The 72,089-nt window shown below is 37.0% G+C and overlaps 1 pseudogene; it reads right to left on the reverse strand.

Annotated features, from left to right (window-relative positions):
- Nucleotides 1-21,109: 21,109 nt before the first annotated feature.
- On the reverse strand, nucleotides 21,110-22,422 carry LOC132530510 (epithelial splicing regulatory protein 1-like; annotated as a pseudogene).
- Between the last annotated feature and the right edge of the window lie 49,667 nt (nucleotides 22,423-72,089).

A 72,089-nucleotide genomic window follows, 5' to 3' on the forward strand; every position in this document is an offset into this window, starting at 1 on the left:
GTGTCAATCTCCAGAGAACTCACCAATAAACATCCTTCAGGCTAATCTCTGTCTCAGAATCTGTTTTCTAGCACCTGGGAACGCAACTTGTTAGTCAGGTGGGGAATTATTTTTTCTCATTTTCAATATAGAGCATTACTCTATCTTCTCCCATTAGTGGGCACAATTTTTTCCTTTTCATATTTTGGCTCTTACAAATAATTACATGCATTTTTCTGGCCTTCATCAGTTTTTTAAGTTTCAGCTCAGTTTCAATCAGATTTACTTTATTGAAAATGCTTGACAATTTTATGTACATAAGCTTTTAACATAATAATACCTTGAGCAACTACTCAGATTTCTTAAGTGTTTCATCCTTTTCTTCCTCACTGATACTGCCTCATGTTTTTTTTTTTTAAACATCTTTATTGGAATACAATTGCTTTAAAATGGTGTGTTAGCTTCTGCTGTATAACAAAGTGAATCAGCTATACATATACTTATATCCCCATATCTCATAAATTCTTTAACACACTTTTCCATTCATTTTAAGCTATGGTCACACTTAAAGACTGTTGAAATTGTATGTTATATTTCTCATGACCTTTTTGAAATCTACTTTCCTAATATCTTTTGTTCAATTCTGACAATTCTTCACATTACTTTCATTGTCTATTACAAACACTAAAATGAAGAAAATGAAGCAGACTGTTCCTTTTAGGTTCCTTCCATATCATACACTTGTTTTTCATATCTGGTCACATTAAAAACAAAACAGCAGTATCTATTGTCACTTCGACTTTCAAAGAGATGACAGTACTTCTGTTTTACTTTCTACTAGGTGGATTTTATGTAGCCAATATAAAAATTTGAAACACAACATATTTACATTGCTAAAGAAGCCATGTTATAAATCATTTGGCAATTTATTATTTTTATTTTTGCTATAGTCAGTTTGCCACAATATATAAAGCTTGCCATAAATAATTTTGTATATGGTTTCATTTTCATCTCTTAAGTTTATATATGACTGCTATTTTTTCTGAAATGCAAAACTGTCTTTTAAAGAGCATTAAGGGTTAACCACTGAAGAGAGGAAACATGGAGAAAGCGATTAACATTTCATTATTTTTTTGTTTATTCACCCTTTATACATCAATATTTATTAAGTGACTACTATGTTCCACATGTTATTATAAGACTTGAGGCTATAGAAATAATAAAGAGGAAAAATAAATCTAGAGAAGAATCTTTGCTCCCATGGAATTTATAATCTAGTGAGATGAGATATACAACAAACATAATAGACAAGTAAATTATTTAGGGCATAGACTGGTAATCACTTTTTTTGTAAAGGGCCAAATAGTATACACTTTGTTGGTTATATGGTATCTCTTTTAACTACACAAACCTGTCACTGCAGAGGCAAAGCAACCACAGATGATAAATAAGTAAATAGGCTTGGCTGTGTTCCAGTAATATCTTATTTACAAATAAGTAATATGGAGAAAAATTAAGTAGAACAGGGGTACTAGAGAGTGTGTGTGCAATTTTAAATAAGGGGGCCAGATAATGCTCACTTTGAATGTGCTATTTGAGCAGATTATAAAAAGGTAAAGATGTAAATCATTTAGATATCCAAAAGAAGAATGACCCAGAGAGCAAAGGACACATGCAAAGAAATCTGTTAATTACCAAATTGTAATGTGACATACCAGGGATGATATTTTGTAAGTTTGTGCAATACAGTTGTCCTTTTTTTTTTTGTTTGTAAACTAGTATCTGTTCTATGCCACATGACCTTTTACAAGTGCATTAGACTCTCAGTGCCTTAGTTTTATCATCTTTAAATGAGGTAGTAATGGTATCTGTCTTATACGTTTGTTAAGTAGATTAAATTACTTAATACTGGTAAACAAATTTTGGCACAAAGTGTATGCTATATAAGTGTTTGTTAAATATATACATTTATTTTTTTGGAAAACAGATACTATACCAAGCATACTTCAGTCATATCAGTATACAGGAGTTGAGAGTCATGGAGAATGGTTATAAATAACTGTGATTATTCCACAGTCATAAATATAAATATAAATAAATAAATATAAACATAGACATAAATATAAATCTTCATAATTTTCATGTAACTAACCTGAAACTGATGGATCTAATGATCTGATTATTTGAGCCTCAAGAAATATATTCATGAATAGATGAATATATAGATATTTAAAATGTTTTATATTTCAAATAAATATCACTATCCCAGTGCTTCATGTAAAATGATTACTATACACACATTATTCCATATGATTCTAATAGCATTACCATGTGATAGTAATTGAAGATATCGTTAACCATACTTCACTGATGAATAAAAACTCAAGAGATTTGCACCAAGTTAGACTAAAATTCCCTGTTTTTTCCACTATAGATCCCTAACCACTTCATTAATATGTACTTCTCAAGAGTTATGCTAATTACGATCTTCAAGCATATTTCATGGAAATCCAGAGAGGACAGATGAACAGAATTTCATTATTAGAGAAAAATGAAGGTTACCTGACTTCAATATTTTAAATCAACAGAGATAAATAGAGATTTAAATATGGAACAGGTTAAATAGGTAGAAGAATAAATGAAATATGTTCTCAAGGCAGAATTTTCTCAGATTCCATCTGATTCCAGTGTTTTTTAACAGTTAAGTGAGGGTGGAAGAGGTGAGAGAAGGAGGAACAGAGGATCAATATCTCCTCAGGGTGAATTATTTAACCTTTGCAATGAATGGGGATATAATACAGTTTTAGTGAGTGGAATCCAAAAATGTTAAACTTTCTGAAATGTATAGGTAACTCCTAACTACAAATTATTGTCCCACCCAAAGTCCCAATAATACTTCAAAACCAGTGAGGTTGTTTGTTTTTTGTTTTCTCTAACAAATTTTAAGCAATGTGAATATTTCATGGATTAGAACATTTTTAGAATGTGTTTTACTGTACATGCTTATTTACTGGGTTCTCCACATTTTCATAGCTCTTTATTATTCACTAACACTTTACAAACAAGTAGGAAACATTTGGCTTAGGATTTAATTTCCTCTAAGCTTTTGGCAACTGAAATAACTGGCAACCCCTTCTTTCCTAATAACCCCTCTATAGTTCAAATAAATAAATAAATAAGTTTAAATTTCAGAAAGGGTTCCACTGGAAAATTACACATTCTTATGAAACCATTATCAGAAACATTTTTTATCTGAGTCACTTTGCTCAGAGTGATGCATCAATATGCTAGACTTGGAGTAACAGAAGCCAAAAAATGATTCTTAAAATAAGATAGGGACTCATGTATCTCTCAAATAATGAAATGTACAGTTGAGCTTTTCAGGCCAACTCAACAGTGTTATTGATTTCCTGCTTTTTTCTGTATATGTGCTCTGCATCCTGAGGTTCTATCCTCAAAGCACCTAAACTTGCACTTACAAGACGACAACCAGGATTCTCATCATCCCATTTGCTTTTCAGTCAGTAAGAAAGAGGAAAGACAAAATGACATATGCCAGTTGGCTTAAATCCCCTCCTCTTTTGAGTTCCCAATGTACATGAGCAGAAACTATCGTTAAATCTCATTGACCAGGACTTAGTTACAGGCCACAGGACTTAGTTACAGGCCAGCCCTGTTTGTATAGGAGACTAGAAACTGCAGTTTTCTTTGCCAGTAATATTCCACTCCCAACAAAATCAGCATTCCGTTGTTGAGGAAGAAGATGAGAATTGGTAAAGGATAGGAAAATAGCAGTTTCTGCCACCAGGGTTAAGGACAATAATTAGATAATTAAGAATTGATGCTAGGAAAAAATGAGACTGTAGGATGTGGTGAGGGAGATTGGATCATTTGTCCTGGAGCCCAGGCTCAGAATGCCAGGAGGCGGGCAGGAAGCAATGGCAGTGACTGGGTAGGTGTGTCAGCTTGTCGATATGATCCGAGCAAACAGGAATGTTGGCAGTGGGATTACTGGCTCTAGAAAAGATCTTGTCTGAAGTGCTAATTGCGAGTAGTTCAATTTGGAATGATAAGGATCTGGTCATAGAATCTGAATCTCTGTACAGCTAGTAACAGCAAACAGTCACAATTATATTTCTTATTTGTTTTTCTTTTTAAATTTTTCCTCCAGTGAAAATGACTTAAAATATAAAAACTGATGTTTTTCATTCGAGTCATACTAACACATTTTCTATTATTTTTTCAGCATTGTGAATAGAAAATGAATTAAACACATTTCCTCAAAAATTACTTACCATCCATGCATATGTAACAGTCTTGTGAAATTGCAGACAGTAAGTAACAGAGCCAGAATCCAAACCTATTTCTTCCTCAGGACAACTCTCATGTGTTTAATCACTATTTATAGTGCAATCTCTCTAGGACTTTTCTGAACTGCTACATTAATGGATATAAAGTAGCTGAATGATGAAAGGAGATAAAACTGCACTATTCACCCCTCAGAGCACATGGCAAACTATATTTAAACCTGAGTGTCATTAACAAACCACTGGATCACTCAGATGGGAAAGGGACTTAAACCACTCATACGGGGACATATTAAAGAGAGGAGGGTACTTGGAAAAGAGAATATAGGAGGATTCCTGTGGGAAAAGTGATTAGAATTACCTGGATTCATCCCAAAAGACAGGACCAGGTCTAGTTGGTGGAATCTATAGATAAATTGACTTGACCCATTAAATCATCAAAATACTTTAGGACATCAAAGTTATTCCAACCTGGGGTTGTACAAACAGTCTGAATAATTATCTGAATCACATATTTTCAGTGAACTACCTAGTTGATTAGTATTCTCGGAGCTCTAGGGAGAACAGAAAGTAAAGAACATTGCTCCCACAGTATGGATATCATTGCATTATAATCAGAGGCATATGGGTGCTTGAAAGAAATGTTGATTAAGGAACCCTATCCCAAACCTACTGAATAATAATCTCTAGTGGATATTGGCAATCTAATTTTTTTTTATAAGCTCACATCCCAACGATTGAAAATGTTGCTGTTGAGAACTGACATTCTTCTATCACTTGCTTGTTATCCTTGTATAATGGCAAACGTGGCATCCAAGTCTGTTTCTCACACTTCCGTGTCAATAGGCTGAATCACTTGTTAACATGGCATCCTGACTACTGAACCCAGATTGTCTTAGAACCTTTCTCAACAGTATACCCACACTACTTAGTAAGACATAAGTTGGTATGAAACTTGCCAACTGAATGGTAACTTCCAATAAATACTGATAGAATTTGCTTTAATAAAATTACTACTGTGTACTTATATTCCCTCAGTCCACGGTGCAAGTCTGAAGCTATAGTCTCTGAACTAAAGGAAATGGAAAAAATCTAATCTGTGCTTTCTCTCTTGGGAATAAAATAACATTTACCCCAAAACCTAAATGTTGAAGCTTAGCTATTTACAATAGCCATAGTAAGCTGTCAACTAAATTCTCTTTACTCTTAATTGAAGATAAGCCTCTGAGTCTGTGAAACATAAACAGTATGGGGTACCAGAGGTCTAGAATTACAGAAAATTAAGAAGAGGTTTAGGATTTTGAGAAGCCAGGGTCATGTGCAAACCAGAGTTATGGGCAGCAGGTACTGAGTATTGTAAGCAGAAACAATTCTCTACAGAGGTGTGCCCATAAGGTCATTGTTTAATTCATTGTTAAAAACTTTTTTTTTTTCTGAAGCTAACTTAAGTAGGTTTCTTCCTTGTTACCAAACATACTATGAAAAAGACAAAAATTTATATTTATTGAAGTAAACTAAGTCCATATAAAGAAAATGTCCTTAGATTTCAATAGCAGTAGGTATTCTCACACTTTAGGGAAAAGTGACTGTAAAAGTGAATCGTGTGATTTTGAAATCTAGATATCAGTTATATTAATTCAAAGCACTTTAAGAGCTTTGAATAAAATATATTTCTTCTCAACAGATTTTAAGCATGAAAGCTTCATTTGACTCCCTTAAGCAAAGTCAAGGTCAACCACTGATATGAATTATCTGTTACAATGTACACTCAGATAAAAAATATATATATATATATGTCAGTTTCTTTTTACACTAACTGCATTTTTAAAAAAATATCATTATTTAATGAGTAAAATTTAGGAAAATTCGAAGACTTACATGTACATTAATGATATAGGAGAATAATATCCTTTAGAAAGTGCGATTTTTTTAATGACTCAAAATACCTTACTTCAAAAAATGACAACTCAAAATAACATTTCTGTCTACAATTCTTGTGAGTACTAACATGCATTTGCTTTCGTATTTAATATGTTAATTCCCTTGCAAAGGAAAAAATATATATATATTTGATCCTGAAATCAATCAATATCCATCTATAACAACTGTTCAGTTATAGTTTTTCTTTTCCATCAAGCCAGAATACTTTGGAACACCTTCTTTAGTTAAACATTATAAATACTATTACTTTAAGTTGTAAAGTAATAAGATTCACTTTATGAAATATTTTAAAATAGGAAGGAAAAAAAAATTTAAGAAAATAATAGCTCAGCTACCCAGAAATAATCTTTTCCTCTTCCCTACCTCTTATCCAGAAATACTGCTGCACTAACAGCTACTTAAGGGGTATCAGCATTGCCGTAGTGAAAGCTTGCTGCATTTTGACAATTAGAGTAAGAACATTCAAGTTTCAAAAGACAATACATCACATATGTCCTACTGGATAAACACTCTTACACTTGTGACACTAGCCCACTTTTCAAATAGCCTTCTTAAACATAAATTAATTTACAGAAATGTCTACCTTCTCCTGTCTCCTACTGAGTCTGCTCACTCTTGACCCCAAACTTTCTATCTCACCAACCCCAAAACAATTCTTGGAGGGTGAGCATGCACTTCCCAAAAGAGCAAACCTCTTTTTTGTTTATTCCTTCTTCTCACAATATTCCTCAATAGAAGAATCTCAGAGTCAGTCTCCACTTTTCCCTTCTTCTCACCCTCCATATCCAGGTCACCATAACTCTTGTTTATTTTCTCTCCCAAACTTAGATCAAGCTGCTTCTCGTTCTACACTTCCAATGCAAGCCCTCGGCCAGGGAACCATTATGTCTTACCTGTGGACAAGAAACCCCTCCTGGAAGTCCACACCCCCCCCCACACCCCTCCATTTAAAACGGTGTCTCCTGCTTACAGACGTTCAGCACCTTCCCATTCACTCCATAAATAAATAAATAAATAAAACACATGTTCACTGCCTTGGAGGTAATGTCTCTATCTTGGTCACTCTTTTTGTTTTCTTTATAGCGTTTCCTTTAGTTATTAAGCACTGTATTATGTTATATTATTTTAGTCTGCCTCCCAAAATAGGGTGTGTGTTCCCTGAAGGCAAAGATTGTTTCTGTCTTGTTCACTCTGCAGACTCTCACCAGTTTTGAATTATGGTTCTTTTGTATATTCAATTCAGCTTTCCTTGTTTATATTTTAAATAGTTTTGTGATCATAAATGTCATAATATATATTCACTTAAAAATTTGAGTTATAGGAATGCTAATAAATATCAATTACAGTGTAAAATATTGGTTATACTGTGTAACAGGTTTTAAGTAACATATTTTTAGTTTATTAACTTATAATGTGTTTCCTGGCCATAATTTGTGACAATTTGCATTTTAAAATAATTTTAAAATTACAGAATATTTACAAAAATAATACAGAGAGTTTCATATACCCTTATCTAGATTCTCCTAATGTTAACATCTTATATAGTACAATTAATATTCATATGATAACATTAACCAAACTATAGCTTTTATTCTAATCTCACCAGTTTTTCCACTAATGTCTTTTTTCCATTACTGAATCTCAGGATCTGACATGGCATTAAGTTGCTGTGTCTCTTGATCTCGTACAATTTTTGACACTCAGGCAGTCTTGGGCATTTAAGACCTTAATACTTTTGAAAACCTTCAGTCAGATATTTTATAGAAGGTGTCTCAATTTGTGTTTGTCTGATGTTACCTTAAAATTTGATTGAAGTTTGGAATTTTGGGCAAGAATAACACAGAGGTGATGTGAATTTAGTGGGTGCAAGATATCGAGTCTTATTACTGGTGATATTAATCTTAAACACTTGGATAAGGTCATAATCCAGTAAAAACATTATTATGATTGCTATTATCATTATTATTATTAGGACTCTACTACTACTAGTACAACTACTGAGACTGTTATAGATGTGACCTTTGGAAGCACTTTGAGTTTGGTTCCTGTGTTCTTTATGACATGACTTCATCCTTTTTAAAAGAACTTCCTCACTTTTTGGCACTACAGATGTTCCAGACTCATATGTTAAAAGTCTGATATACATATATTGCATATATAGTTATTGAAATACATATGTTTTTATTGATATCAAGAGGTACCAGTATCAAAAAATAACTTTATTCTACTTATAGCACAATCAACAATCAGAATAGTCCCTTCAAAAGTGACCCAAGAATAGCCAGATACAAAAACATCTATGCAAGGGGCAGGCTTACTGCAGGCAAGAGATGAAGAGGAATTCTGTCCACTTAAAAGGAGAAAAGACACCATTCACTGCCCTGATCCATTCCCACCTCTTATTTTCTGAGTTCTCTTAGAGACAGGGTGGAAAGGATCCTTAGGACAACACTTTGGCAAGTAAATGTATCACTCCAAGGGGAAGATAAACTCTTTTCTCACCACTGTCCAGGATTCCATCCTAATTTAAATGTAAACACCTAGGAAGATAATGCTTTCACCTAGATGCCTATCCTTGAATGCTAACATTTGGGTCTCTGAGAGATAAGAGAAATGTTATTGGATGGAATCAATTAGCTCCATCATTAGCTGGGGGCAGGGGGAAGGCTGTCTATTTTTCATTGTATGTAAAGTGTAAAATACTTTAAGGGAAGTGACAGCAAACACTTTTTTTTTTTTTTTTTTTTTTTGTGGTACGCGGGCCTCTCACTGTTGTGGCCTCTCCCGTTGAGGAGCACAGGCTCCGGACGCGCAGGCTCAGTGGCCGTGGCTCACGGGCCCAGCCGCTCCATGACATGTGGGATCTTCCCGGAACGGGGCATGAACCTGTGTCCCCTGCAACGGCAGGCAGACTCTCAACCAATGCGCCACCAGGGAAGCCCCTCTTTATCTTTATGATGTAAGATTTCCCATGGCTCAGGAGACTAAGGCTTACACTGTAACACTAAAAAATCCAGGTTAAGATTTATTTTCTCACATGCCTCTGGTATTCTTCTTGCCCCAGGACTGGAATCAAAGAGGTCTCCAAAGAACCCTGGCAACTTTTATTGAATGATGGTAGTTAGAAACAATATTGGACATGAGGTATGTTCCCTGGTATTTGACTGCCACATCTCCTAGGTCCTCTCTGTAGACAGAGGTAAGAAACTATATATATATATATATATATATATGTAAGCTAACCCATGTCTAAATACTCATCTATATTTCATTTCTGATGTATTTTTCTATTTATCTATCTATCTATTGGGTTGGTCAAAAGGTGCCTTAAAATAAAAGACACATTTCTCATTTTCACCAAGAACTTTATTGAACAACATATTCACCCTTTCGTTCCACTACTTTCTGCCATTTTTCAGGCAACTTCATAATTCCATCTTCCCAAATCTTTTTATCTTTTTGAACAAAGAACTGGTGCCACTTCCAGGTGCCTTTTACAGTCTTCCAGGGAATTAAATTTTTTTTCCATTAAGAGAATTTTGTAAAGGCCAAAATAAATGGAAATCTGAAGATGCAATGTCTGGTGAATATTGAGGATGAACCAGAATTTCCCAGCCAAGCTGTAACAGTTTTTGCCTGGTCATCAAAGAAACATGTGGTCCTGTGTTATCCTGATGGAAGATTATGCAAGTTCTGTTGACTAATTCTGGATGCTTTTCATTGAGTGCTGTTTTCAGTTGGTCTAATTGGGAGCAGTACTTGTTGGAATTAATTGTTTGGTTTTCTAGAAAGAGCTCATAATAGAGGACTCCCTTCCAATCCCACCATATAAACAACATCACTTTCTTTGGGTGAAGACCGGGCTTTGGTGTGGTTGGTGGTGGTTCATTTCACTTGCCCCATGATCTCTTCCATTCCACATTATTGTACAGTATCTATTTTTCATCATCCCTCAAATTTGTTTTAAAAATGGAACGTTTTTGTTATGTTTAAATAGAGAATCACATGCAGACATACAGTAAAGAAGGTTTATTTCACTTAACTTACGTGGAACCCAAACACCAAAGTGATGAACACAACTAAGCTGGTACAAAATATTTTCAATGCTTGATTTGGATATTTTGAGTATGGTGTCTATCTCCCACGTGGTATAATATCAGTTGTTCTCAATTAATGTCTCAATTTGATAGCTATAAGTTTCAATGTTTCTACCTGACTGAAGAGCAACACCCAGTTAGAAATCTCTAGCATGAAACTTTGCAAACCACTTTTGATAAGTTTGATCAGTCACAGCACCTTTTCCATACACTGCACAAATGTTTTTTGAGATTCAGTTGCATTTTTACCTTTCTTGAAATAATAAAGCATAATATGCTGGAAGTGTTACATTTCTTTCATCTTCTATATTAAAATGGCTAAACAAAAATCCACTAATTTTGGTAAGACTTTTTTAAATGCACACTGATATGACAGCTGTCACATACAATCTAACAAAATTGTTTCAAATGAAGTTAAAGACAACTAAGTGCTACTAGAGCCATCTTACAGAAAAAAAAAAAAAAAAGGATATTTTGGCCAACCCGATATCTATTCCTTTTTTCAATACCAAATCTTCCTTCCAGCATTCCTCCTTTGCTTATTTTCAATTTCATTCTCTGACAGTGAGAAACCTGGGTGAAGTTTTTTTTTGTTTGTTTGTTTGTTTGTTTTAATATTAACCTTATTCTGGGTATAATAATTTTTAGCATAGCTACAAATATTCATAATTCCTACATAAATATGTACTTAGAAAAAAAAATAAGCACCTATACATATCAGTATTTCCAATAAAGGACTAAGCTACTCAATATATTCATGAACTTCAACTTTAAAATTACTACTAATAACTTGTAGTTAGTAATATTCTTGGCCAAAGAAAGGAATATAGGAAGACCTTCAAGATGGCAGAGGAGTAAGACATGGAGGTCACCTTCCTCCCCACAAACACATCAAAAATACATCTACATGTGGAACAACTCCTACAGAAAACATACTGAATGCTGGCAGAAGACCTCAGACTTCCCAAAAGGCAAGAAACTCAGCACTTACTTGGCCGTGTGGCTGACAGAGTCTTGCTGGTCTAGCCGGGTGTCAGGTGTGAGCCTCTGAGGTGTGAGAGCAAGTTCAGGACATTTGTCCACCAGAGACCTCCCTGCCCCTCATAATATCAATCAGCGAGAGCTCTCCCAGAGATCTCCATCTCAACATTAAGATCCAGCTCCACTCAATGACGAGCAAGATCTAGTGCTGGGCCCCATGCCAAACAACTAGTAAGACAGGAACACAACCCCACCCATTAGCAGAGAGGGTGCCTAAAATAAGAATAAGTTCACAGACACCACAAACACACCACAGAACATGGTCCTGCCTACCAGAAATACAATATCCAGCTTCATCCACAAGAACACAGGCACCAGTCTGTTCCACCAGAAAGTCTACACAACCCACTGAACAAACCTTACCAATTGAAGGCAGACACCAAAAACAATGGGAACTATGAAACTGCAGCCTGTGTAAAGGAGACCCTAAACACAGCAAGTAAAGCAAAATGAGAAGACAGAGAAATACACAGCTGAAGAAGGAGCAAGGTAAAAACCCACCAGACCAAACAAATGAAGAGGAAATAGGCAGTCTACCTGAAAAAGAATTCAGAGTAATGATAGTAAAGATGATACAAAATCTTGGAAATAGAACAGAGAAAAATACAAGAAACGTTTAACAAGGAACTAGAAGAACTAAAGAGCAAACAAACAATGATGAACAACACAAAAAATGAAATTAAAAATTCTCTAGAAGGAATCAATGGCAGAATAACTGAAGTAGAAGAATGGATAAGTGACCTGGAAGATAAAATAGTGGCAATAACTACTGCAGAGCAGAATAAAGAAAAAAGAATAAAAAGATTTGAGGACCGTCTCAGAGACCTCTGGGACAACATTAAATGCACCAACATTCGAATTATAGGGGTCCCAGATGAAGAAGAGAAAAGAAAAAGGACTAAGAAAATATTTGAAGAGATTATAGTTGACAACTTCCTTAATATGGGAAAGGAAATAGTCAATGAAGTCCAGAAAATGCAGAGAGTCCCATACAGGATAAATCTAAGGAGAAACATGCCAGGAAACATATTAATCACACAATCAAAAATTAAATACAAAGAAAAAATATTAAGAGCATCAAGGGAAAAGCAACAAATAACCTACAAGGGAACCTCCATAAAGTTAACAGCTGATCTTTCAGAAGAAACTCTGCAAGCCAGAAGGGAGTGGCATGACACCTTTAAAGTGATGAAAGGGAAAATTTTTCAGCCAAGATTATTCTATCCAGCAAGGATCTCATTCAGATTTGATGGAGAAATTAAAACATTTACAGACAAGCAAAAGCTAAGATAATTCAACACCACCAAACCAGCTTTAAAACAAATGCCAAAGGAACTTCTCTAAGTAGGAAACACAAGAGAAGGAAAAGGAAAAGACCTACAATACAAATCAAAACCAGTTAAGAAAATGGTAATAGGAATAAACATATTGATAATTCCTTTAAATTTAAATGATTACATGCTCCAACCAAAAGACATAGATTGGCTGAATGGATACAAAAACAAGACCTGTATATATGCTGTCTACAAGAGATCCACTTCAGACCTAAGGACACATAACAGACTGAAAGTGAGGGGATGGAAAAAGTTATTCCATGCAAAGGGAAATCAAAAGAAAGCTGGAGTAGCAATTCTCATATGAGACAAAATATACTTTAAAATAAAGACTATTACAAGAGACAAAGAACAACACTACATAATGATCAAGGGATCAATCCAAGAAGATATAACAATTGTAAATATTTATGAACCCAACATAGGAGCACAACAATACATAAGGCAAATGCTAACAGCTATAAAAGGGGAAATCGACAGTAACACAATAATAACAGGGGAATTTAACAATTTCACCAATGGACAGATCCTCTGAAATGAAAATAAATAAGGAAACACAAGCTTTAAATGACACATTAAACAAGATGGATTTAACTGATATTTATAGGACATTCCACCCACAAACAACAGAATACACTTTCTTCTCTAGTGCTCATGGAACATACTCTAGGATAGATCACATCTTGGGTCACAAATCAAGCCTTGGTAAATTTAAGAAAATTGAAATTGTATCAAGTATCTTTTCCGACCACAACGCTATGAGACTAGATATCAATTACAGGAAAAGATCGGTAAAAAATACAAACACATGGAGGCTAAACAATACACTACTTAATAACGAAGTGATCACTGAAGAAATCAAAGAGGAAATCAAAAAAATACCTAGAAAATAAGACAATGCAAACACGACAATCCAAAACCTATGGAATGCAGCAAAAGCAGTTCTTAGTGGGAAGTTGATAGCAACACAATCCTGCCTCAAGAAACATCTCAAAAAAACAACACAACCTTACACCTAAAACAATTAGAGAAAGAAGAATGAAAAGACAAAACAAAGTTAGTAGAAGGAAAGAAATCATGAAGATCAGATCATAAATAAATGAAAAAGAAATGAAGGAAATGACAGCAAATATCAATAACACTAAAAGTTGATTATTTGAGAAAATAAACAAAATTGGTAAACCATTAGCCAGACTCATCAAAAAAACAAGGAAGAAGAATAAAACCAATAGAATTAGAAATGAAAAAGGAGATGTAACAACTGACCCTGCAGAAATACAAAGGATCATGAGAGATTACTACAAGCAACCATATGCCAATAAAATGGACAACCTGGAAGAAATGGACAAATTCTTAGAAAAGCAAAACCTTCTGAGACTGAACCACGAAGAAATAAAAAATAGAAACAGACCAATCACAAGCACTGAAATTGAAATTGGGATTAAAAATCTTCCAACAAACAAACACCCATGACCAGATGGCTTCACAGGTGAATTCCAGCAAACATTTAGAGAAGAGCTAATACCTATACTTCTCAAACTCTTCCAAAATATAGCAGAGGGAGGTACACTACCAAACTCATTCTATGGGGCCACCATCACCCTGATACCAAAACCAGACAAAGATGTCACAAAGAGAGAAAACTACTGGCCAATATCACTGATGAACATAGATACAAAAATCCTCAACAAAATACTGGAAAACAGAATCCAACAGCACATTAAAAGAATCACACAGCATGATCAAGTGGGGTTTATCCCAGGAATGCAAGGATTCTTCAATATGCACAAATCAATCAATGTGATAAACCATATTAACAAATTGAAGGAGAAAAAACATTTGATCATCTCAATAGATGCAGAAAAAGCTTTTGACAAAATTCAACACCAATTTATGATAAAAAAAAAAACTGCAGAAAATAGGCATAGAGGGATCTTACCTGAACATAATAAAGGCCATATATGACAAACCCACAGCCAACATCATTCTCAATGGTGAAAAACTGAAAACTCCTCCACTAAGATCACGAAAAAGACAAGGTTGCCCACTCTCACCGCTATTATTTAACATAGTTTTGGAAGCTTTAGCCACAGCAATCAGAGAATAAAAAGAAATAAAAGGAATCTAAATCGGAAAAGAAGAAGTAAAAGTGTCACTGTTTGAAGATATCATGATACTATACATAGAGAATCCTAAAGATGCTACCAGAAGACTACTAGAGATAATTAATGAATTTGGTAAAGTAGCAGGATACAAAATTAATGCACAGAAATATCTCACATTCCCATAAACTAATGATGAAAATTCTGAAAGAGAAATTAAGGAAACACTCCCATTTACCACTGCAACACAATGAATAAAATACCCAGGAAGAAACCTACCTAAGGAGACAAAAGACCTGTATGCAGAAAACTATAGGACACTGATGAAAGAAAGTAAAGATGATACAAACAGATGGAGAGATATACCATGTTCTTGGACTGGAAGAATCAACATTGTGAAAATGACTATACTACCCAAAGCGATCTACAGATTCAATGCCATCCTGATTAAACTACCAATGGCATTTTTCACAGAAGTAGAACAAAAATTTTCACAATTTGCATGGAAACACAAAAGACCCTGAAAAGCCAAAGCAATCTTGAGAAAGAAAAATGGAGCTGGGGGAATTAAGCTTCCTGACTTCAGACTCTAGTACAAAGCTACAGTAATCAAGACAGTAAGGCACTGGCACCAAAACAGAAATATAGATCAATGGAACATGATAGAAAGCCCAGAGATACACCCACACACATATGGTCACCTTATCTTTGTTAAAGGATGCAAGAATATACAATGGAGAAAAGACAGGCTCTTTAATAAGTGGAGCTGGGAAAACTGGACAGCTACATGTAAAAGAAAGAAATTAGAACACTCCCTAACACCATATACAAAAACAGACTCAAAATGGATAAAAGACTTAAATGTAAGGCCAGGCACTATAAAACTCTTAGAGGAAAACATAGGCAGAGCACTCTATGACATAAATCACAGCAAGATCCTTTGTGACCCACCTCCTAGAGAAATAGAAATAAAAACAAAAATAAATAAATGAGACCTAATGAAACTTAAACTCTTTTACACAGCAAAGGAAACCATAAACAAGACAAAAAGAATGGAAGAAAATATTTGCAAATGAAGCAACTGAGAAAGAATTAATCTCCAAAGTATACAAGAAGCTCACACAGCTCAATATCAAAACAAAACAAAACAAAACAAACAAACAAAAAACCCAATCCAAAAGTGGGCAGAACACCTAAATAGACATTTCTCCAAAGAAGATATACAGATTGCCAACAAACACATGATAGGATGCTCAATGTCACTAATCATTAGAGAAATGCAAATTAAAACTACAATGAGGTATCACCTCACACCAGTCAGAATGTCCATCATCAAAAAAATCAACAAACAATAAATGCTGGAGAGGGTGTGGATAAAAGGAACCCTCTTACACTGTTGGTGAGGATGTAAATTGATACAGCCACTATGGAAAACAGTATGGAGTTTCCTTAAAAAAATAAAAACGGGACTACCATATGACCCAGCAGTCCCACTACTGGGCGTATACACTGAGAAAACCATAATTCAAAAAGAGTCATGTACCACAATATCCATTGCAGCACTATTTACAATAGCCAGGACATGGAAGCAACCTACGTGTCCATCAACAGATGAATGGATAAAGAAGATGTGGCACATGTATACAATGGAATATTACTCAGCTATAAAAAGAAATGAAATTGAGTTATTTGTACTGAGGTGGATGGAACTAGAGTCTGTCATACAGAGTGAAGTAAGTCAGAAAGAGAAAAACAAATATCGTATGCTGAAACATATATATGGAATCTAAAAAAAAAAAGTATTCTGAAGAACTTAGGGGCAGGACAGGAATAAAGACTCAGATGTAGAGAATGGACTTGAGGACATGAGGAGGGGGAAGGGTAAGCTGAGACGAGGTGAGAGAGTGGCATGGACATATAGACATTAGCAAATGTAAAATAGATAGCTAGTGGGAAGCAGCCACACAGCACAGGGAGATCAGCTCGGTGCTTTGTGACCACATAGAGGGGTGGGATAGGGTGGGTGGGAGGCAGACACAAGAGGGAGGAGATATGGGGATATATGTGTATGCATAGCTGATTCACTTTATTTTACAGCAGAAACTAACACACCATTGTAAAGCAATTATACTCCAATAAAAATGTTAAAAAAATAAAATGTCTAAGTAAGTGAAGTTTATTAAATATATAAAAATGATAATTTTCTCTCTGAATTTGTATTTTCTTAAGAAGGAAAATGAAACTTTTCAGAATAGTTGCTTTTTTATTATGTAAGTAATTAATGTTAGTTGTAATTAGAAATTGCAAGAAATGTAAAGAAGAGAACAAAAGTTGCCCATATTTTTACCACCCAGAAAAAAAAAAAACAAGAAAGGAAAATATAATATGACCTTTTTTTATATAGGCCACCACCTGGTTTATTTTACAACATGTCCACACTGCATTGAGCACCAATGCAGATGTTACAAAGAAACCCACAGTCCTGTCCCAGCAGGGAACAGGTCCAGTGTATGACTTGGGGTGGTCTTGGTGTGGGTGAGGGAGAAAAGGCTAGGAAAGAAGAACAGACATTATTCCTCAGTCCTGTTCCAGAATTTGAGTGATGAAATGCAAGGATTTTAAGCTGTTCTTAATCCCCTTCTCTCAGTCAGCTGATGTTCAAATATGGAATCTGGGCTGGTAGATCAGCTGGAACTGGGCAAAACAAGGGCACAGTGTTTAAAATAGCATCCACAATATTACTGCCCAAAGTAGGCGAAATGAGCTATGCTTTTCAACTGATGCTTTTTACTTTTTCTTGTTTTATGAACTCTTACAAGTTTAGAGGATATCAGAATTATACAACCACAATCACAACAGAGCATCTGCTCAGTGTAAACATATTATTGTTTAGGAAAAATAATTCAAAAATATACAGAGGGAAATGAACTAAGTTGAATGGTAGCAATACAGAAAGGCAGTTTGGGCTCCTTTATTTTTATTTTTTTTCAATTATGACCCCACAAAACTATGTAGTATATTATGAAGACTGAGAATATCTTTTATGTTAAAATCCGGTCTTTAAATCTAGCTGCTTCTTTAAAAGTAGCATTTTAAAAAGTTATTTTTGCTCCCATACTTTTCCTCTGAAACAGAATGTAAGAAAACTGGCAGGTGCTATTTCCCATTCCAGAGGCACAGACAGGGTTTCTTTATGTTTGGTGACAACCGTGGTTCTTGGTTTCTGGTACACTTGAGCCTCTGGCACCTTTGGGTCTCCAGCAGCTTCCTGGGAATACAGGGCTGAGATCCCCATATTCCAGAGCAAAGGAGCCAATCTGAAGGACTTGTGTCTTGGAAAGAGAGAATGCCATCTCCTTAGCTCTGGGTCCCCGTTATCTGAGGGAAGTAGAGAGAACAGGTAGGAGCAAAGCTTTGTGTCATCAAGTCACTGCTGGAGAAGGCAGTAAAGCAAGCCTAGAGCCTGCCCAGTGGCCTAGTTGTGAGAATCAAAATGCCTTCTCAGAAGTATAGGCTTCCTGTTTATGATCTAAAATAGATGCTTTTGAAATGATTTATCTGGACTTGTGGAAAGCAGTTGCTCATTACATATTATCTAACTTTAGATTTTCTACTTGATCATTCACACTAAATCAGGCTTTAAAAATAGACCAAACTAGACTGGAATATGTACATTTCAACAGATCCAAAACTGCAGAAGGCTTATATCACTTACTGACACAGCACCAAACCCAAGGACTCCATTGATATAAATATTTCCAAATTCCTTTGCATTTTAATAACACCAGAGAATGGTTGGTACAAAGACACAATTACATTTTCTAACATTGATTGAATTATATTGTTTATCTAAGTTATAAACCAATTTACATAGTTTTGCTCCACTTTCTATGCATTTTTCCCTTCAAATCAACTTTTACAAAGTTTAAAAAAAATTTCAAAAGACAAATGCTTAAAGGAGCAAGTCTTCTGAGTTATCTTTCCTTCGATTGCTGTTGGCAAGCGGACGGATCATCATGGATTTTGAGTGGGTGGCCAAGCATTTCCATGGGTCACCTTACCCCACATGTTTGGGGACAGGGGAAATTGGAAACTATATCTTTGAATGATGGTGGAAGAAGGGCACAGTTCTTCAGCTCTTGATGGTGAGTACCTTCTGGACACGTTCTGCACGACCACAGTGATGATCCCACCAATGAATCCAGTGGCTTGAAAGACCCCAACAACAGCTCTAACCCAGGTCACTCACGAAGGCATCATTCTCAACTATCTTCTGTGTCTCTCCACCCACTTTCTCCATGGAGTGACTAGTTGCGCATTAGCGGCTGTGCTCTGGCTTCTCTGGGGCACGGACTGTGCTTTCTGGAGTTGGCAGATACTCTGTGCGAATGTCTGTTATACTCTGCACTTGCTGGCAACAGAGCTGTCGAGCCAGCAGACTCATAGGGCTCTTCGCTGGCACCTGGGGCTGCCATGTCACCTCCACACCTGGGATCATTATGTCTTCTGGCCAGACTCTGTTGGCTCCTTCTGCCAGACCCAGGGAGATATGATTCCCAGAAAGAAAGAGCTGGACTGGCATCTTCTTTGACTTGTTCTCTTTGGGGAGGGCAGCTAGCTTCAGTGCAGGGGGAAATTTTAAAGCTCTGCAGCCACAGGTCCTGGTGGAGTGAGAGTCAGGGCTGGAATGCAGGAAGCAAAACTCAGGGCCAGAGGGATCACCAAGCTCCCTTCAACCCCAGCAGGCATAGGAGCAAACTTTGCATCTGGGAACTTTCCCAGCAAGTCAGTACTTACCTCTCCCAAAGTGGGTGGGAAGAGGTGTGTTGTAAGCTCACCAGGCCTGCCTTCTGGCTTACTTCGGCCATTGTGAAAAGGATGACCTTTTTAAAGTTTCAGGGCCACAGCTGCAGGTCATGGGAGCTGATAGGAAGGCCCTGAGCCCTGACATAATTTGATTTTATGCTGTTTCCCAGAAGGATAAAGGGCATGCATTCAATAAGTGGCTTATTTTTTGAGTTTTAAATTTTGTTATTCTATATTTTAAGAGTAAGGCATATGCTTAGGTTTTTCTTGTTATGAGAAGTAAACAGTTCTTTATGTGGCCAATATTCTTAGAACCAAGTATGGAGCTGTTCTTGTAAATGTTGAGCTTTATGGCTTTAAGAAAAAAAAAGTGGCCATCCTCATCTGGGTGGGCTAGACGTGGCTCCCACTAGTAAATTTCCCCCTAGTCCAGGGGACCTGAGCAGGGGGCTCTAGAGGCTGCCTGGAAAACTGGCAGGGAGCTGCCATGACCCAGTGGCTTTGGCAGTTTGGGAAAAGAGGCTGCGCTTAAGAGCCTCTCTCCTGACTGGATGTAGCGCTGAGATGCTGGAGCCCAATAATGGACAAGGCATGGATGCCCACATGCCGCTTCCAGCTTGAAGATGGAGGAGGCCACACGAAAGAACAAGAATGGTCTCTGGGAACTGATAGTGACCCTCAGCCCACAGCAAGAAGACGGGACCTCAGTCCTGCAACCATACAGAATGAATTCTGCCAACTACCTGAATAAGCCTGGAAGTGGATTCTTCTCCAGAACCTCCGTGTAAGAGCCCAGCCTGGCCAACATTTCATTTTGACCTCATGCACAGTCAAGCCCACCCAGCTTCTAACCTACAGAACTGTGAACTAATACATGGACGTTCTTTAAGCCACAAAGTTAGTAGTAATTTGTTAGGCAGCAATTGAAAACATACAGACGGCCTCTTAGCATCAGAGCTGTGGCTTCATCTAAAATCTTTAACAGCCTAGGATTTTGGTTTAACCAGATAAACTATGTGGTAGGGGAAGGAGTGAAGATGAGGTGTAAGATGACAAAAACAGACTAGTTATCCTGGAGTGAAATAATAAGAAATATATGTGTTGGTCTCTTGAAACGGTTCCTGATGCAGAGCTCCTAAACCCATTGTAAAAAGGGGTGATAGGAGAATCTTTTGTTTTAACTTTTAGTCCTTGATCCCAGTGGGTGACACAGAGCTCCTGAGATCTTTGAAATTTTCTGAGTGATAGAAATATATGTCACCAAACCCCCAAATCCTTTGAAATTTCCTGGAGTGTCTTTTGTTCTAATGAGGTGACTCTTTCTGGGCTCCTGAACGGGGGATGGTCACCAGAAAGACCAAGCCATAATTAGAAGCTTGGGGTTTTAAGCCCCACCTCTCGTTCTCCAGAGAGAGGAGAGGGGCTGTAATGGAGATAGTAATCAGTCATGCCTTTGTGATGAAGCCTCATTAAAATCCCAATAGTACTGGGTTCAGAGAACTTCAGGGTTGGTGAACACATCCACGTTCCAGGAGCACAGCAGCCCAATCCACCTGCTGACCATCGGCTGCTGTGCTCCCGAGGAGCTCAATGTATCCTTTACCCAAGTCCTTATGCTACCTCAAGGCATTCTGGGCACAGCAAAGAAGACACAGGCATTCCCTGCTGGCCTGCCATCTGGTGGGTAACAAAGAGGATGCCTTCTCCCCAGAGATGGGGCGATGCTGTCCAAAGAAGGTCATTTCCTCAGCTGTGGCCATGAAATGGAGTCCCTGAATGCAGGCAATGACTTCTTCCCTGCAAGAAAAATCGGGCTACCTCTTTGGATGCACCACCAGCAATTTTAAGAAAATCTTCACTTGTTTGCTTTGTACGCCTCAGTGTACTAGGTCCCCATGTGATGTCTGTGCCTGTGTAATGCTAGGTCTCTGTGTTACTCACAAACCTAACCAGAGCTTCTCTACTCCCTTGACCCTGCAGTTTCAGACAAAGTGCTTCACCTCTCTTGGCAATATTGAGTCCTTTCAAGAATCTTGAAATATCTTGAAATGAAGGCTGCCAAGATAAATCCCTAGCCCTGGCTGTAGTCTCATTATCAATAATCTTGCTGTAAGTGCCACTTTCAAATTTGTGATTTACTCTCTCTGGATCTGAAAACCTGTGATTATAAGGCTCTGAAATCATTGCTTAAATTATATTCCCCATATCGTCAACTTGAGAAGCTCCATACTGGTAGGCTGAACTAGTCTCAACATTTCAACACTCTGTCATTACTGCAACTTCCAGTTGGTCAATATCGGGTGAACCAAGGCAACACTTCTTGAATTCTTTACAGAAATCAAAAAAGGAATAGAAACATTCAATCAATAATACTTTCTTCTTGGAAACCTCATGATGCAGGATTTGCCTGACATGAAGCTGCCCTTCAGTACAGAGAGAGAAGAAGGTTCCTACCCCGGGGTTCAGTTGATTGTCCACTGGTTAAACTACTGGAGGGCTTGGCCCAGCTGGCACAGAGAACAGGCTTTTACATTCCATCTTAGTTTCTTTTACACAATTAATTCTTGGTCAGCTCCAACTGAACTGGTCTATTACTTCATACAACTGTCCCAAATTCTTGTTGGCCAGATCCACGCCTTTCCATAACAGCAGGATCAGCTCCTTCTCATGGGAGCCCAGCCTGGTCCCGGTGGCCCCAGCAGTGATCCCAAAAGCGTCACCGAGTAATCCGGAGATGCTGTCATGACAATAGATGGGGAGAGAAGTGCCATCGAGAGGTGGTGAGATGGGGAGGAAGTGAGAACGGGATAACCTGTGCTAAAATCCTCTTCAGAGAGAAAAAGAAAGAGTGTGCACCCCTCTCCACCTTCCACGTAGTCCCTGGAATCAAAAGGGGTAACCAACACCCCAAGGCCGCACCTGACCGGTGTCCACACTCCGGGCAGGAGGCGTGCATGCCGACCTCTGAGGGCCTCCCCAGTTCTCTCTGAGCAGGTGGTCACGCCGCTGGGCCGGCGACCCCTCCAGCTGCTGGAGCGCCGACCTCCGCGGGTGTGCTCAGGCTCCCAGGCCCTGTGGCTACATCTTCGAAGCAGCTTTGGTGACGCTGCTTTCTTCTCAGTGCTGGTCAACGAGCTCCTGGAAGCCAGTGAGACACCTGGATTGGGGGGGTCGTTTTGCTGGCGACCCCCGCGGCAGGCCCTCACAGCCTACCCATCCTCAACAGTCGGCCGCACATGACGGGCAGCGGGCGGGGTCTCCAGGGAAGATAGGCCTTCTCATCCAACCTGGGTGTCGTGCTCCTCGCGGCTAGCGCGGAGTCAAAACCCTGCGCCTCCTGGCCTGCCTGAGCGTCACGCCCCTGATCTTGGGCGGCTGCCGGCCTAGCCCGAGGAGCTCTGCCGGCGGACTCGCCTGGGCTGCTGACACTGTGCGCGCACCCGCGCCTGGTCTGCCCGCAGCACTTGGGATTCTTGGCAGAGCTTGCGCTAACCCCCAGGACCTGGCAGGGCCCCGGGGAGCCGAGAGCCGAGAAAGAGTCCTGGCGGACCTGGCGGGCTCCCAGGTCAGCTCCAGGAGAGAGGCCAGGCAACACCGTCGCCGGGCAAGCGCAGGCGCTCCCCGGGCCTAGGCCCCTCGCAGGCTGATAAAGAAGCCCCGTCGGCCCGGGAGGCAAAGCCGGACGCCCCTGGGACGCAGCCCCGGGAGGTGCCCTGGAGGGCCTCCACTGGGTGGTCAGCGGCAAGAAGGCTGGTGTCCAGGAGGCCCCAGGGTCCGCGGTGGCTCCACATTCCCCGGCCGAGTCCGCAAGCCCCAAGCTTCCGGGATGGAGACGCTGGTTCACCCTGTGCGGGGACCACAGCCCCCGGGCCCGGGATGGCGGCCACCCCCAAACTGGAAAGCAGGCGGGCCCGTGCCTGAGCCCTGCGGGGACCACGGCGCCGGCCGGGAGGAGGAAACGCCGAGGCTGCTGTCGGCCGCCAGCAGCCCCGGCCCGCGCGCCCTTGTCCTCCAGCATCCCGCGGCTACGGTTGCTGAGCCCGGGGCGGGGCGGAGAGCTGAGGCGGAGGCCTCTCCAGCGGTGGCCTGGCCCTTGCTGCCCGCCGGCTCGGTTCCTGGCGCTCCACTGCGTAGACGAGGCCCTGTCCCTCTCTGGGAGCGAGGAGGGGCTGAGTTTCCGCTGCGAAACTCAGACCAGTTCCTGGTGTCGCCCCCACGTGTCCAAGCGCCCCGAGGCCTTGGCAGCGGCACCGGCTTCCCGGCAGCTCCAAGGACGGTAGCGCCAGGTCCCAGGGGGCGGTCCCAGGGCGGGCGGGAGGGAGCTCCGGTGGCTGAGGTGACGCCGTCCAGTCGGTTGGCGGCTCCCGGCACACTTTATTGGACTCGGACCCTCTGCTCGCCGGTCCCTGCAGCGCGGACTCAGATGAGAACTCGGAAGGCTTGGGGGCCAAGTTCCTCCCTCGCTGTTCACCCCGCCGCATCTGCATGGTGGAACCCGAGATGCTGCGCCCCGCGAAGGCCCGGCGGGACAGAGGTTCTCAGCAGGACCCGGAGTCCCTGGCTCTCCCCAACGCTGGCAGCGCAGCCCTCAAAGCCACCACGGTGACGCTGCCCAAACTCGGCCAACTCTGCGCCCGGAGGGAGCCCAGTGCCAAGGGCGGTCGGGGGCTCCTGTCCTGAAGGTCCTTAGTCCCCAAGACAGCTGCTCTAGGCCTGTCCACTTCAGCCCGCCTACCTGCCCGTAGGTCCAGCGCAACTGCTCAGCTAGTCAGCAATGACCTAGGCCAGCGCAAGAAAGAGGGCAGGCGGCCGGTCCTGGATGCTCCGCTGGCCGGCAAGCGGCAGTGGGACCGTGACCTCCAGGTGACTCTGATCTCGCCTTCAATTCTGTGACAGTGCGCTGTGGTCCAAGAGACACACGACCCACAGAACATCATGGTGCTGGGCAGTAACACATGGTGTCGGTGCAGGGCGAGGCCTTCCCCACCCTCAAGGTGGAGTTCCAACCCCGATGCAGACACCCACCCCCTCCACCCAGAATCTGTCGCTGTCTTGAGATTCACGTGTCAGAAATAAAGCAAATGCTCTAAAAAAAAACAACAAAAAAACCCCACAAAAAACAAACCAAAAAAAACCCACGCAGAGTACCACCCCTCTCCCCAATGTCCCCCAATGTCCATGTATTCTGTGAATGTTACCCTACATGACAAGAGGGACTTTGAAGGTATAATTAAGGTTACGCGGAAATTATCCTAGATTGTTAGAATTAATTCAATCTAATAAAAATGGAGAAACTTTGAGACACCATGGAAAATGTGACATCACAGGGAAAAAGTCTAGAGCCTCCAGAAAGGAGTGCAACCTGCTAACAACTTTATTTTAACTCAATGAGACCCATATCACATTTCTGACAAATAGAACTGGAAATTTACAACGTTTAGTTGCTTTAAACCATGAAGTTTGTGGTAATTTATTACAGCAGCACTAGATATAATTTGGTCATGGTCATTAGCATCTGGAGCAAGACTGAATTTGAAATCTAATGCAATGGATGTCCTTGAGAAACAGTAAACTATACTGTATGTTGGCAAGTAAAGGTGTCTGACTAATATTGCACAGAAAAGGGGAAGGCACACCATGAGCATTTGTTTTTGTTTCTGGTTTGTTGTTTTTCTTTTACTATGCAATATCTAAATATTTTGGATATAACCAAGAAAAGTTGGATATGGGGCCTGGCTTTCAGGTTTAGAATATTAAATGAGGACAACAGGCCTCTTCTCAGAATCATTTTGGAATAAGTAGGAACATAGGAAGTGGAAGCTAAGAGATGTGGTGGTGAATGTTCTGGAACATCTAGAGCCTGTGGCATGGCAACAAATTTCTAGTAGGTGAAGTCGCCCTAACAGATTCTTTGGTTTATGGGGTTTTCTTTAATTTGTGCCCCATTCCATTTCTGTAGTTGGTTAGCTAGATAATATATTTTCTGGGCCTCCTGATAACTGTCCAGTATTTTTTTTTCAGCAGAAATGACATAAGTTGTATTATATTATTTGGTATTAAGAATAGTAACTGGGCATTTACTCCCTGATCCTAACACAACCCCCTGGCCCCAAATCCAGGAGTGATCCTTAACTGGCTTTTATCAGTTCCTACATCCAAGAGGTACTATGGTGGTTGGGGAGTGTGGTCCAAATGGGTCCATCAACAAATGAGGCAGCTTCTCCTAAGGCATTTTATTTGCTTTAGGGCTTTGCTACCTAGTGCCATAATACTCTGACATGGTGATTTTTTTAGAAAAAAACCAAAAAAACAAAACATAAAATATCCATCATTCAAAACAAGAAATGGAAAGTCTATAACTTTATTTTGGAGTCAGAAAATCCTAGATTCTTATTGCTCAGTATCTGGGTATTATAACAAACACCAAAATATGTGTGTGTGTGTGTGTGTGTGTGTGTGTATGTTTTGTCCTAAATAGTGACAGAGGTAAATGGAAAAATTAAGCTTGAAATAGGTATAGGGAGCAAAGGGGATATTTACCTTTAAACAGCATGGGAACAGGATGCATTATGTCTTGAAAGGCCAAGATTCTTACCACAGTAAATAGAAAAGAAAAGAATACATTGTAAAACAAAAAGAAAAAATTATTTTTAAAGACATAAGAAATGAAAGGAAGCAACAAGGACCAGATGCTCTAAAATTCCAAAGATAGAAATGAAATGTTTGCCAGTATTTCATGTCCTCTGGGACTGTGCCATATCTTGGCACAAGTTGTGTTTCTACTGGCCCTGATGAACAGACTTTATAGGGGAGTAAAGAAACGGCAGAAATTTTGACTATCTCATGGTGCTGAGATCACAGACTGGAAACTAGAAGTTCTGGTTATGCATTTCTTTGAAACAAATCACGCCAAATTTAGGCTTAAACTTAGACTTAAAACAACAATCACATTATTTTCTCTTATAGTTTCCATGGGACAAGAATTTTGGAAAGTTATCAGCGAGGTGATTCTGGCCTAGAGTCTCCCAAGTGGTTGTAGTCAGATGTGACTGGAGCTGGAACAGTGGATGGATAGAATAGCTGAGTCCTAGATGCATCGCTCACTCTCTCTCCATGTGGTCCCACAGCTTCTCCACGTAATCTCCATGGAACAGTTTGGGCTTCCTCATGGATTGGTGGCCTCAGGGCAGTTGAACTGTTAATACGGCAACTGAAGGCTAAATGAGTGGGAGAATTCCAGTGACAAAGGCTGAAGCTGAATCACTTTTTAGGAGCTAGCCTAGGAAGTCATGCTGTGTTGCTTCCATCCTACTTTATTGGTTGAAACAAAATCCTGCCCAATTTCAAGGGGAGGGGACAGGCATCCCACGCTTCACTGGAAAAATTGTCAAAGTCCCATTGTATAAAGAACGTGTAGCATGGGAGATATTGTGGCATCTTAGGGAAATACAACCTGCTCCCAACCAGACGTAAGGTGACTTTTCAATGTGAGGCATTTTCTGTATTCTGAGTCAATGGTGAAGAGTCAGGAACTAGGCCAGAAATGTAGGGTGAATTCTCCCATAATTTTCCAATGTGTGGGAAACAAGTCTAGCTAGAAAGAAGGGTTCTGCAATAAAGCCAAAAGGGGTCTCCCCTCAATCATTCTGTAGATCATTAATCTGCTTGGAATGAAGTTAAGAATTTAGCCTCAAACTTTGGAAGGTAGAACTCTCAGGGCTAAGGAAAAAGCCTAGAAGGAGCCTATCTTAGTCCGTTTGGGGTGTTCTAACAAGATTGGGTGGCTTATAAACAACAAAAATATATTTCTCCCAGTTCTGGAGGCCAGAAGTCCAGGATCAGGTGTCAGTGTGGTTGGTTTTGTGAAGGCCTTCTTCCAGGTTGCTGACTGCTAACTTATTGCTGTGTCCTCACACAGTGGCAGGGTCAAGCCAGCTCCCTGGAGTCTCTTTAGTAATGATACTAACCCCACTCATGAAGGGTCCCTCTCGTGACCTAGTCACCTTCTAAAGGCCTCACCGCCTAATACCATCACCTTGGACAGTAGGTTTTTCACTTATGAATGTGGGTGGGGGAGTCATAGCAGAACCCATGTGTGGATTTGGGGAAACAACAGTGCTCCGAGTCTAACCTGTAGACACGCCCCCTGACCCTGCTCAATGCCCTGTTAGATTGCTCTGATTGGCCCTCACCCCATCTGCCCAACCCAAGGAAGTGTATGCCCTTGCTCTAGACGATCCTCTGGAGCCTCTACAGCCTATTCTGTACACTGTGGTGGTGGTTTCTACATCTGAATCGAGTGTTAAATGCTTTTACTTCCTCTTCCCATTAGTAGCAAAAGGAATTCCCCAAATGGGAAAAAGCCACATGTAGAGAAGGGCTGGGGACTTTGGGGTCTCACCCTCTAACAGTCCTCAGAGCTGTGAGTCTCTGTGCCTGACCATGTTGACAACTGGGACCTCTAACAATGGGAAGCCGCCCGCCTTGAGGATTCGGGCTCGTTCTTTCCCTGGCATGTCAACCAGACACATTTTCAAAAGCAGCCATTAGTTTATTATGAAATTCTTGTATAAACTGAGCACGTGACCCATGGTCTGGTGACTGCTGAGCCCGATATTCCTGTTTGGGGGTAGATCAACTCAGACTCAATGATTAACAAAGAACGTAGGTCCCGGAAAAATAGCTAGTCAAACGGAAAAGTTATATTCCAGAGCACAGCTGACTTGCTCCAGTGGCCTCTCAGTATTTTCATGAAAAAGTGGCAACTATCTAATTAGGGAAAATTTCATCCCCACTCCCTTGACTGAAGCAAAGCTGCTGCCTCAACAGGGCCCTTGCTCCACAGATGTTTCATGGATGGTTTGGCCAAGGTGGAACCTGATGGTGTCCACGAGCCTGCTGCACTGTTCAATCTCATCATCAGCTATGCAGATTAAAATGACACGGTCTCTTGTTTAGTGGGCCAAACCCAAGGCTGTTCTTGTTTACCTGAACAATACTACCCTTGATTAGCCTTGTGATAATATTTTCAGTGATGCTTGAGCTATTTCCCAAGAGGTTGGGTTCCAGTTTAATCTCCTACTTTAGAAAACTAGGGACTGGTGGGTTAAAGACACCACTCTTGGAAGATGCACATGGTGGAAACAAATCATGGCTACTAGTCAGTCTCTCGATCATCACAAAGATGCCCATAGTAAGGGCCTTTAACTGAAGAGACCAAATGGAGTCAAGTTCCTCATCAAGAGACTTAAAATCCAGATCGTCCCCACTGCTGCCTATATTGATAATTGTACCAGACATGGCAACAGAACTGCTCTCCTAGACTAGGCACGGAGTAAACAGACCTATGTGTCTGATGCGGAGGCCAGCACTGACTGCCAGATTTGTGGCTCCTGCCAGAAGTTGGTCCATTTGTCTCATGACAACACGGTGTGGATTGTGGCCCTGCTCACTCCTGGCACACCGATTGCCTGTACTGGACTTTGACCATTCTCATGACTATTTGGTGGGGCCACACCAAAGTGGACACTTTTTCAAGTTATGGTGGTGCTGTTCTAATGTGATCAGCTGTCTTTGGTCACATGATCATGGCTTTTGAAATTAATCTGTGTTTTGTTTTCAGCTTTCCGGCAATCTTATGTGATAATAAAGCACACTTTTTCACAAAAGCCACTCAGCAATGGTCTGGTAACCAATGTTTTCATTAGAGTCTCCACACACCCTAATAGACACAGGCATTTGGTGTCCTTGATTATTGAAGCATCCTCCTCAAAATTTATCCAAATAACTTATCACTCTATTTCCCTCACCTGCTCCTAGTCTGCACACCTTAGTAGGGCAGTTTGGTCATGAATCTGACACGGACATTGGAGACAGCAAGAGATGACCTCAGACTCTGCATATCCCATGAAGGAATACTTGTCAACACCTCCATTTGTATTTCTCGCCCTATTCCCATAGCCAACTATCAGACGTTCTGTGTGGAGGGAGAATGCCACATTGCTGGTGATGTGGACAAATAGGTTGTAATGAAAGCAGTGAGGCAGTCATTCCAAAAACAAGGGCTAGATTCAGTCATTTTAGCTGAAAAGGGAGCTATGAGCCTATGAGGTTTACCATCTGAGTGGAGAGGCACATTGGAGGCACCATCAACGGCTCCTGATTGATATAGGTCCAGTGTGCTGGTCCCCAGCAAATGTCAATATTTTCTTCCCAGTGAAACCATGTGCACTCTTGGGACTTTGGAACCAGGTATTAACTTGTTTCCTTACCCCAAACATGGTGACTTGCACCTTAAGCGTTGTCGTATGAGACTTGCATGTACTTGAGGAAATATCACCAATAGATCATGCATTTGAATATGTCTGCAAAATGAAGTGAAGCTATTTTGGTTCCTCAGGGAAGACTCTGGAAGAATGTGTGTGTGTAAACATCAATCTCTCCCTTCCATATTCTCCAAAACCAAGTTCTTAAAAATAATTACTTGGAGTTTTAAACACATTTCCCATAGAAATGCTGTTATTAAAAATAACAACAAAAAGCAAGACATGTATCTATTGATTTAACTGTGTCTGTAACTAATGGCTGGCAACTTGGTTTCTGAGGTCAAAGGATCCTGTGGCTCAAGGGAAAGGAAGAGTTGGAAACTGATCTGGTCAGCACTGTGGTCCAGGGCTAGCCACTGAAAACAATTCAAATATCTACAACTCATCTTTGGCACTCAGAAAACAGGACTATAGGGGGGTAAGGTACTTAACTTGGGCATAAAGTTTAAGAAGGTGCCCCCCCAAAATCCTAAGGAACCAAAGACATAATTTAATGTGTTATTTTTATTTAAAAAGTACATCATATTTACAAGGCAATACCAGTGGACTGGACACTGGTTTTCATAATGAAATTTATTGGGATTGGGACACCCTCCTAACTAAATTTATGCATTTCTTTCTCATTTCCTGGCAAACAGACTCTCTAAATTTCAGCCTCTTACATTGCTTTATTATATCTACTGGACACAGTTAATTTAGGGCTATGATGGCTGAGGAAGGAACTGTTTAAAGATGTGTGCACCCACCTGAATGTCTTGTTAGGATTTGACAGTATATCAAAGTGAAGTACACAGTTTATGGCATTGTCCTCTGGGCCACACAACTGGGTAGGAGTATTTGGATTTAAACAGATAGGGAAGTCAGCCCCAACTTTGAGTCTGTTCCTGGTTCAATACTTGGAATCAATCTTTCAGGTTTTTAATACCTCTGGCTCCTATTTTGGAACTCACATATTTTCTGAAAACTGGGGTTCACATGTCAGTTGTTGCTTTATTTTCACAGCATTTATCATGACAAAGGCAGCAGCAACATCTCTGACATGAGGAGTGAGGGAGAGGACAGGATATGAATCATGGTTGGGGATGAGGATTTGTAATTTAGGAGTTTATTTGGGTAAAAAGCCCATATATGACACCTATTTCTACTGTGACCCAATGGAGCTGAAAGAGTGTGAATTATTTGATGGAAATCCACATTGGTGTTACTTATGTAGACAAGCCGGTGATTACTGGTATGCTGTATAGCATTTCCATTATAAAACTAACATTTCCGCTATGGGTAATGACACAGACAGGAAATCTCATGAAATGCTGCTTGGTAAACAAAAATGAGAGGCCTACCATTTTTCTGCTACTAAAGGTTTGTTACCTTCAATACTAAAAGAGTAACTATATTAATATTAGTGAAATAATATCTTTATGAGTCCTTGTTGTTAAAATTGTGAGAGCCCCACACATTCTTATTCAGATTATTATATTTATATTGGATTGTAAAATAACCATCCAGGAGACAAGTGGTAAAACTATTTTTAAAGTGCAGAGACTTATATTGCATATCAGGTGATGATTTTTAGGGAGAAAAAATCAAATTCTATCTTCTATGCAGCAGGATGGTATTTTATGATAATAGAAGACTCTTGCAAACAAGTCTTGGTGTAGTTTTTAAAATTAGACCCTTCTCTACTTCTGAACATCACTTTTATAAATGATCCATCAATGGCTGCTGCCAACATCCTCTCTCCCCACTTATCTTATTTTCCCTTTCTCATTTTGTTTTGATTCTGGCAGCTAATAATGTTTATAAGAACTGGAGGGACTTCCCTGGTGGTGCAGTAGGTTAAGAATCCACCTGCCAATGCAGGGGACACGGGTTCGAGCCCTGGTCTGGGAAGATCCCACATGCCGCGGAGCAACTAAGCCCATGAGCCACAATTACTGAGCTTGCACTCTGGAGCCCGTGAGCCACAACTACTGAGCCCAAGTGCCACAACTACTGCAGCCCGCAAGCCTAGAGCTCATGCTCTGCAAGAGAAGCCACCACAATGAGAAGCCTGTGCACTGCAACGAAGAGTAGCCCCACTCGCCGCAACTAGAGAAAACCTGCGCGCAGCAACAAAGACCCAATGCAGCCTAATAAATAAATAAATAAATAAATAAATTTAAAAAGAACTGGAGATGCAATTCTTAGAAGCTGACATGTCTGGAGCACCAACCAACACACTGCATGTCCTTGTATTGCAGCATGTTCCCCACCCTACTCCTGGGGCAAGAAGAGTGATTCTCCATCTTTATTTATGGCCTAGAAACTTAAAAAAAAAAAAAACCCAATTCTAGAAAACAGAGAGTGATTCATGAAGAGGGAGAAGAGCCCCAGTTGGAGAAGTAGAAGTACTTCATGTTCCCAGAAACTAGAAACCTGTACCAGAATAAATATGACACTATTATATAAGTATTTGTAATTAGAAAATATGAAAGAAGAGGAATAATAACCATATATAGAAATGAAACTGTCAGTAAGATAAGATGAAGTACTGTCTGGGAAATTCATCCAAGTCTACCTGAGTTATTGTGGGAGTAGTTCACAGAGAAGTGCAAATGTGGCTTCTTCTTAAGAGGAGTGAGAGGAAGAAACCAAGACTAAGAGAGTGAGAAACTCAGGAAGTGAGACCGAACAGCCAGGCTGGGACCAGCAGCATTAGCCTCATTTATGGAGTTGGATCTGATACAGATATGACTCAGTCTATCACACCCCAGTACCTTCCTCCTGGAGCAGTGTTTTCCCCTATCATCAGAATGTCCCTTAAATTTAGACCAGGTCTCTGAGCTGTGTATGTGTGTGTGTATGTGTGTGTGTGTGTGTGTGTGTGTGTGTGTGTGTGTGTGTGTTTCTTTGCAGAAATAGGTATGGACTCACTATTATTTGGACAATAAAAAGACAGGAATCTTTCCTAGCTCACTTGGCTACAGTGAAGATAGGTATTATGAGGTGACCTGAACCAGCGAGAATTTTTTCTTGTACTGTGGAAGGAAAGTTAAAGCAGGGTTAGTAAGACATGTGATTCTGACTCCATGTAAGAAAACACTCAGTATACAAAGCATCTATCTCATTTAACAAATCAACAATTAGTGGTTGAGGGTCTACTATGTCCCAGGCATTTGACAAAGTCCCTGGGGATTTGATAAAAGGCAACAAAAACAAACAAAAATTCATGCCTGGAAAGAACTTCCGTTCTCATGGGGGAAGAAAGTGTCTTCAGGAGTTCTTACATAGATAAAATTATTTGTAATTGAAAAATATTCCTTGAAAATTCTTTTAGGGTAGAAGATATAGTGCAGATATATCCAAGTTCTGTGAACGGAGAGAGAGAAAGGAAAGGGAAATGAGATAGATTTTGCAGAAGACTGTCTGCTTTGTTACACTTAAGACTCCTTCAATATTGAATAAAGTACAATAATCATGAAATGTTTCTATGTGTGCAGACTTGTTGTCATGAAAACCAATGACAAAACCAAGCTTTGGATCTGGATAACACACACACACACACAATCTGAGACAACCTTTGGACAGCAGAGTGCACATGAACAGGTAGCAAACACCAGGAGGGGAAAGGCTCTACCTGTGGACACAGTAGCATCAGCACAGAGCCTCTCCCTGATGAGGTATGCTTACCATGGCCAGATTAGGTCAACTCTCCTTCAGCCATTCTACCTGGAGCTCCCCTTCCCCCCTCCCCACCTCCTTCTTTCCGCAGTAATTTCTCAAGCAGATTAAAACATTGAGAGCAAAGCTTTTTATCCCGTTTTGGACAGACACTTAGGAACTTTTGAGCACACTTAGGAACTTTTGAGCTAAATCTCTACAACTTTACAATTTGTGAAAATGTTATTCCCAAATATTAAGTCTTACATAAAAGCAAGTTCCAGCTTGCTTTTATTTATACAAATTATAGAAATTTCAAAGTAGTTTCTGTTAACTAAATAGCACAGGTGAGAATTCATCTTCTGATGGAGACAAACATGATTGTTTTTGAAACAAGGCAAAGTGTTAGGTTTTATACATAAGTTCATAGCCTTTCAAAGTCATTAAAAAATATTTTCTCACTCCATAAAGAGTTTTATTTTATTTCAGTAATTATTTTATTATTTATTTCTTTAATTATCCCTGTCATTAGAGCTGAATGTGTCTTTATAATAAATACATATTTTCTGACTTTATTCTCAGAAATCTGATTCTGAAAGCCTAGGATTGGATCTATCAACACACTTCCCAAGTAACTCTGATGTAGTTGGTTTAAGTAACACACTTTAAAGTATACTGAAATCCTGATGATTCACTTACAGTCATAGGTAAACGTATTATAGTGCCCTTTCCACCAATTATACTACAGTCGGCTTTCTTTTATTCTCAAACCACTGAAATTGATAATCTTCTTTCTGAAGACATTATGAAATGACTATTATTAAGGCTGAATTTTCTTACAAAAGTTTGAAAATTAAAAACCACAAATAAGCAAATTTGCAAGTGGTTTTGTTAGTACAAGTTTTTGTTTTAAAAAATATATGAACTCATTTTGCTAGCAAAGCTATAAATGATCTTTGACATTCCTCCATATGAAAATTTAAAATCAGAAAACTTCACTAGAACTGGGTCTATATCTTATTAAATTTAAAGCAAATTCTATAAATAACTCTAAGTCATGTAGGTAGGGCAAATAAATGTACCTTTAATGAAGGAAGAATTTGACTTGTAGAGGTAGAAATAAATCTCAAATTTAATCCTATTATTTTGGAAAGTGCAAAATGATTAAATTAGATCAGTCTACTATAAAAATGTTTAAATATTCACACAAAAAATGGTGAATTACAAGGAGAACAAAGACATTATATTTTGGAAGTCCTGGAATAAATCATATTTATTTGTTTATATGTATTATCTGTCAGTAGTTCTGTAAATAATTTAAAAACATTTCTTCCTCTGTTGTTGTTTATGAATACTATAAAGATCCCTTTGGCCAGAGGTATAAATGCACTATTCTCTTTTGGGGAAATTGGTGAAGTTTACATTTTATAGTCCCAAGGTTGGAAAGGGCATTAGAGGACATCTGATCTAAAGTTCCTTTGATGTTTCAATCCTTTCTCACTACCTTTGTGAGAATAAAGCCCAGTCTCATTATGGATTCAAACCATAAGAGTAACTCCACTGATGGATGAGTAACTCGACACTTCCTGTTGGAAACTACTTCATCTTTTAACATTGCTGAAGTTTAGGCTGTTATTATTTTCTTTTTTATTTATGTTTACTCATATTGTGCTAAGATCTAGTTCTCTTTAGGACTTTTTCCTTGGGTCCAGACATTATCATCTGGAAAATATAGAAAAATATCTTATCTCTATTACCCTTGAAATGAGATCAAAGTTTTGAAAACAGCAGTAATACTCTACCTCTTCTCTCTAGTTTCTCATTTCAAGATGATTAGGTTCTTGTAATATTTTAATATATAAGGTACCTCCAACTTCACTGAATAATAAATTTCAAATTGCCAGAATCCCTCTTAAGGTGTCAGTTTATAATTCCAGAATTGTAACTTGTTAAACATGATCGAATATAAGCAAGTCTGTCAGTGATATTTTAAAGTTAATAAGTCAATCGTCCTTTCAAATATGGCAAACACATGAAGAGTATTTTAATACACAAAGGGTTTCTAGAGAATTCATCTTTGAACTGTGAAAAGGATCTAGACTTCCCTTATATTTTACAACTCCTTACAACTGATAAAGTATATAGATAATTAATTTTTCAGAAATATATATATAATTAATATATAATTATGATTATTATATATAATAATAATTATGTATAAGTATATTATATATTATTAATAACATAATATATAATAATATATTATATTTCATTATATAATAATATAATAATAGTATTTCTATAATACATATCTATGATATAATGGTATACAAAATATGACACATGTTATAATATATAATGTAATATTATAATATTATAAATATATATTAAATTATTATATTTTCATTTATTATTTTATTTATTTTCATAAAAATGATATATTATATTATTATATATAGTATAACATTATATATAATTTATATTATATAAAATATATATTTTTAATTTATATATTATATAAAATATATTTATTTATATATTATATATTATATATGTTATATATTATACATTATATAAAATATAATAACACATATAAATTATATAAAATGATAATTAGCAATAATTATATATTACATATCATTATGTATTATAATCATATTATAATTATATTATAATTATAGATTATAATACATATTATAATTATATATTAATATATATGATTTTATATATATTATACATAATATAATATATATTCTGTACATATTTTAAAATTATATGTATAATACACATAATATAATATAAATATATTAAATGTATAACATATAATTGTATAATATATATGGTTTATAAAATTATGCAGAACAATATATTATATAACATGATATATGTAATAATAATATTATAAATATATATTAAATATTATATAATATACATTATAATCATATTAATTTAAAATATCACATATATAAAGTAGCACTAATTACTACTAATAATTAGTAATTGTATTATTACTAATAATAATTGTTAGTATTACTAACACTAATTATGATACTAATTATAATTATTATGTATATTTAAAAAATATTATACGCTTTTATAAATATTATATTACCTACATAATATATAAGATGTAAAGAATATATTATTATATATTATAATTATATTATATATGATTTTATATTAAATATATATTTCTAAATATAAATTATATAGAATTTAATATTATATATGATATATATATTATATATTTTTTGTTTGTTTGTTTGTTTGTTTGTTTTTTGCGGTATGCAGGCCTCTCACTGCTGTGGCCTCTCCCACTGTGGAACACAGGTTCCGGACGGGCAGGCTCAGCGGCCATGGCTCATGGGCCCAGCTGCTCTGTGGCAAGTGGGATCCTCCCGGACAGGGGCACAAACCCATGTACCCTGCATCGGCAGGTGGACTCTCAACCACTGCGCCACCAGGGAAGCCCTATATATTATATATTATATAAATATATTTTATAATTATATATGATTGTATGTAATATATATTATGTAACTATATATAATATAATATAATAAATATATGATATAAGATATCCTTATATATTATATATATTTTATTTGTATAATATATACGTTTATATATTATACACATTAATATTTATGTAATATATAAATTTATATATAATATGAATAATATATAAATTTATATATTTATATTTTTTAAATAACAAAAATTTATAGAATCCTTACATATTTATATATTAGTATTATATTTAATAAGAATTAATTATATTATATATTATTACCTTATACTATGTAATGTATACCATATAATATACTATATTATATATAAAATATATAAAATAAGTTATATAAAAATGCATATACAAATATATATATAAATAAAGATTATATACAATTTTATATATGTATATTTTATAAATAATATATATAAAATAGAGTATATTTAATATAAAAATATAGATTACATATAATTTTTATATTATATGATATATTACATTATATTATATATCCTATATCATATATAAAATATATAATATACATTATATATTATATGTGTATATATACTTATATATATATATGATTATATATATTAAATTATATATATAGGTTTTATAATTGAATATTTATTATATATAATTTATATAAAATCCTGTATGTTATATTTATATATTATATATAATACGAATGTTATATATAATGTAACATACCATATGATATATAATATATAATTATATCAAAAATATCAATAAGGGCTTCCCTGGTGGCTCAGTTGTTGTGAGTTCGCCTGCCAATGCAGGGGACATGGGTTCGTGCCCCAGTCCAGGAAGAAACCACATGCCGCAGAGCAGCTAGGCCCGTGAGCCATGGCCACTGAGCCTGCCCATCTGTAGCCTGTGCTCTGCAACGGTAGAGGCCACAACAGTGAGAGGCCCACATACTGCAAAAAAAAAAAAAAAAAAAAAAAAAAATCAATAAAATTATAATTTAAATATTTAAAAAATATTTATCATGTAATACATATATTACAGATATTATGTAAAATATATGTGCATATTATTATTCTATATAATTATGTAATATAATAATAATTAGTAATAATGATATAACATATATCATTATATATTATAATTATATTAATTTTTATATATTAATTATGTATAATTATATATAATTTATATAAATGGTGTATATCATATAATATATAATAGTATATATAATTCAATATATATTATTATTTGATAATATTATAATATATCATATATAATTTAATATTTTATATATGATATATAGTATATGGCATAATACATATTATTATATAAAATAATTATATTAATATTATATCATTATGTTAATTACTGTAAAATAATTATATTTATATTATATTAGAATATAACATATTATATAAAATATATTAATGTTATATTATTGTTAATATAAAATCAATATTCCAATTATATTATATAAAGTAGATATGATATGATAACATGATATATGTTATATAATATAAAATATATAGTATGATAGATAATATATTATATGTAATAAATATATATTAGAGTATTTTAAATCCTAAAAATATTTTTCTTATAATTCTTAAATTTCTAGATCTGTGTTCATATTACCTCCACCAAGCCTAACTCCAGGGACACTCATTTCATTCGATTAAGGGAAAAGAATGAGTAATTTGTTAAAAAATTAGAATTATAGGGGAGATAAGGTGAAAGATTCAGGCCCAAATATTATGTCAATGGAATGAACAGTGGCGACTAAAAAGGGACATACTTTTTATCTGCGAGAGATGGGACAGAAAGGGGGAAGGTAGATTTTGGTGTAAAGAGGAAGACTATACAGGAATTTTAGGTCAAATGACTTGAATTTTCATTAAAATTATAGTAACTACAATACCTTCCACCAGTTAGGGTGACAACTGCTTGGTTAGAGATCTGAGGAAGTAAAGATGATCTAGCCAACAACTATGGTAAATGCAACACAGAGGCCATAACAGTTGTGTAAAAATAATTGTCAGCAACAGTGAATCCCTAGAGAAGACAAATCTGTACTGGGCATCTTTGATGCTGTGACAAGTTATCCCCAGCAAGTCACAGTATCTTAAATGAAGGGGAAATGGAGGAAATTGAGATATTCTAGAGATGGAAATAATTTTATCTAAATTGTTTGAAACCATTTTCATGAATTTTACCACAATATATTTTTAGGATTTCTGGTCTAGACAAGATGATGCAGACTCATTTCTCTGTTCTTCTCCCCACTAACTACAAAAATTTCTGGAAATATCAGAAGAAGCAACCATAAGAGAACTCGGAAACACTGTGTATTTGTCAGCCATAGTTCTCAAAAGAAACAGAACCAAGGAGATATATGTATATACATGATATATTGAGAAAACAATTATGGAGACTGAGAAGTTCCAGAATCTTCTGTCCTGACCTCCACTTAGGAGATCCAGTGGTGTATTTGAGTCTGCATCTTAATTCCTGAGAGCACGGGAACTGATAATATAGATTCCAGTTCTGGTCTGAAGGTCTAAGAAGCAGGAGCACAGAAGGCAGGATTAAACTCATGTCTCAGCCCAACAATCAGGCAGAATTCTTCCTTCCTCCACATCTGTGTTCCATTCAGTCCCTCAACATATTGGATGATCCTCACCCACACAGGGGAGGACACACTGCTTTTCTTAGTCGCTAAGAGTTTGCTAACATAACTAAATGTCTAGGATACAATTTAATAAAAAAAAATCACCCTTCATACTGAGAACTAAGAAAATCATAACTTCAATAGGAAGTGATAATAAACTGATATCCACACCAAGCAGTGTCATCTATTGGAATTATAGGACAAGATTTTAAAGCAACTATCAAAAATCTTTCAATAATTAACAATTATTTTGAAATAATTGCAAACTAGAAAATTTTAGTAAAGAAATCAAAATTATTAAAAAAACTAAATGAAAATTTTAAAAAGAAAAAATACAATAAATTTTTTTAAAAACTTGCTGAATAGACTCAATAATAAACTGGATGTGATAGATGACAGAATCAGTGAACTTGAGGACAGATTAATAGAATTTGTCCAATCTGAACAGAAAGATAATAGAAGTAAAGCCTTAGGGATCTGTGAGACAATAACTCAAGATTGAACATTTGTATAATCAAAGTTCCAGAAGGAGAGGGGAACAAAAGGAGACTTAAAGAATATTCAAGGAAATAATGACTGATAATGTATCAAATTTGATGAAAACTCAAATCTGTAGATTCAAGGAGCAACGGAATCCCGAAAAGGATAAATTCAAGGAGATCTACATTGAGACAAATTATAATTGAATTTCTGTAAGTTACAAGTTAAGAACTGTAAATTGCAAACAAAAAGTTTTATATCTAGCATATAATTATATGTTGCTTACAAGAAACTCACTTTAAATTAATTCAATGATACAGGTAAATGGAAAGTGAAAGAATGGAAAAATAAGATATTCCATGCAAGCATTAATCAAAAAGAAAGCAGAAGTGGCTATATTAATATTTGGTAGACTTCAGAGAAAATAAAATTATTAGAGAAAAGAGGTATATTATATAATTAATAAAATATTAATCCACCATGAATATATATAATCCTGAGTGTGTATGCACCAAACACAGAGCCTCAAAATTTATGAGACAAAACCTGGTATACATCACAGGACAAATAAACAACTCCATAATTAGAATTATAGAATATCAAACCCCTTTCTCAATAATTAATTTAATAACTAAACTGAAAATCACCAAGAATATAGAATAGTTGAACAACACAATCAACTAACAAAGTCTAATGGACATGTATTTGAACACTGCACCTAATAAAAGCAGGATACACATTTTTTAAGCACCCAGGGAATATTCAACAAGGTAAGCCAAATCTAGTACCATAAAACAAAACTCAACAAATTTAAAATAATATAAATTATACACAGTGTCTTCTCCACCCTTACTGGAAACTAACTAGAAATAAAAAATGGGAGACAACAAGAATATTTCTAAACATGTGGGAATTAAATAGTGTATTTCTAGGTAATCCGTGTGTCAAAGAGTAAGTCTCAAGGGAAGTTTTTAAAAGTCATGTAAAGTAGAAAGAAAATTAAAAACAACATGTCAAAATATATAGAATGCAGCTCAAATAGTAATGAGAGAGAAATGTATAGTACTAAAATGCTTACATTAGGAATGAGGAGAAGTTTCAAATAAACAGTTTACCTCAAAAAACTAGAAAAAGTAAAGCAAGATAAATGTAGAAGGAAGAAAATAACAAAGATAAGAAGTCATTGAAATTGAATATGGAAAACAGAGAAAATGAGTAAAACAAAAAGTTGGTTCTTTTAAGTCAACAAAACTGATAAACCTGTAGCAATATTTCAAACAGTATACTTTTGCATCTTTAGAAGCAATGGGTTTCCAAAATAATTTGCATTACATTAACCAAATTCAGATCTAGAATGGCATTTGACTCAGAACATGAACACACGTATCTTCTTTGGTTCTTTGAAAAAGTATTGGATGAGTCACCTAAAACATCTCTATAGCAAAGTCATCCAAAATATTTTATATGATTTAAATATGTTATTCACATTGGAAATTAAAATCATATGGTAAAATTTGTAGAAGCTTACACTTGCTTTTGGAAGACCTGAATACAATCCATGATCCAAAATGTCAAACTACAAAAAAAAAGTCAAAGACATATGTGCTGAACTGTTCAAAAAATTCAGGACACATGTTTCTTTTGGAAATGTTTGCTTGATTAGTTTATCTCATTTATCAGCAATATCAAATATACTTTAGTCTTTTAGGAAGGAATTCTTGCAATACTCATGTTCCATTTGAATTTTCAATTATTCAAGTCCATTTATTGTGACAATTATCATTATCATACACAAATCATTCCCTAGCCCTTTCTTTAGCATTTAATTTAACAGAAAGTTAAAATGTATTTTATAATTTTAATTTACTTGATTCAAATAAATACCATGTGTGTATATATATATATATATATATATATATATATATATATATATAATTTCTCTGGTAGTGTTTGTATGAAATCTTCAAAAATATATCTCTAGTTATACAGAATCAAAAACAAGATAAGTAAAATAAAAACTATAAGAAAAATGGTAGAAAAATTCAAATTTTGAAACATTTATTTTTGAGAAAAAGTAGCACTTTATTCTTCTGGGTAAATAAAAGAGGTAACTACAAATCCAGTGTAATATAATCACATGAGGCAAAGAAGACTGGGATTTGAAATCTGAACAAGTTGCCCTCTGGCCACAAAACTTCACCATTTTTGAGCTGGAAAGAAAGAATGGCTTTTCAGCTTCTACAATTAGGAAACTCCAGCTGAAGTGCTGCATGGCCACATGTCCTGGAGCTCCATTTTTCTCCTTCAGTTAACACACTATAAGGAAATAGCTGACAGATTTTCAAAGACAAATTTGTAGTGTGATATTTGTGCTGTCTCTTGCCTATGAATTGCATCATTTTCTGTTTCATACTTTTTCTTTATGTGTTCTGCTGACTGATTTATAATTTATAGAAGATACACATATCTCCACTGATGTTCAACACCTTGCAGCATTGTCTGTTTTCTGTAAGGAATAATGCTATAGGATGCTTCTGGCATTCCTGTAAGATTTTTAAAACCCAGAGTTAAAGATAAATATTATTTAATCTGCATTCAATAATACTGTGTTCTTTTGAAAAATGGCTGTTCCTGCAGTTATTGTTTTAATTTGAGCTAGAATATGACCTTCTTAACTCTCTGTAAAACAGAACATGAAAACATACTGGCTTTAACTGAAAATTAAAATTCAGAAACCTCCTTAATAGGATCAATGATTTCTGTAACACAGGTTAAAAATGAAGAGAAAAGTCATGAAGATAATTTTTCTGTGCCTTTGAGTAGTAATGATTTTACCTGCTTACATATCTGTTTACTTTTCTGCCTGTTAAGAGTCAGTGTAGAATACCCACCTCATTAATATAAAGAATCTAATAATAATAAGATACATATAATGCTGGGCTCACGATGGAGATCATGACTTGTGTTGTATAACATCCCTTCACATTTCTTTCTAAACTTAGTAAACAAGATAGTGATGTGAAAAACTATAGCAGCTTTCTGTTAAATATTTTTGAACATTAGATCATCTAAGATACGTTTTAGAAAGATGATCTCAGTATAGGAAGAGGGAACTGGTGCTCGGGCTCTGATGTATCAAAATTCTCCTATATTTGCCGTCTTTAACTAACTCATGTTTTGATTACAGTGCTGATTAGGTAAGGATGCTCTGCTCCACTTAACACTCTTGCCTAAGTGGCAGCTTCCATCAAAATCCCTAAACCATCTCTGACTCCAGGCTGGGTTAACAGCTTATTGAATGCTAGGGAATAATAAACAGCAAATACTTTTTGTTGACTATGCGGCAAACATTACATAACCTAATGCTTACATCTCAGAAGTTCCCTTCTATCCTGTGGGATCCCAGGATGTGTCCAGATTGTGGTAGAAAAGTAGCTTTTCCTGTAGTGTAGAGTAGTGCTGAGCAATGGCTGCTGAACATGGGCTGTATTTCTAAACTTAGCATTTGGATGGGGACATTTGACTAAGGTTCGACTGATAGTGGTTGAGAAGAAAATACATGTACCACTTCTAGTCTGGGCCCATAGGCATCTCCCACACTACTCTCTGTTTTCTCCCAGCCAATACCTCCATCAGTCCATCCATACTTTCCTCTGCTTAGATCCACAGTGCTGCACATTGGCTTACCCTGCCTTATAGACCAGACAGCTTCTTGGGTGACTGGTCATTGGAACACGATGAGAGTCTGGTGCAACATTTAACTTAGATCTTGCTCAGTCCTTCTTGAAGATCAACACAAAACCAAAGGTACACAAATGATATCAAGCTTCTGTGATAAAAACTATATACACAAATCTTCACTTCCCATTTTACGATGAAGATAGTGAAAACATCCCCCTTTTCACTGCCTGTGTACTTGTGATTCTGGGTGTGTGTGTATGTGTGTGTGTGCACATAACCATGAACTGACAGTGTATATATACACACACATGCATATATGTATTTCATATCATACATGTACAGTATATCATATGTGTGCATCTATATGTATGTATTTCAATGTTAAAATTCAAATAAAATTTTTGGTCAATTATAACATCAATCATTTCAGTCTCCCAACCACACAATTCCTTGTCTTTGCAATCTCTCCTCTAAGGTAAAGTGAAAATTATTTCATCAGGTTTCATATACATTTCTAAGTCTTGGTTTCTGAAGACTGTGAGCATAAACAACATAGAAACAAGAAGCTACTCTCATAGCCCCTTTCCTCTCTCTTCTCTCTCTCTCTCTCTCTCTCTCTCTCTCTCTCTCTCTCTCTCTCTCTCTCTCTCTCTCTCACACACACACACACACACACACACACAAGTGTCTTCAGAGAAAATGCTCTGTCTAAATATAATAGAAAATAATACCAGACCACCAAAAAATATATATATACTTACCTTCTTTGAGGCTGAATAACACAACAAAAAACAAATGAAATCAGGGACATTTTGGTTCTTTGATTTGTATTTATGTTACTGAATGGTCCAGGCAAGTGGTTTTTAAAGAATAAGAGGTTTTTGTTTAACAAAACAGTAATCAAACCCCCACATATTTTATAAATCAGAAAACACATCAGCCATAGTGAAAACAAAATGAGAACAGAAGTTTGCTTCCATATTACCATTCTCATGAAGGCTTCAGAATTTTTCCATATGTTTGTTTTGGGGTAGGAGGTTATATTTCTGTGAAATTGAACTCATCATGACACATAGTTCACCTTCTTCTGAATAATTATTGCCATAATTCAGCATCTCCTGTATAAGGCTAGGGAAGTTTGTTCAGGAGTGTTTGTCCTTGAAGGTTTGAAGCAGCTTCATTTCTCCATCACTTCCCTTATTTTTAATATGTCAGAAACAGCCTAACCTTTCCTTTGTTTCATTTTGATGTATGTTATGTACTGAATTTTGTGTTCCCCCAAAATTCATGTGTTGAACCCTGCCTCTTGATGTTATTGCCCTGGAGGTGGGGTGTTTGGGAGTCAATTGGGCTTAGTTAAGGTCATAAGGATGGAGCCCCCATTAATGGGATTAGTGCCCTTAAAGAGTGCTAAGGGGATTACTTCCTCTCTCTGCTTTCCACCTTGTGAGGATATAATGAGAAGTCTGTAGCCTGGAAGAGGCCCTCCCTGGCACCAACCATGCTGGCACCCTGTTCATGGACTTCTAGCCTCCAGAAGTATGAGAAACAAACTTCTGTTGTTTATAAGCCACCCAGTTTATGGGTTCTAAATGTTTTAGTTTTAGTTTTGTTTTTAATATGAGAGGTATTAAAGAATGTTTGTAAGCTGCTGGGGAGAGTATAGACTGTATGTCTAGCATAAGTTGTGGACACAGGATGAAAAGTGGATGACTTTAAAAGTAAAGTCCAAAAGGAGGCAAGCATATTCCATTTTTAAGTTGGGTTGGTCATAGGAACACAAACAGATTTCTCATTGTTACTGGAGGGAGGATGAAGTACTGGTGTCCAGATGCATGTGGTTTTGTAGACATAGTAGTAAAAGCATATGGAAGATCTTGTCTTATAGATTTTATTTCACAATTATACAATAAGAGAGGGAAAAGTATGAAATACTGTTTTCAGAGAACTTGGAAGTAAACTGTCTATGGATATATAGTCCAATAATGAAACATAGCTGAGATTTTCATCATTATTTTAAAGTTAAGCCATTTAGCAATGTTGACTGTTCTTACCAGACAAATTCAGTTTCAGAGTTCAGGCATAGAGTAGGCAGAAAATAGGGTTTTGCTATTTTTGGAATGTTTAAATGCAATAAAAATTAAAGTGGAAAGAAAGGACAAACAGATTTTGACTGGCTATAAGAGAACAATTACAGTGATGTACACTAGACTGTGAGATGAGGAAGGAGATAAGTGCTGTGAGGTGAGTGATGGGTGGTGAAAAGGCAGGAAGGTCAAATGTTTATAGTTCTGTTCTGTTTTAAAGATTAAATATAATTCTACTCTCCAGCTTCTAAGGATATCAGTGGAACTCTCACTTGACTTACTGCCTCACAGTTCCCTGATCCTGCTGGCCTTCTGGTCAGTATGATGTTGGTGACAATGTCAGGGAGTCACTTCTGAGTGTTATTTTGCACAAATCTTACAAATTGCAGTTTCCCTATGGTTATTTTGTCACTGTCAAAACTTCCTCAGATACTAAACAAATACTGTTGAACAGACACATCGCTGACTATTAATTAATTAATTTAGTCCTCTCAATCCATTCTGCTCTGTTAAACTTGGATATTTTTTTCTTGCTTACATCTCCGTATATATCTTCTCTCTATACTCCTTGTTACCATATCATCTGTTCTACCCCCTGAAAGAAATACCCCATCCTTTGATTTTTCATTTTTCTTCCAACTTCCTGTCATTCAACCTACAAACTTTACTATATCTAAATATATTATTTTCTTCAATTTCCTGGAACAAGATGTCCTTCCTTCTGTCTGAGGGAAATTTCATTTCTCATTGCTCTAGGAACTTCTTCCATCAGCTACCTCATCTTCTCTCTTATAGTGCCCCTCACTCCATGAACTTTACTCTTGTATCAATAAACAGGGTCAAGTCTTTCTCATTCACCTCTGTCAAAATCCCTTTACTCTTTCCTTCCCATTTTTAACATCTTCAAGTTTCATAAAATATTAATTTCTATACTATAACTTTACTCACCCTTCCTCCACCCCTCCCCCTACTTATTTAGACATCAGCCTAGTACAAGTCTTTTACCTCCATCATTTACTAACACTAATCAATCCAATGAATTTCCTTCCAACTGAAAAACCTAATGGGTAATTTTTCATCTCATGTTACTGAAATATTTTGATACAGCTAATACTGTTCATGTCTACTTTAAATGAAATTATCCTTTTATTCTTTAATCTTCATTCAACAGGTTCTTCTTTTAACTTTCTGACATCTATTCTCATCATCCTTTGTGGAGATCAAGTCTCTTCTTTCTTTGGAGCTTTATGGTCCTCCATGTTTGATCCTGACACACTGTTTTTCTCTCTCCACACTCATCCTGGCAAACATTTCCACTGAACTTATTTTAACTCCCAAAGACTTTCAAATATACCTCTAGGCATGACCTTCTCCTTGCTCCTGAGACAAAAAGATCTTTGAACAGATCAATCTGAAGGCCTCAGAATCCATAATTTTCTTAATGTGTTAGTTACAATCTATTACATATCTCTGTTGGTAATATAATTATTCAATAATATAAACCAGAAGTATTAAGGATATTCACAAGATCGTGTATCCTTTCTCCAAGTACCAAACATCAAACCTATTCTGACAGAAATGTTTTCTGAATATTAACGTTTAATTTTTTTACTCTATTCCTATTTTTCTATTTATATTTCCACTGTTCTTATTCGTATCTTATCAAATCCCTTCCAGAACATTTCAATTGCTATTTTACTATACTATAAGAAGTTCAACAAGTTTCCATAATGAGAGCAAAGCCAAGTTCTTTAACAGGTAAGTCAGTGGTTCTATAACTCGGCCCCTATTTTTCTCTCTGTGCACATTTCTATTATTTCTGCTCCAACGATACTGAACTATATGCTGTTCCCTCACACACTACTTTCCATCCAGTATATCTTTAGTCATGTCTCCTAGTTCTTGGAAGGGTCTCCTGAAACTTCTTTTACTTGGCCTACTTCCATTCTTATTACTCAGTTTGAGTAAACTCTTCTCCTGGAAGCCTTTCCTGAAAACCCAGGTATGGCAAATGCTCTACAAAACTCACATAGAGATTTCACTGACGTACGTCCCTCATCTTCTTGTAGTTATCATACTTTTCTAGCAAAGCCATGCTATTTCTATTTTCATTGTTGATATATAGCATAGTACCTGACACTTTGTACCGTAATATCTTATGGAAAACTCTGAACGAACTTTTTGGCCAACCCTATGTTATATGAATTAAAAATCATGTTAAGTCAGCTATATATGACTAATCTTCTAGGACATTTCTGTCAATGGAGCTGTACCCTGTCAGCAGGCAATTACATTATTTCTAATTATGATAATAGTTAATATTTCCTGAATATCTACTATGTGACAGACTCTTCTAAGTTTTTCACTTGAACTGTCCCTGAAAAGTATTATTATTATCTCTACTGTCTTAGCTGAGAAAATTAGGGCATGAAGAGTCTGAGAGATAGATAACTATGGTCAAAATGTTAGTAAGTGATGGAGATTGATTTCAAAACCTGAGAGTCTGATTCAATACAGTGTTTTGAACCTCTAGCCTATTCTGACATGGTGGGTTTTCACCTTCATCTTTCTGGAGAGAGAGTAAAAGAACATACATTACTTTGATATACTTATTTAGAGGTCAAAGTCAGGTGAATGATAGGTCTAGATCTATCCATACATTTCTATATGTCAATATTGATATTGAAAAATAGAGCTGTATCTCTACATATAGAGTAATGGTGATCTTTAACCTGAATTTGAATACATAGTATCAAGTAATGAGTGTCCAAGAACAAGCATTATGGGTTCAAATGGTTATTCAACAGTAGCATCCCAGCAGACTCGGCATTCAAATGATGTTCTTACATCTCTTTGTTGTTAATACAATGTGTTATCTGGCATAAGCTGTTATAAGTTATGCATGAGGAGAAGCCAGGCAGAGCAATAGGATTCAAGAATGAAAGGTTCAGTGACAAAGAGGAGGATGGGAAAGCAGGTCCAGGGGAATTTAAAAGGAGCTCTGAAAAGGCTCAGGCATGGGAGACCAGGCTTGCATTATACATTGGCACATATGGGAATTCTCACTGCAATACCCCATATCTGGTATAATACTTTCATTATGAGAGTTATTATGTTTTTAAATCATTTTTTTTACAGGGATTCATTTTGAGCTTCTAGGAACTCAGTTTCCTTTAGGGGAAAAAAAATTACTTCCCCCTCTTTCAACAGACATTTTCTGCTACCTGATATACAAAATACTTCAAATTCCTAGGAGCCAAAAGGCAAGATATAGAGGTCAAAGTATTCACATTCAGTTTAGCGTTTAAATTTTTTTTAAATGTTCAGACTCTAATATGTGCCAAGTAAACCTTATGTTCATTCAAAGAGCACATTAGTGCAGTCACAAATCCTAATAATATCTGTGTATTTCCTAAGCAGAAGCCTTAAAGATTATCTGCTGATAGAAAGTCATAGAGCTCTAAAAACAGGGAGATGCTATGGGGAGAGTTGAAAGGCCATTGCCACCCCACACGTCAGGCTTCCAGCTAAAGATCCCTAGTGTAGTAGATTGGGAAAGTAATATTGGCACTTCCCAGAGATTTTTGAAACTTAGAATTTAGGAGAAATCTCCTCTAGTTCATTCAGGCTGGCTCTGGGAAATGTGAATCCCATAAGGTTTGAATACTCATTTTCTTTGTTTAAAATATGTGTACAGATTATCAAATTGTTCCTTGATTCAAAGTTTCTTTACTGAAAATACTGTATCACTCTATGTGAGACTTTTTTTTTTTTTTTTTTTTTTTTGCTTCTAAGGACCATGCTTTAACTTTTATATCTTTTTAGTTCTTTTGGATAGTGTGGAAACAATAAGTAGCCAGCAATGACCATTTTCAGCCATTGTCAAATTCTAGTCCATCACTCATCTATGGTAGGGATAAGACAGAAAGTCTTATAATCATAAATGTCTGTTTAATTTCATTGCTATGTTGCTTAGCATAACATCCTGTGCATTTTTTAAGTAGTGTATATCATGTGACAGATGTCTTAACAAAACATCCCTCAAGTAGTTATATGCTGCAACTTTTCTTGCTTCGTGAACACCTGCTGTCATACTTTGTAATTTCTGGAGACTTTATCATGAGCACTCCCCCTACTCAGTCACCTTTTACAACAAATATGCTTTGTTATGTAAGTACAGGATTTCCATCAGTCTGAAGTGTATATTATGCTATTACTAACATGAGCATACAGAACCTGACAGAGGTTAAGTCTCTTGAGAAAATCACAAATCTAGTTAGGCACAGAGTCAAAATCTGAACTCAAATTGTTTGGCTACAAAGCTCAAACTTTAACTCCTATGAAACTGTACCTATGAATTCAAACTCCTTCCCATGACCTGTAAATGCACCTGCTTCACTTGATCCAATTACGTTTATCTCATTTTCTTTCACCAGTGCTCTAATGATGTAAATGTAACATGCACTCACACTTTTGAATTGAAAACTTCATCATTGTCTATACTCTGAATCACCTAGTTCCTTCATCTCTTTACCTTTCTCTTAAATTTTATATCTTCCAGGCATCTTTAAATGTTCCAGGTTTTCATGATTCTCAAAATCCCAGAACACTTAGCTTATGGTTGCGTAGCAAAAGATTTAAAGAGATGACAAAAAAGAATCATTTTAATTTGCCAGTCAGGCTCAGGGACTGAGCTAATCAGAAGAAGGAAGGGTTTAGGAAGACAGGCTTCCAGCAGAGGGCATGCTACCCCAGCCCATGCTCCTTCTTCAGTGCTTGCTCGGCTGCCCTCCACTGGGAAACAAAAGCCAAGAGGAGCAGTGTGCTTCCTGTCAATCCCCCAGTGCTAAAAGAAGAAGGAAAGCAAAAGGATCTACAGAAACAACCTTGGACTGCAGTGAGATACTGTCAGGCCTGAGTTATTTAACTGGTTAAGATCATTTTGGTCAAGGTTTTCTGTAGGCTCTAGGGTACAAAATAAATGAAAATGCAACCCTGGGACTTCAGCACAGGTGCCAACACATAAAGACAGCGATACTGGATCAAGAGCATTCGTGAGAACAATAGCCCAGGAGCAGCATCAAGCTTGGCAGTCACAGTGTCTTTGCAGTGCAACATTTGTCCTTGGAGGTGGCAGCATCAGGGCAGGAGGCATCCAAACGCCATCCTGAAGCTGCTGCCCTCCACCTAAACTCCGGGAACCAAGACCCTGGGGATGCCCAGGATTCTGAATTTACCACTCTCATCCCCAGGCTTTTGGAGGTGGAGGTTGGACTAGACTAGGTCTAGCTGATACTATGCTATAATAGAAAAGATCTATTGCTATTTTCTACCTCAACTTCACCTTCAGTCTGACGGAGCCTGACAGAAAACAGAACAAGGCGTGTTACTGCTGCTGATGAGGTTTATACACATTTTGAATATATTTATGCATCCAATTACATAATTTTTGTAAATTTTGTGGGAATCATAACCATATTTAATTTATTTACTCTATAATCATTTATTGAAGTCCTACTATGGAGGCACTAGGTACACCATGGTTATGTTTCCTGTCTTTATTGAGCTTAAAGTCTGGAGAAGAATCGGAGAGTAAGTACATAAACAAACAGGACAATGTAGAATCACAAATTGTGATAAGATGAAGGAAATAACTGACTAGGAGAAGGGGGATCGGTGATGAGGGGGGAGGTAAGGAGGTACCTGAATAAGGAGATAAGGGATGTGATTTTTAGGCTGAGAATGGTGGTTACCTGGGTAACGCCTTCTAGGAGGAAGGATTTGGTTAAGAGAAGGGGCTGGGGCAGGAAATGGCTCAGTGTTTGAGGAGAGTAAAGATGCTGGGGACTTCCCTGGTGGCACAGTGGTTAAGCATCTGCCTACCAATGCAGGGGACACAGGTTCAAGCCCACACATTGCGGAGCAACTAAGCCCGTGATCTACAACTACTGAGCCTGTGAGCTAGAGCCCATGAGTCACAACTTCTGAGCCCACGTGACACAACTACTGAATCTCATGCACCTAGAGACCGTGCACTGCAACAAAGAGTAGCTCCCACTCGCTGCAACTAGAGAAAGCCCACACACAGCAATGAAGGCCCAACACAGCCAAAAATAAATAAATAAATAAACACACACACACACACACACACACACACACACACACACAAAGGATGTTGGTGGGGCTGCAGTGAGCTAGGTGGGAGGAGAGCCCAATGAGATGAGGATGCAAGGCAGGTGGGGACTGAGCTAGTGCAGGGCTTGGCAAGCCAAGATGAGGATGCTAGATTCAGCTGGGACAGCGGCTGAGAGCACACACTCACACCAGCCACTGTGAGAAGAGTCTGGCTTCCTGCACTGAGTAGCTGTGTGACTTTGGGGAAGTTTCTTAACTTTTCTCTACTTCAGATTTTTTACCTGTAAATATAAGAATAGTAATAGCCACTACTTCATAGGTTGATTTAAGGAATGTTTGAGTTAATAAATGCACATCGCTTAGAATAGTGTGTTACTCCGTCTTTGTGTGGTGGGGGGTGGTGGGGGAGAGAGAAAAAGAGACTCAAGGGTTTTAATGAGAGGAGAGATATGATCAGAGTTGCATTTTAAAGATATAACCCTGCCCTTTGAGTGGAAAATTAATAGGAAAATGAAGAATTGACAAGGAAAGGATAAAAATGTGAATGTAAGGTCTTAATACAGTGCTTTGACATTAGGTGTTATTCACTAATTATGCAATATACTCTAGTTTGCACTCTCCTTTTTTTCTGTTACTCTTTAAATACCTTTAACTTGCTTGAATATTTAGTATGAGGGTCATGTGTCATAGTAATAATGCAGTGACAAAAAATATTTTGAATGCTTTTGTCAGCTCTAGAAGAATGATTGAAAAGACTAGTAATAGTCATTTTATTAAAATGAAAATATTGAGAGTAAAATAGTTCCTAATTAATTCATTTATTCAGCAGATGTTTATTCAAAATTAATTATATGCCAGACATTCTTCTGGATATTTAGAATGTAGAACAAACACAAGAGCCTATCTTATGAACTTTATATTGTTTTTGGCAAGGCAAAGTAGTGACCTAACATAGCTGAAAATTCTATACCTGAGAGATAGTTGCTCAAAGTATAAAGTAAATATTAATCCTATTTAGTGCATTAAAATTTAACTCAGCTTGATAGAATTTAGTTGGGCTTCTTCCTGAGTCTAGGCCCTGACTTTTCTTTTCTTAGGACATTTTTTTTAGAAAACTTGTAATTTTAAATTCTTTCTCTGCCCCTTTTAGATGAAAATCTTCTTAAAAGCCATTTTTGCCAGTTTTATGACCCAGGGATGTCTCTCTCTCAGACCTAGAATCCGTTCCTTTGAAATGTAATCTTCAGGGAAGATTATGCCACTATGTCCCATCTGTGTGGAGGGTGAGAGCCTCATTTCTGATGAGCACCGATGAGCAAACACTGATGGCCTCAGCACAGAGAAAAGCGTTTGCAAAGGCAGGAATATCTCAATGTGCAGCACACATCTCATTGGTCAACTTCTTTCTAGAACTTTCCCACTAGTTCCCAGCACTTAGAACTCTCTCACTTTTGTTTCAGCAGAGGTGAGTTTAGTTGGGGTTCTGCTCTCTCTTCTGTATTACTGTAGTCTTATAAAGTCTTCCTTACAGTTTAAATTTGTCTGGTGCAATTTTTGCCTTGAAATACCAACATAAAGCTCTAGCACAATTTATAGATCCTTGAGGAAATGCAATTTTGTTGAGGATGTTAATATAATTCCCTAAAGCTGGGGGTCAGGGAAAGTGAGTGTATGTACATGTGTGTGTGAGCATGTGAGTGTGTAAAACATGTTCATGGTGTATCAATAGGAGCAATGAATACTGATATCTGAAATTTCTGGAGAAAAAATAAAGTTCAGGAGTCTTTATTGTCTAAAATAAGATGAAAATTTTCCAAGAATCATTAAAAACTGAACTTAATAGTGTCTGTCAAAAATGAAAACCAAGAAAAATGGATCTACAAAAAGAAGTTGCCATTTATGAGGATTTTTTTAAAAAAAATTATGTCTCTAGATGTCAATGTACACCAAAGCATACTGGAATTATGCTGTCTAAATTATGCTAGTCTGGGGATAAAGTGTCTCTAAGTAATGAGAGTAGTTTTAAATCAATGCATTTGTCCAACAAGTAGCCAATAGGGAAATTTAATTGTGAAATTCATGCTTATTATCTTAACTTAAAATGAATTCTGTCTACTAGTTTGAGTCAAATTACCATATATATTAGACCCTATTCACGCGGTAGACAAAAAGTACATTAATTTGCGCTTTGGGAGAGAATTTCACAATCTTTTTAAGCTCAAAAAAGAAAAAGAATAAATGCACATCCATAACTTATAGCATGAATGATAATGGGTAGATAAATTTCAGTGTTTTACAGAAAAAGAATCCAAGCTGTAAAATAGTATCCATCATCTTGTACACCCAGGCTGTTAGGATTCAGTTGGCATTAGCTAAAGAAACAAAAATACACAGAAAGAGCCAGGAGCCAAGTTTTCCTCCTTTTAAGTGATATGACCTGACAGCTGACATCAGTGATATTTAACAAATATTCCTGTAGTGCCAGGGATTTATCTCACATATCACTGAAGAGTGGAATGGTAAATAAACTTTATATCTATGTGACAGTGATGACTACAATTCAATTTCTGCAGCTATGACAAGAATAGAAAGACCTGGAAGAAACTAAAATTAGGCATTTATGTACATTAATGGGCCTACAAATGTGGCGTATTCATTTAACTTGCTTCTTTTCTGAGGACTTCTTTGAATTAAATTGTAATGGAAAAATTTTGTTCAATGCTTATATCTTAAATAGTTTGTGATCTGGCATTTAAATAGTATCTAAACATACATAAAAATCAGGTTGGGGGGCTTCCCTGGTGGTGCAGTGGTTGAGGGTCCGCCTGCCGATGCAGGGGACTTGGGTTCGAGCCCCGGTCCGGGAGGATCCCAGGTGCCGCGGAGCGGCTGTGCCCGTGTGCCATGGGCGCTGAGCCTGCGCGTCTGGAGCCTGTGCTCCGCAACGGGAGAGGCCACAACAGTGAGAGGCACGCGTACAGCAAAAAGAAAAAAAAAAAAAATCAGTTGGGTACCTAGTAAAGGGAAGAAAGTATTCATGACATCCTAAAGAAATCAAAGGAAACTAAAAATGTTTTAACAGATCTTCTCTTGATAAGGTAAAACTAAATATAATGATATGCATAGATGGATAAATTATTAGAAAGACTTATTAATGCTCTTCTGTTGCCCTTATTACATCCTTCAACGTTGATATCTTTTGAGATTTTGGCAATTTGTTGTATGTTTAGTTTAAATTAAAATGTACTAAGAAGGAGCCCAATCATAAAGATTTCCCTTGTGCATTGTCTACAATACTTTTTAAAACTTTCAAAAATTCTCCTTCAAATATCAATCCATAACCACGAAAGTGACTCTGAATTACATTGTTTTTTTAAAAAATAAATCTCCTAGATTTAATTGGTTGCACACAAGCTGAGCATCTTTAGCGAATCTAAGGTTGATCATGTTGGTTTTACTGTGGAAGAGGGGAGGACAGATGTAGAGCATGGAGAATCACTGTGGACACATGTGCCTTGGTAAGGAACACGCTAGAGGTAGGTGACATAGGACAGCAAACGGGTGATGGTTTGGGAAGATTGAAATGACTCATAGGTGGGGGGTGAAGGAGGGCTTCACAGAGAAACATGGCTCACTAGAAAAGCTTAATCATTTTCCCAAGGTTAGTGTCTAGTCAAATCATTTTTAACTTTTTATGTTTGTGTATTCTTCTTAGGAGTGAATATATAGTTTATCAAACAGATTAAGAACAACTGGTTGTGTAATGTGTGCCTTCCGGACACAATGGGAAAATATAAATTCCATAATCATTAACAAAGGATAGAAGTTGCCTCTATTTTTGATAGAAGGAAGTGTTAGGAGGAAAAATCCTCCCCAGGAGCTTGTAAATACCGTGATCGGTATTTTCATGGCTGGGAAGTCCCAGATGGATGCATCCTGGAGAGATTTCGAATGGAGATAAAATTACATAAAACACTTCTTGTTTAAAATGTATAAGCTGTACTAATGAAAATAGATAGTTAACTCTGATTATTTTCCTTATATTGTATTCATAAGTAAAAATATAATTAAAGAAATGGCACTCTGTTGTGGGCTATATATTTTTAAAGGTGTACAGCATAATTTAATATATGTATACATTGTGAAATGATTACCACAATCAAGTTAATTAACACATCCATCACATCACATAGTTATCTTTTTTTTTAATGTATGGTGAGAAAACTTAATATTACTCTTTTAGCACATTTCAAGTGTATAATACAATATTATTAACTACATTCATCATGCTGGACATTAGATCCCATGAAACCTTATAAGTGAACATTTGTATACTTTGACAAGCATATCCCAATTCACCCTGGCCCTACCCACCTAGCCTTTGGAAGCCACCATTCTACTCTCTGCTACTATGAGTTAAATCTTTTTAGATTCCACGTATACATGACATCAAGTAGTATTTGTCTTTCTCTGACCAGTTTATTTCAGTTGTCATAATCTCCTCCAGATCCATCTATAATGCTGCAAATGGAAGGATTTCCTTCTGTTTCTGTGGCTGAATTTGTCATTGGACACATAAGTTATTTCCATAGCTAAAGTAGTATGAATAATGCTGCAGTCAACATGGGAGTCCAGATACCTGAGATAATTATTTCACTTCCTTTAGATATATACACAAAAGTGGGATTGCTGGATCACATGGTAGTTCTATTTTTGTTTTTGAGGAACCGTCATACCATATTTGATAGTGGCTATACCAATTTACATTCCTACCAAAAGTAGACAAGGATGCCCTTTTCTTCATATCTTCAATAGTATCTGTTATCTCTTGTCTCTTTGATAATAGCCATTTTATCAGGTGTGAAGTCATATCTCATTGTGGTCTTGATTTGCATTTATTGGATTATTAATGAAGTTGAGCATCTTTGCATATACCAGTTGGGCATTTGGAACAATGTCTATTCAGGTTCTTGTTCATTTCTTAATTGGGTTATTTGGATTTGTTGTTGTTGTTCTTGAGTTATATGAGTTTCTTCTTATTTTGGATATTATTCCCTTATCAGATACATGGTTAGCAAATATTTTCTCCCATTTCATAGATTGCATTATTGTTTTGTTAATGTTTCCTTTGCTGTACAGAGCTTTTTAATTTGATATAGTCCCATTGTTCTCTTTCATTTGTTTATGTATCTCTTTTTCAACCAGTACCATACTGTTTTGATTACCATAGCTTTGTAATGAAATCTGAAATCAGGAAGTGTGATGCCTACAGATTTGTTATACTTGCCCAAGATTGTTCAGGCTATTTTTGGGTCTTTTGTGGATCCATATATACTTAGGGCTTATTTTCTCTATTTCTGTGCAAAGCGTCACTGGAATTTTGATAGGGGTTGCATTGAAGCTTTAGATTGCTTTGGGTGGTATGGATATTTTAACAATATCTATTCTTCTAATCCATGAAAACAAAATATATTTTTGTTTATTGACATTTTCAATTTCTTTCATTTATTTCTTATAGTTTTCAGCAGACAGCTCTTTCACCTCCTTGGTTAAAATTTTTTCCTAAATATTTTATTCTTGTCAATGCTATTATATCAATAAAGCTCATGTTATTATTTTTTCTTCATTCTCTATTACCTGAATAAGAAAACATATGATTCATTCAATTAAGTGATTCTCTGAATTTTTAAGATTCTTGGTTAATAAGATAAAATATTTAATATAATTACCTTAAATGTTAATTCTACAAAATATGTTCTAGAAAGGCTAATTCACACATAGCAAAGTACATTTCATAAAACTCATAATGATTTTATCATACAAAGGTATGGGGAAATATACTATTTAAGAAAAACATAACTCATATTATCAAGGAAAGTAGCATAATTAGTATATGGAACATACTTTTTAATTAATAAGAAAAGGCCTGGTGAATTTAGAAGATACTTTGCTGGTGAATTTAGAAGATATTAAGGGACTTAATCTAGATGAAAGTAAATAAAGCCAAATAAGATAATTATTTTTCATAGTAACATAAGAAAAATTTGGCATTTCTTGGCAGCTAGAAAAAGGTGATGAAAGGACAGAACAGGAGACATGAGCAGTTACATCAAATCCAGACTGTAGAAGAGGGTCAATAAGAGATCCTCCAAGCAATAAGTGGTCAGTAAAAGGTAATTTAATAAAGGCTAATATTCAGTTTTTAGTTGATGCCCATACAGTACTATGCTATTAGTTTTCATTATTTTCCTCAGATCTTCAGTAAAATGTTGGTGCACAGTCTTGTTTTAATGGTCTTTTGAAAAGCTAGGGATTGGGAGTAACATCCACTGGTGATCAACATGGTCTGAAAACCTAACACCAATGAGAATCAAGCACATGGATGGAGAAGTTGATGGAGGTAAAAAACTGGAGCTGGGAATCACAGGAAAAACCATAAGGAACTACAGTCACCTCCATTCCCAACAATTCCAGAAAAACATTATGGAATATACTTGTTTTCCTAGCACATGAAGGCTCAAGCAGTTGTAACAAGCTATTAAATAGGAGGGTTAAAACAATAAACTGAAAAAATTTGGTACCCAAAGGCAGCTGACATTTTGATTCCAAATATATCTAAGTATAATCTATTACAATAGGAATAATGAGTGTCCAATACCTAGGTCAAGAATAATAAAATTTTATGTTTATTGAATACTAATCATTATCTTATGGCTACTAGCTGTAGCTCTTCCTATGTATAGGTGGAGAGCTATAGAACAACAAGTATCCTTACAGAAAAAAAAAATTCTAAAAATAAGATAATGTTTCTAAAGTTATCAATTAAAAATATAAAAATAATTAAATTTGGAAATTATTTTATATATTTATCTCAGTGAAATATATAGGGAACATTCAAGTATCAATTGTTTATTTAAAACTTGAAATATTCATTCATTTGTCTGCTTAATACTCACTTTTATGTCAATATCTTTATTACATGCTGTGAGGAAATTTTCTAAACCTTTTTCTACTGTTCCTTTAAGTAAGCAATTGATTCATACTTTGAAATAAGAAATGCAAATAACCTTGATTTTAGCATTTGGTTTCAAAATAAAAAGTACTTCAAAAGCTTAGCCTAAATTTGCATATCACAAGAACAGATGAATTCTAAATCTGAAAAAATGTTTATTTATGATTATTATTATTCATATGTTCAGAGATTGTTACAATAATACATAATTATTAAAAATAATACAGATTGTTAAAAATTAGCTGTTGGTATTCCAAGTTCATAATACTTTGTTATGCACAAAGCAATAAATTAATGAAACAATATTTAAATGAATAATACTCATTTTTAATGTCAGAGTCACCTTAAGCATAGAACATCATGTGTTTTAAAAAATATAGGTACCACTATATACTTTCCCTAAGCATAATAAAAAATATGTCCTTAGCATTTTGTAGGACATGAATATAATCAGCTACCAGCTTCTTTATAAAAATAATGTTGGGATTTGAGTGTGGAATTTTTTTTTTTTTTTTTTTTTTACGGTACGCGGGCCTCTCACTGTTGTGGCCTCTCCCGTTGCGGAGCACAGGCTCCGGACGCGCAGGCTCAGTGGCCATGGCTCACGTGCCCAGCCGCTCCGCGGCATGTGGGATCTTCCCGAACCGGGGCACGAACCCGTATCCCCTGCATCGGCAGGCAGACTCTCAACCACTGCGCCACCAGGAAAGCCCGAGTGTGGAATTTTTTTAGGGAATACAGTAGCAATATAAAACTAGGTGGCCATATGTAGTTATTAAACAGTGATCAACCATTTTTTTTAAAGTATGTTTGCTAATCCTTCAACTCTGGCTCAATTCCAACTTAAATAATTGTTTATACATATTATTTTACAATTTCTTTCCAGTGAACTAATCTTTAAAGTCTGCCTTAAATCACAAATGGTATTTTCTTATTAGTAATCTCTAGCTTTCTCTTAGAAAAGAAAACAGGTGCTTAACTTGGCAGCTTGGAAGCTATAGCTGCAAGCTTGTCCCTGGCATTCACTTTCCATGGAGCAACATTCAAGTCATCAAGGTGTCATAATCCTTCAACTGAAAATGAAAAGAATGCATAATTACCATTATACTCCCCAATTTCCTGTATAAAAGTAATTTTAAAAATCTGTGTTCTCTAAAGATTACCCACTTATTTTATTGGTAAATAATTTCTAGCTGAATTATATCTATTTCTAAACCACAATGCACATGCCTGTGTGTTATTCATCTTACTAATAACCCCTAAAAACAACTTGAATGGTCTGTTTAAAAAACTGAAATATACAGGTCATAATAACCAGTAAATCTTATTAAATATATGTTGAAATACAGGGAACAATATCTGAGTGAATCTTAAATGTAACTTTAAACCTTCCCCAAATAACATTGCTATTGCCAACAAGGGAAAAAGATACAACCCATATTATGAAGCTGGGTTATGATTATTCAATCAGTACTTACATTTTGAACTATGGCAAATTATTTAGTGTCAATTGCCTAATTTTTCATTTATAATATTATTACTAATATTTATTTTGTAAGATTGTTGTGAGGATAAAGCATCATATCTTGTAAAAATGTTAACATGAAGCATGACAAAAACCATGTATTCAAAATTATTCATTTTATGTGTTCTCTCTTTCTCCTGACCATCTGATTATTTTTTAAATTTTAAAATACATAAAAATTTTCAAACCTCTTTCTAATATTAATGATAATGGTTCAAATAATCATAAATTTTTATTGTCTTCCTAAATGTCATGATTATGATTATGAATATATGGATAGGTAATTTATTTTATTTTTATATGTTGAAGTTAGTAATTCTGAAGCTAGGTCTTGAAATACATGATTTGACTCAGTAAAAAGGCAACTGGCTTTCAAATAATGAAAATTATGAATGAGAAAATGAAAAAAATGACTCTATAAGCAGGGTATGTGAAGGAGAAATAAAGAAATTGGATGAACAGAAAAAAATGCAGTTAGAATATGGTGAGAAGCAAAGTCTGACAGGTGCAGTGACACAAATATTAGAGGTTATGAATTTGAATATTTGTGATGGTTAATTTTATGTGTCAACTTGATTGGGCCACAGAGTACCCACATATTTAGTCAATCATTATTTGGGGATGAGATTAACATTTAAACTGGTAGACTGAGTAAAGCAGATTGTTCTCCTCAATGAGGGTGGGGCTAATCCAATCAGTTGATGGCCTGAATAGAACAAAAAGGCTGACCCTCTCCTGAGTAAGAGAGAATTCCTCCTGCTTGATTGCCTCTGACCTGGACATTGACTTTCTCCTGCCTTTGGACTCAAACTGAAATATTTGCTCTTCTGGGTCTTCAGCCTGCCCACCTTCATACTGGAATCCCTCCATCAGCTCTCCTGATGCTCAAGCTTTTGGATTCTGAATGGAAGTATACCCTCAGCTTCCTGGTTTCCAGCTTTCCAACACACCCAGCAGATCCTAGAACTAGTCAGCTTCCAGAATGGAACAAACCTATTCTTTATAATAAAAATCATATATGTATATGATCTCCTATTGGTTTTATTTCTCTGGAGAACCTCAGTAATAAAATGGTGTTTTAGGCAGGTTTTTGAAAGTCATATTTATCAAGATATAATTTATATCCAGTAAAATTCACCCTCTTTAGCATACCATTATGTGAGTTTTGGCAAACATATACAGTCATATAACCACCATCAAGATCAAGATATAGAGCATTTCTAAGGTTACAAAATGTTTCCTGTGTCCACTTGTAGTCAGTGTGTCTATTTCTGTCCCTACAAGTTTTTTTTCTTTTCCAGAATATCATATACATAGGCTGGTTTTACGCAAGAATAATATAGAATTTGAAGGTGAGTGGACAGTAAAACTGAAACAAGACTCAAAGACAGATGACAAGATAGTTCCACCTTATGGACCCTGGAAGTGGATACCTATCTTATCTTGGAAGTGATATAATACAGTAGAAAGAGCACAGATTTTGAAGTCTGCATTTCCCAAGAATGAATCCAAAGTCTTGTGGTCTTACATGGTCTGCTTAATCTTCCTGACATTCATTTGAGAAATGGGAGGAAATACACACTTCACTAGGTTCTCTTGATCTATTAATATGATAGTATCTGTATATTGTTTAATAGAACAAAATGTATTAAGCAGATGATTAAGTAATACCACAATTAGAATTAGGTTGCACTAGTCAATGGGCAATTTTGATGTGGAGAGTGACCTGATCAGAGCTATTTCTTTAATGTAAAATGATTTGATGTTAAGATATTGAGACAATAATCAGTTTAAAAATACTCTCCAATATTTAGCACTGATCAAATAATGACCTTGGTCATAGCTATGCCTGGATTCATGGCAAGAGAGGAGCTGAAAGAGACTTGATGAAGGCTTATATGGAAATAACAAAATGAAGAATTGATTTTTTAAACAAGATGAAGATGTTCATCTGAGCCAGGTAAAATTTGAAATTACGAACCTAGATTTTCATTAGCATAGAATAGGTCAATGGCAGAGAGACTGGAAAGAACTGAGGTTAAGTTAGACAGTGCCATTAAATATGAATTCACTCCACTTTAGAGACAAACACAGGGCTGGAGAAGTGAAAGACAGACAAGGGGTAGGAGAGTATAGTGTCATTCAGAGAAGCCAAGGAAACAGATTCTCAAGGAGGGAGCCAGAGCCAAAAGACTTAAGCCAGAGGAAGGAAGGCAGGATGGGCATGCTGAAAAAGGAATATCATCTATATGGGTGTTTTTATTATACTTGGTGTTTTCAGATATGTTTTAGAATATTCTCTTTACAAGAATTCTGAGAAGTAAAAATCTGAGATTCAAAAACTGTAATAGGTTGACCAAAGTCATACAACTAATAAAATGAAGAACTGAAATTCAATCCTAGATGTTAGAAAAAGAGAGAATTATGGGGTCTTCTGAAGCGGTCATAAGGAGAATACTGGACATCATCAAAAAGGTTATTTCAGGAGGATTGTGGAAGCAGAAAGGAGATTGAAAGAGATTAAAAAGTGAACAGATAGTGAGAAAATGGTCTTTCAAGTTTCAAGAAAGTGGAGACAAAGATAGTAACTCAAGGGATTAACAGTGTCAAAGGGGAGATATCCAGGGATAGGTGGAATTATAATTGCTGGTAAGAAGGTTGCAGAGAATAAAACTTTAATAGCAATAAAACATTATCACTTTCTGGAATGCACTTCTTTAGCTGATGATTGAAATATACATATTTAAATATTTTTGAGAACTTTAAGTGAAGGAACACTCTGTTGTTTTAGCTCTTAGCATTGTTTGTATATTTATTTTTAATTATTTTGAGAATTTGAGTTATTTTCTGAGACCAAATGTATTCTTTATTTTGAAAAAAAAAATTGCTTGAATATTTAGGCAAAGACTCCATCCTGGAATGGCGAAGTTTGAGAGACATAAGAAAGAAAGCAATGGGATCTCTAATGTAAAAGGCTGATTTTGTTGTTGATGGAGTCTCATTCCTTTTTTTCCCTTGTGTGTCTGTTTGACAAAAGTTTACCTGTATTGTAAGTGTGTGTGTGTGTGTGTGTGTGTGTGTAATTATCAGCCAGTTTTACAGAAATTAAAATTTGTTATTTGCCTGAGGTCACAAAACTAGTAATTGGAGTAGCCAGGCTTGATTCCTGGACTTACAACTCCAGAGCTAAGTTCTTAACGACACTGCTCCATGGCTTCTGTAAAACACAGACACTGGGGGAAGAACTCATGATCTGATGCTTATTCTCCTGGGGCAGCCATGGGATAAGAAAATTCCCCATGAGTGAGAGACTTTTCCAGATGTGTTTATTCTGAATGATCTGGGAGGAGGATAATATTGGGGTGAAAAATTAGGTTGTGGCTCTGTCTTCCAAATGACAGCTCTGTGGACCACATGACGGTGGCAGGATGATCTAATTTTCCTAGCTAATATATTAACAAGATGTAATACTGTGATGGTTCCAATCCCTAATCTGTCTTACGTGGAATATCCAGGACAGCAATCACAGGGGAAAATGGCAATCATTTTTGGCTTTTGAGTTCAAAAGTCTCAATTTATGAATAAGAATATTTGGAAAGAGTCATGGTTGAGGAAGAATATTTTCCCTTCCTCCTTGCTTTCAGGCTGAGAGAGATGAGGAAGAAAATAGCTTTCTTTTTAAACTTGGGGAACAGAGAATAGAAAGGGACTGTGGTCTTACTCTCATCAAGAAATTTAAGATCTGTCTTCCTTACCACATAGGAATGGGGGCATAAAGTAGAGATAGCCTCAAGGATGCCAGGAAGGGAATAGCCCTGAGGTAGCCCACTGGACTGTGTTTCCTTGGACTGTTGGGCAGGATGTAATTCTGTCCCATTTCTCAGCTATGTGTGACAGTCACAGTAACTGAGTGGGGCCTGTTTCCAGTGTTCCCAAATCTATCTGTAGAATATGCCACACATTCTCACTCCCTCCTTCTTAAAATGTTCCTTAACCTGCCTTCTGGGACACCACTCTTGTTTTCCCTCCCATCTCTTTGCATTTTCATTTTCTGACTCTTCTTCATTTTCACCATCTCAAAATGTTGCTGTGACCCATAAATGATTCCATCTAGTCTCAGAGCTTTATAGACGATCTATATGCAAATAACTCCTGAATTTATATCTCAGGCTTGAATCCCTTTTCTGACCTCTAAACATGAACATTGAACTGTTTCCACAACTTCATCACTGCAGGTTTAATAAGTTCTATCAAACTTAATATGCCAGGAGCTAATGATTGAACCCCTTCCCTACCCCACCCCAAACCTGTTTTTCCCATATTTTCCCCCACAAGTAAATAACTCAATTTTTCCATTATTTCAGGTTATAAAACTTACAGTCCTCATTCTTTCATTTACTTATTCAGCAAAAATGTATTGAGCACCACTAAGTGCCATACACTGTGCTATGCAATTGCACAGCAGTGGAGAAAACAAAGATCCCTGTCCTCTTAATGATTACAATTTCAAAAACCAAACAGAAATCTCAATTAAATAAAGTTGGGAGACCAGCAGGGGGAGTTCTCATGCCCTGTGACAACAGCTGAGCCAATAGCAAGAAGAAAGTCTTCTTCCTTCCTGGCAAGGACTCAGCCAATAAAAAGCCATGGACTCTTTGTTTACTAGATCCCTCCTGCTTTCCTTTTTCCCTCTGTAAAAGCCTTCTCCTTCCCTTGCCATGTGGGAGTTGCATATGACTCACCATGGTTGCAGACCTTAAGTTGCAATTCCCTGCTGGTTCTGAATAAGCCCATCTTTGCTGGAAAATATCTGGCAGTTTCAGGTCAGTATTTTGGTGGCCCGCATGGAGACCAGAGAAAAGCCCAGACAGCTCCTGGTTTGGTGAGCAAATAGATGCTGTCCCCATGATTGAGCCCATTGCTGTTTACTGTTTTTCTTGTCAACTCTGGAGTTTGAATATATTTTTGGAACCAACTTCACACCCTCTTTGCATTTGAAGCTCTCCAGGCTTTATTCAAGATCTATTTAAAGGTTTGCTATTTTTGGTTAAAGCCTTGTTCTGCATATGAGTAATCATTTGGCACTTCAGTCTGATTTGAGACCAGACTGTTTCACTGAAGCTGGCTAATCTTCAGCCCATTTCCTTCAGAACAGGGGCTGCTTACCCTGAAACTGGCTAGCCTTCAACAGATTCCTGTGGGAACAGGGGTTGTTTCTCTGAAACAGTGCTGGAGACTGGCAAAAGAAAAACAACAGAACAAAACAAAACACACCTTCAGCCTGGCTCCTCTGAGACCAAGCTCTCTCCTTTGGACTGGCTGGGATTGGCTTGCAAGCTGTTTGAATTAAGCCATTTGTGCTGTAAGCTGTTTGAAAATTATTCTTTACTCTAGGGGAAAAACCTCTAGGAAATGAGATCCCAGATACCTAAATATCTTTAAGCCCCTCTCCTGCACACAAACATATACAAACACACAGGAACTCTGCCTGATTTTATGTTTAAAAATTGCAGTCATTCTTATGCACATTTCTAACTTTAGTTAGACTGACCTGAGCAAAAGCAATTTAGAATATCAGTGGCCACTATGAGGAACTTTTGAAATTCTCAAACTTAATTTCCTTAATATTGAAATGGACTACAATAGCTCAAAAATTTCCATAACTTAGTGGAATGCTTATTTTAATTGGCATTTCAAGGCTTCCCAACATTATCAGGAGTCTAAAGTTGCCTCTTTTCAAAACAAGATTTTAAGATTAACCAAGGCAAACAGTAATTAGAGAAAGATAAAATGGCTCCCAAAGTCTCAGGCTCTTCTCCCTTGGATTTTTGACTCAGGCTTCCCCTCTAGCACCATCTTTCTCTCCTTGGGATCCTCATGGACAGACTCCACCTCTGGAACCATATTCCTCCGTCCCTTCTACACCACATATGTTTCCAATGTACCCTTAAATCCCTCATGCTAATTTTCTAGCCAAACTTCCCCTATTCTCTGAAACTCTGCCTACTCCCTTCTCTGAACTTTTTAGAAACTGTGCTTTTAAAATGAAGCCTTCTGAGGATCCGGAGTCCAAACCATTAGTTTTTTATACTCCCTGGACCAAAGCTGAACTGTAAGTCACAGTAACTGAAGTCCCCCCACATTTGCTAAGGAATTTAATGCAGTCAATTAAATTTATCAACCTGGCTTCTATGACTTATATCAGCAAGTTCATATGTTGTCAAGGAAGGCCAGACGCAGCTTTGAATGAAAACCACTAACTGAGAAAGTCTCTAGAATTACAATTAGGAGATCAGCCTACTAATTTATTATATGATCAGATTCAGGTAATTGCTAGGCAACTTCATCAGGCAGTTCCCTGGGCTCTTCCAAAGCCTGTCGATTCAGACTTGCACACAAAAATTTGATGAAGCTGTTCATGACCAGATTGTTTTTAAAGAAAATTCTTGTCTTCCTTTAGATGTTGATTCCACCTGGGTAGCTTTTAACCCTATGTTTATTAATGGACTAACCCTAACCCTTTTGGTAAACACAACCAGGATAGAGTGGGAAACTATGTCCACTCCAGATTTAGTTAATCTAGCAGGCCAGTTCTCTCACACTCTAGATGAGCCACTTCCAATGAAGATCATCAAAATTCTTAATATTCAACACCATCAAATGAAGGCTCCTAAGTGAAGCAAAAACCCTTCTAGTTTCTGCTATTATTGCAAACACCTGGGGCACTACAAAAGCGATTTTTTACAAATTTAAGTGTTTTGGGCACCTTCAACCCTCTAACCAGGCTTTCAATGTCTTCCCACTCTCAGTGATTGAACTCTGAGGAATTCCAGGGGCTCTTCCCAATCTTCCCCCTTAATCAGCTTGGAAAAACATTTCTCCAGGTTGGGGATGAATCACATCTGGTCCCAACTGACAGTGAAGCCACACTTTCAGTGCTTAACCCCATTACTATAAAACAGCCCCACATAAGAGTATTAAAACAGTTTGAATAGTGGGGATTTTGAATGAATCTCAACAGGTTCCTGACTCTGAACATATTCTCTTTTGTTTAGGTCCCATGCTTTCTCCTTAGTTCATACAACATAACCTTTATTAGGCTGATACTTCTTAGAGAAGTATCATGCTTAAATTTCCTTCTCTCAAAAGGGGAAACTATTTTTAGAATTTGACAGTGGTCACCAAATAACCCACCAGGTAAATTAAATGACGCTTTGACATATTTTATTCCATCTGTGATGGGTCTAGAGCTGCTTCTGTAAACACTGATCATTTGCCCCTATACACTCAGCTCTCACTTTTCTTGGGCAAAGATCTCCAAATGATGTTGACAAAATTCACAGTGTACCTCCCATCAAGATTTGCATGGACCCCTCAAAGCATCTTTCCAGAATTAATCAATATCCATAGAGAAGCCCTTCAAGGCATAAAGCCCGTAATAGAAGATTACAAGGCTCATTATCCCTTGTACCAGCCTCTGTAATATTCCCATTACACTGATGAGAAAACCTAAGAGCCCAGGCTGGAGGTTTGTACAGGAGCTCTGAGCAATAAGCAACATTGTTACCCCTAGACACCCTGTTGTTCCTAATCTCATGTGTTACTAACATCCATTCCCACTGGAAGGAGACTCTTCACCGTAATTGATTTATTTAGTCCATTCTTTAGTATTCCAGTTTATGAAGCTAGGCAATGGCTTTTTGCTCTCACTTGGGAAGAAAAACAGTTCACCTGGACAGTAACACCTCAGAGTTATACTGAGAATTCTTATTTCGCCCAAATCCTGAAGGTTGATCTGGATGACATAAAAGTTCCTTAGAAGTTCTTCTTCGTTGCAATATGTGGATGATTTGCTTCTTTGTGTTCCTTCTCAAAACTCTTCACAGGAAGAGAGCATTCACTTGATAAAAGTTTTTAGCCTTAAAGGGACAAAAAGCTGGCAAAGAAAAATTGCATTTTTCCCAGACGCAGATTTGATATTTAGGGCATCTTTTACCAGAACAAGCTACCCCTAGATCCATACAGATTATATAGTGTCCTAAGTTTCCCAAAACCAAAAACTAAGTGCTAACTGAGAGGTTTTCTCAGGCTAGCTGGTTATTGTCTAAAATGGTCCCAAATCACTTTCTTATGACTAAACCTCTGTTTTACTCAACAATAACAACTCCAACCCAATTTTATGAGAACTGTACCACATAGCCTTCAAGGGCTTAAAGAAGAGTTGGATGAACATACCTGCCATTGGTCTTTCCAATTATCAGATTCCCTTTTTCTTTTTTGTATATGGGAAGGAAGGGAATGTCATTGGGGTACTCACTCATAAAAGGGGTCCACCATTGACCCACAGAGACATTTTATCCAGTAACTGAACCCTGTGGCTCAGGGATACTGCCTTTGCCTTAGAGTTATTACATTCATTGCCTTTTTGGTTAAGGCCACCAAGAATACTGTTGTGATAACCTCTTTAACCATTCCTGTACCTCATAAGGTACAGCCCTCATGAATTCTCATCACACTCAACATTTCTTAGCCAGCTGCCTCACCTCCTATGAAGTCCTTTTGCTCACTGAATCTCACATAATTATTTTGCATTGTAATAACCTTAATATGGCTACTCTTCTCTCCTCCAATACCCACGGAGTCCCTCATGACTGCTTAATGCTGATGAGCCACCTCCTGACTCCTTGTGATGATCTACAGGAAATTCCTCTGGGTAATACTGACTTCTCATGGTTCACTGATTGTTATTATTTAAAAGGCAACAATGGCAAATATTGTGCTGGATATGCTATTAAAACTCCTTTGATGTTGTTGGGACAGAATCTTTACCTACGGGTACTTCGGCCCACCAGTCTAAGTTATACACCATTATACGAGTTTGTGCTTTAGAAAATAACAAAATTACAAATATTTATACTGACAGTAGATACACTTTAAGAGTAGCTCATAATTTTGGAATGTTGTGGAAGCAACATGGCTTCCTTACTTCCAGTGAAAATAAAATTTTGAATGGCTCCTATTTTCAAGAATTACCAAATGTGGTACTTTTACCAGACACGTTAGCTATTAGGATTCCAAGACATACTAAACTTGACTCTCTGGAAGCTAAGGAAAATCACTGATATTTCTTCAGGGAATGCTGCCTTTAAAGAGACCAACAACAGCCAAACTTCTATTATGGTGCAAAGGGCTCCTTCTCCAAATATTAATTTAGAAAAACTGGTTAGAGAAGCCCAATAATTGGCCTCAGAAAAAGGAAAACAAGATTGGCAATTCAACAATTCTTGGTTTGATAAAGAGAGAAAGCTCTGGTTTGGACTATATAACAACCCTGTCTTACCAGACAGTCTAAAATTCCAACTCCTCAACCCTATACATGCATTAAACCATTGGTCTACTGAGAAAATGATAGCCTTCGTGAATCAATACTGGTGGGGAAACATTAACAAGGCCATAAAAGGTGTCTCCTTCAGTTGTCCAAAGTACAACCCAGGGAAGTTCATACTGCTCCTAAACCTTTGAAACTGCCTAATGGACCATTTGAGGGCTGGCAAATGGATTTCATACAACTTCCTCTGCATAATGGATATAAATATATTTTAGTCATGATCTGTGTTTTCACACTGGACTGAAGCCTTCCCTTATAGACAGGCTACTATTTCTTCTGTGAATAAGCTCCTTTCGGAAAAGACTACCTCAACCTGGGGAACTCTTTTTGAACTTCATGGTGATGGAGGAACCCATTTTACTGGCCAGGTGCTTTGACAAGTCTCTGCTGTTTGGGTGGTTTTAAAGCACTTTCACTGAGCTCCCCACCCTCAATCCTGTTTTAGTCGAACACACTAACAACATTATTGAGACTCAAATGGCAAAGTTGGTAGAGGCCCTCTAAATACTTTGACCAAAAGTGTTGCCATTGGCCCTGCTAAATTTCAGATACACCCCTTTTGGGATTTATAAAATCTCACCCTTTGAGATAGACACCATTAGAAATAGTCACAAGACACCCAATGACCTTGGCTCCTGCCTCTTTTGACCCACAACTGATAAATGGAGAGATACTCCAATATTGCAAAGACCTAAATGCTTCTATTAAAAATAGCCACGTTTTGGTAGAGGTATGTTTTCACAGTGTCCTCTTGGGAGATGAAGCATCACACTTTATAACCTGGAGATTTTGTCTTTTGAATTACACACCTCCAGAAAAAGTTTCTTCAATCTTGTTGGAAAGGCTCCTATCAGGTGCTGCTCACCAACCCCTGTGCCACCAAACTCCAAGAAATAGATGCTTAGATTCATGTGACAAACCTAAAGAAAGTACCAAACTCTGAGTGGACCTACACATCATCTGGTAACCTGAAAGTAAAGATTTCCTAGAATCAAAGCAGATGACATCTGAGGAGACAGCTTTCCCAAGATATCTGGGCCAGGCTTGTTGGAATTTTCTTGTCAAACCTTTGACTATTATATAAAAGATAATCTCCAATATCTGTGATTTTGGCAACATACACTTTAGATAAAAAGTGCCTGAGAATTCTCCCTCCTACCCCTTCTTGTTATTCAAATGTGACCTTACTAAGTTTTCAATTTGCTCACTGTTTCTCTGATGTGAGACAGTACACCCAGGAAATGTCCTTCCTAACACAGAGAAATAAAAGGCTGAGGAAACTAGAAAAACTGACTTTTGATCAGTGATGGTTTCAGAGAAAGATCTTGATCAAAAGGGGAAATGTAAAAAACACTTTAAATAGAAACCTCAATTAAGTAGAGTCGGGAAACCAGCAGGGGGAGCTCTCATGTCCTTCAACCTTAACAGAGCCCAAATGGAAGAAGAGAGACTCCTCTTCTTTCCTGGTAAGGACTCATCCGATGTAAAGCCATGCATGAACTCTGTTTACTACAGCCCCCAACTTCATTTTCTCCTCCACAAACCATCCTCCCTGTCTTGCTGTGTGGGAGACTTGCACATGGCTAACTACTTTTGCAGACCCACGTTGCAATCCTCTGCTGATTCTGAATAAGCCCATCTTTTCTTGGGAAATATCCCACAGTCTATTTGTTTCAGGTCAACACAATCCAGAAGGAAGATATCGACAATAAACAACACACATAGTAATAAGCAGATAATATAGTATCACAGAAGATAACAAGTACTGGCAAAAATTAAAAATGGAACAAGTTGATGCAGATTTGGAGGAGGAAAATTAGTTGTAATCTTAAATGGGAAGGTTAAGATAAGTTTCACTGAAAAGGTAGGATTTATTGAAGCACTTGATGGTGAGACAGTTCACCTGAGGGAATTAAGATAACTGGGAGAGGAGTGTTCTCAGAAAAGGGACAAAGAGAAGAAAACTAAGGAGATAACATACTTGGAATTTTTGAGAACTAGAAATAAAGCATTGTGTCTGAAACAGAGTCATCAAGAAAAGAA

This window comes from Lagenorhynchus albirostris, chromosome 12 (assembly GCF_949774975.1).
Source record: "Lagenorhynchus albirostris chromosome 12, mLagAlb1.1, whole genome shotgun sequence".
NCBI lineage: Eukaryota > Metazoa > Chordata > Mammalia > Artiodactyla > Delphinidae > Lagenorhynchus > Lagenorhynchus albirostris.